The 72,089-nt window shown below is 37.1% G+C and overlaps 2 protein-coding genes across 3 annotated transcripts in view; one reads left to right on the top strand and one right to left on the bottom strand.

Annotated features, from left to right (window-relative positions):
• Positions 1–35,089: 35,089 nt before the first annotated feature.
• On the top strand, positions 35,090–50,339 carry LOC110606642 (gamma-interferon-responsive lysosomal thiol protein). Its single transcript, XM_021745544.2, has 6 exons — positions 35,090–35,201; positions 35,294–35,569; positions 35,667–35,732; positions 37,264–37,404; positions 49,583–49,675; positions 49,894–50,339. Exons 2-6 carry the CDS (start codon positions 35,303–35,305, stop codon positions 50,110–50,112), a joined length of 786 nt encoding a protein of 261 aa, XP_021601236.1. The 5' UTR covers positions 35,090–35,201; positions 35,294–35,302; the 3' UTR covers positions 50,113–50,339.
• A 21,177-nt stretch (positions 50,340–71,516) lies between these two features.
• Positions 71,517–72,089, bottom strand: part of LOC110605952 (leucine aminopeptidase) — a 3,865-nt gene continuing 3,292 nt past the window's right edge. Inside the window, exon 4 of one of the 2 annotated variants that reach the window (XM_021744645.2) lies at positions 71,517–72,040. In XM_021744645.2, the coding sequence (XP_021600337.1) occupies positions 71,744–72,040 (297 nt within the window). In that variant the 3' untranslated portion in view covers positions 71,517–71,743. The remainder of the gene's footprint in view (positions 72,041–72,089) is intronic. The other variant, XM_021744646.2, reaches the window with a different exon arrangement.

Genomic DNA, 72,089 nt, shown 5'->3' with positions numbered 1-72,089 from the left:
ACGATGCTGCTGAAATTTCTGATAAACCGTCGGTAGAAAGTGGCAAGGCCATGAAAGCTGCGAACTTCAGAAATAGTTTTAGGGATGGGCCAATTCCGCATTACTTCTATCTTCGCCTCATCAACATGTATCCCTTTTGCACTAACAATAAATCCCAGGAACAGAACGCGCTCCGTCATATAGATACACTTCTTAAGATTGATAATCAGCTCACTTTCTTGTAGGGCCGTTATGACTTGACGGAGATGCTATAGATGTTCTTCCTCACTGCGACTAAATATCAAAATGTCATCAAAATAAACAACCACAAATTTGCACAAGAAAGGACGCAAAACCTGGTTCATGAGTCGCATAAAAGTGCTAGGTGCATTTGTTAAACCAAAAGGCATAACCAGCCACTCATACAAGCCTTCCTTAGTCTTGAAGGCAGTCTTTCATTCATCTCCCTCCTTGATCCGAACTTGGTAATAACCACTTTTGAGGTCGATTTTAGAAAAGATTTTAGCCCCGGATAGCTGATCTAGCATGTCATCCAATCGTGGGATAGGAAATCGATATTGAACTGTAATTTTGTTGATGGCCCTGCTATCCACGCACATTCTCCAAGTCCCATCTTTCTTTGGAACTAATAGGGCAGGTACTCCGCAGGGGCTAATGCTCTCCCGAATATGCCCCTTTTTCAGTAATTCTTCCACCTGTTCTTGGAGGATTTCACTTTCCTTTGGACTCATCTTGTAATGAGATAGATTCGGTAATTTTGATCCAAGAATGAGATCAATCTAATGTTGGATATCCCGCAGGGGTGGAAGCTTGGATGATTCCTCCACTATCTTAGGAAACTCCTTCAACAACTCTTTGACGGGTGGTGGTAAAGATGGTGCATCCTCCTTTGTATGTAATACCCGGCTAGACTCCGGTATCGGAATTCCTACCGTCTGGTGGAATCTCGGATGTCGGAGACCTCTAGAAGGGTAAAACCATATTTTCATAAAATATTTTAATGTTTTTGATGATTTTAAGTAAAGAGGAAATGAGTTTTTGGAATAAAAACAACCTTGGAGGAAAACTCAGGTTCGGCCGCCGAAACTTAAAGTTCGGCCGCCGAAACTTAAAGTTCGGCCGCCGAACATGCATGCTTTTCGGGTGAGCCTTAGGCCCCCGAAGGCATAGGTGAGGGAAGCCCAGGTTCGGCCGCCGAACCTCAAGTTCGGCCGCCGAACATGGCATGCATGCGGGGGCACGTTCGGCTCCCGAATGTGGCCTGGCCAGCCACTATAAAAGAGCCCCTTAGCCGAAATGGGCGAGCTTTCTCCCCATTTTCGGCCAAGGTGAGCCCTCCCGCCGTTCCTCACCACCCTTGAGTTCTTTCCTTCAAATTTTTCAAGATTTTCACAAGCTTTTACATTGTTTTGAAGATTTTCGAGTTTAAAGCAAGTTTTGGAGCTTTGAGGTTCAAGAACTCAAAATCTCCCACCTCCGAGTTTAGGACGTCTCTCTCTCGATCTTCAAGAGGTAAGAGCCGATCTTAAGCTCATTTTATGTTTAAAGTAAGTTTTATGCAAGATCTATGGGGTAGAATGCATGTTTAGCTCATAGTTAGGTTTTTGAGTTAATGTTATGTTTTGAACAATGTATGTTGGATTGTGTTGTTGTTGTGTGTTGTAGTTGGGGTTTAAGTTAGTTTGAGGCCCCTAGGAACCAATGTATGTATATTTGCATGATTTGAATGAGTTATATGCATGTTGGAAGAGTTGGGAGGCAAATGTGCCTAGAGGAGCCAAGTTTCTGCCCTTTGGCAGAAACCAGGTTCGGCAGCCGAAGGCACTTTCGGCCGCCGAACATGGCTGGGGAGGCAGGCCTTTCGGCTGCCGAAGTTGCCCCCGAAAAGAGACTTTCGTCTCTGTCTGGGACTTTCGGCTGCCGAAGGTGCCGCCGAACCTGCCTGGGTTTCGGCTCTGGAGGGACTTTCGGCTGCCGAAGGTGCCGCCGAACCTGCCCTGTTCTGTCTTCCTTTGCATGTTTTTGCATGATTGTTTTGAGGTGTTTTAGGGGATTTTTGGGGGATATTTTTAGAGTTATGTTCTAGTTGTTTGGTCCCTCATTTGAGTCCACCTGTGTAGGTTCGGACCCGAGGAACCGAGGACCCCAGCAGTGAGTCCAGCTGCTTCTGAGTCAGTAGAGCTTCGACCAGAGGTGAGTAGAATAAACCTTTATGTTTTTAAAGCAAATGAATTACATAGTTGAGCATGTTCATGCATCATGAATGCCATGTGATGAATTAGGTTGTTTGCATTAGAATTCACGAATATGTTGCATTGCATTTATGATGTTGATGTGGATCGGTTATTGAATGATCCTTTAGTCCTCATATGATATGATGATGCTATGGCATGAGATGGTATGGAAGTCCAGGTTGTACCCATTCTACATCCCTGGCACATTGGTATGTTATGATATGTTATGTTAAGAGAAAGACCGGTTGTACCCATTCTACGTCCCGGCACTTTGGAATGTAGAGGACTATTGGTGACAATACCATCCGAGATGTGATTTGTTGTGATGTGTTGCATTACATGATGGCATGAGATTTAAATGTTTTCCATTATTCTGCTCACTGGGCTCTTGTAGCTCACCCCTTTTCCCTAATCCCCCAGGATTGCAGGTACGGGCTAGACAGAGAAGTCAAGAAGAGTAAAGTCCTATGTTTGTAATAGTTAGAAAGTGGACATGATAAATTGTAAGATGATGTAAAGTTAAATAGTTATGTTATGTATAATGATATTGAGGTTTAGAAGTGGGCCTGACCATAGTTTATTGTAATCCCTTGTTGATACATGATCTTAATGTCTATTGATGTTTATGTTTAACCAACTCAACTTATGATGTATCGCCCATTGGGGCATTGATGAGATCCCACAGAGGGGTCAAGTTTATGATTATGAGTACGTTTAGTGCATGCACAGGTTGAGTTTGGTGTATGAGGAATGAATGAAAGAAAAGTTTTAAATTTTTATGTATGTTGTTGATCATGTATGGGATTAATCAGGTTTTCAGGATGTATGTTAGGCTTGCTACGGGTCCCGGCGGCCTTAAGTCGACCCGGATCCTAGCGCCAGTAGCGGTCCGATTTTCGGGTCGTTACAGAATGGTATCAGAGCCCTAGGTTCATATGGTCGAACCTAGAGTGTCGGGCTCATAGATGTTATAGAAGGTCAAGCACAATAGGAAGATCATGTCCACTAGGATAGGATGTGGAGTCCCGTCTTGTTTGATGATGTGAAATGCCATGATAATATGCATGTGCATTAATGATATGCTATGATATGTGATGTATGTGATGAGGGTTCATGTGTGCCCACATGAACCATATGATGCTAATGTTTGCTTGTTATGTGCTGCCTTTCAGAAAACAGAATGAGGGGAACTCGTCGATCAGCAAGATTGACTGGAGTGCCACCTGAGGATGAGGGCATGAGCGCCCGTCCTCCAGCATTGCCTAGGGCAATGTCTAGTAGGTCTAACCGAGAAAGCGCAGTAAGAGACCCTAGAAGGTCTTTGGATCTGGGTAGAAGCAGATCAGTCAGAGGAACAGTTCAGGGAGGAGCGTCTGAGGACATGGGGGATGATATGGATGTAGAGCAGAGGAGGGATGGCAGTTTGGGAGTTAGCATATCAGAAGAGGGAATGGGAGAGTCCCAAGGAGGCACTCAGGCCTCGGGATTTGTTCAGCCACCCCACTACCCACACTTCTCACAACATCCCGGGTATTCGATGGGAGGTACATCGGATTACCCTAGTTTCACCCCTTATCCCACACAGATGCCATACCCACCATACTACCCACCATATTCACAATACCCAATGTATCCACCCCCACCTTACTATCCAAATCCTACCTCAGAAAATGTTGCACCACCTCCACCACCTACAGAACCAGCAGCCCCAGTTGCTCAACCTCCTAGACCTAGCTCAGCCAGTGGGAGCAAGGTCAAGATGACCGACTACATGAAATTGGGTGCTCCTCAGTATGAAAAAGGGGATGACCCATTTGTGCATCTTGAAAGGGTTAAGGTGATCACAGATGAGATTGGGGCTGATGACAGTAGAGCCATTCAGATGGCTGGGTTCACTCTTAAGTGTAAGAAGGCACGAGAGTGGTTCAAGAATTATGTGAACCCCAGAGTAGACAGCATGTCTTGGGAGGAGTTTGCAAACGAGTTTGCAGGATGGGCTTTCCCAGATAGTTCAAGGGAGATGAAGATGATAGAGTTTGAGCAGTTGAGGCAGACCGATGAGATGGGTGTAGAGGAGTTCACAGACAGATTCTTGGAGCTGTTGCCATTTGCAGGGCAAAATCTTGACTCAGACCAGAAAAGGTCAAGGAGGTATATCATGAAACCTCACTCTAGATATTCCTCCTTGATCCAGTCAGCAGATAGGGAGAGCTTCCACGCCATAGTAGATATGGCCCGGAAAATGGAGGCCAGTGCCATCGTTCAGGGAACAGTTAAGCAGTCAGTGGCACAGCCTTCTGGTTCTAAGACCCCAGGCTCTTCTTCTTTCAGTGCAGCAGCTTCAGGTAGTAAAAAGTGGAGTAACACCACTAGGAAGCCCAAGAAGAACAAGTTTTGGAACAAGGTCAAGTCCAGTCTGGGACTAGGGAGTGGCTCAAGCTCTGGCGCGGATAATGCAGTTTGTGCAAAGTGTGGTAGGCTACACAGGGGAGTTTGTCGGGCTGGGACAGCAGCCTGCTTTAGATGCGGGCAAGAGGGACACATGGCTCGGGAGTGTCCTAGGGCAGCTTTTAGAGCACAGTCTCAGCAGACAGCTTCAGGTAGTGTGGCTCAGCCAGCAGCTCCAGCCATGACTCAGGACAGTGGCAGAGGCAGAGGGAGAGGGGCAGCCTCTTCTTCAGCGGGTTTCAGAGGTGAAGGTCCATCAGCTCCAGCACGGATCTTCACGATGACTCAGCAGGAGGCAGATGCATCTAACACCGTGGTGGCAGGTAATTTAGTCATTGGTTGTTCAGATGTGTATGCCTTGATGGACCCTGGTGCATCTCATTCTTTTATTTCCCCGAGAGCCGTTCAGAGGTTGGGGTTGATGATCTCTGAGCTAGAGTGTCCTCTCTGGGTCAGTGGACCCAAGTGTGATCCATCAGTGGCAGAGTCAGTCTGCCAGTGTAGTCCTGTGTTTGTTGAGGGAAGATGCTTGTCCGCCGACCTAGTGGTTCTAGATTTGACAGATTTTGACGTCATTCTAGGGATGGACTGGTTATCTACCCACGGTGCTACCTTGGACTGCAGAGACAAGGTAGTTAGGTTCAGAGGTCAGGATGGGTCTGAGGTTGTCTTCAGAGGAGACAGGAGGGGTACACCTAGAGGTCTGATATCAGCTCTTCATGCTCGTAGGTCGCTTAGGAAGGGATGTCAGGGGTATTTGGCTCATGTGAGAGAGCTTAGCAGTCAGGTTAGAGAGCCCGCCTCGGTGCCAGTGGTTAGAGAGTTTCTAGACGTCTTCCCAGACGAGCTACCAGGTTTACCACCTGCTAGGGAGATAGAGTTCGAGATAGAATTGATGCCTGGAACCCGACCGATCTCTATCCCTCCCTACAGGATGGCTCCAGCTGAGTTGAAGGAATTGAAGGAACAGTTGCAAGAGTTGGTAGAAAAGGGCTTCATCCGACCGAGCACTTCACCTTAGGGTGCACCAGTTTTATTCGTGAGAAAGAAGGATGGATCCCTTAGACTTTGTATCGACTACAGGCAGTTGAACAAAGTCACTACCAAGAATAAGTACCCGTTGCCTAGGATCGACGATCTATTTGACCAGCTAGCTGGAGCAGGTTGTTTTTCCAAAATAGATCTGAGATCGGGGTACCATCAGCTAAGGATAAGGGAAAAGGATGTGCCAAAGACAGCCTTCAGGACCAGATATGGGCATTTTGAGTTCCTTGTAATGCCGTTCGGGTTAACTAACGCCCCTGCAGCATTCATGGATCTCATGAATAGAGTGTTTAGTCAATACCTGGATCACTTTGTTAGTCTTCTTAGATGATATCTTAGTGTATTCCAGGAATGCAGAGGAGCATGCCCATCATCTGCGGTTGGTTTTGCAGACCTTGAGGGAACATGGCTTGTATGCCAAGTTCTCTAAATGTGAGTTCTGGCTGAGGAGCATTTCGTTCTTGGGGCATGTAGTGTCAGAGAATGGGATTGAGGTGGACCCCAAGAAGACAGAAACTGTGGCTAACTGGCCTAGACCCACTTCAGTGACGGAGATCAGGAGTTTCTTGGGTTTGGCAGGTTACTACAGGAGGTTCGTTCAGGACTTCTCGAAAATAGCAGCTCCTCTGACCAGACTAACCAGGAAGAATCAGAAGTTTCTATGGATCGACCAGTGCGAAGAGAGTTTTGAAGAGCTTAAGAAGAGGTTGACTTCAGCACCAGTGTTAGCTCTGCCATCTAGTGATGAGGACTTTGCAGTCTTTTGTGATGCGTCCCGTGTGGGACTAAGTTGTGTACTGATGCAGAAGGAGAGGGTGATTGCGTATGCTTCTAGGCAGCTGAAGAAGCATGAGTTGAATTACCCCACACATGACCTTGAGATGGCAGCAGTAATCTTTGCACTCAAGATGTGGAGGCACTACCTCTATGGGGTAAAATGTGAGATCTTTACAGATCATAAGAGCCTGCAGTACATCCTGAGTCAAACAGATTTGAACTTGAGACAGAGGAGATGGGTAGAGCTGCTGAGTGACTATGATTGCAAGATTCAGTATCATCCGGGAAAGGCGAATGTCGTGGCAGACGCCCTAAGTCGGAAGTCACTAGGCAGTCTATCCCACATCACGGCAGAGAGGAGACCAGTGGTGAAGGAGTTTTGCAAGCTCATTGATGAAGGTCTACAGTTGGAGTTGTCTGGTACCGGTGCTTTAGTGGCCCAGATGAGAGTGACACCTGTGTTTCTGGAGCAAGTGGCTCAGAAACAGCATGAGGACCCAGAGTTAGTGAAGATTGCCAGGACTGTTCAGTCAGGCAAGGCCAGTGAGTTCAGATTTGACAACAAGGGGATCCTCCGCTATAGGAGTCGATTGTGTGTACCAGATGACATAGGGCTAAAAGGAGACATTATGAGAGAGGCTCATAATGCAAGATACAGCATTCACCCCGGGGCCACCAAGATGTATCAGGATCTGAAAAAGGTTTATTGGTGGCCAGCTATGAAGAGAGAAGTGGCACAGTTTGTGTCAGCCTGCGAAGTATGTCAGAGGGTAAAGCTGGAACATCAGAAGCCGGCTGGAATGCTTAACCCGCTACCTATTCCAGAGTGGAAATGGGAGAATATAGCTATGGACTTCGTAGTGGGGTTACCGGCGACGTCCAACAGATTGGACTCCATATGGGTGATTGTGGACAGACTCACCAAATCTGCTCACTTCATCCCTGTCAGGAGTGGCTATTCTGTGGACAAGTTGGCGCAGGTGTATATTGATGAGATAGTCAGACTGCATGGGGTTCCTGTTTCGATAGTGTCAGATAGAGGGCCCCAGTTCACCTCCAGGTTTTGGCGGAGTCTGCAGAATGCCATGGGTACCAGGTTGGATTTCAGTACTGCCTTCCACCCCCAGACGGACGGACAGTCCGAAAGGACCATCCAGACTATCGAGGATATGCTTAGAATGTGTGTACTGGACTTTGGCGGTTCTTGGAGGCAGCATCTACCTTTGGTGGAGTTTGCCTACAATAACAGCCATCATGCTAGCATTGGGATGGCTCCATATGAAGCTTTATATGGAAGGAAGTGCAGGTCACCTGTTTGCTGGGAGGAAGTTGGAGAGAAGGCCTTAGCAGGGCCTGAGCTAGTAGAGATCACCAGCAGGGTGGTACCCATAATCAGAGAAAGAATCAAGACTGCTGCAAGCAGACAAAAGAGTTATGCAGACATCCGCAGAAGACAGGTAGAGTTTCAGGAGGGGGATCTGGTATTGCTCAAGGTGTCTCCAATGAAAGGAGTGGTTCGCTTTAGGAAGAAAGGTAAACTAGCCCCACGATGCATCAGACCCTTTGAAATCTTGCAGAAGATTGGGAATGTGTCGTACAAGCTAGATTTGCCTGCTTCAATGGCAAGAATCCATCCGGTTTTCCATGTTTCAATGGTGAGGAAATTTGTGTCAGATCCGGGCAAGGTTCTTAGTGAGCCTGATATGGAGATCCAAGAGGATCTCACCTATGTTGAACAGCCAGTACGGATCCTAGACACCCAGATCAAGAAATTGAGGAACAAGGAAATCCCGATGGTGAAAGTCCTTTGGAACCACCACAATTTGGAGGAATGCACTTGGGAGACACGGGAGTCCATGCTCCAGCAATACCCTTATCTTTTCTGAGGTTAGTCCCTTGTGAGTTTTATGTGTGTATGTTATGTGTATGCCATGCTATGTGCTAGTTGAGGAACATTCTGGGACGAATGTTCTTAAGGGGGGGAGAATGTAATACCCGGCTAGACTCCGGTATCGGAATTCCTACCGTCCGGTGGAATCTCGGATGTCGGAGACCTCTAGAAGGGTAAAACCATGTTTTCATAAAATATTTTAATGTTTTTGATGATTTTAAGTAAAGAGGAAATGAGTTTTTGGAATAAAAACAACCTTGGAAGAAAACTCAGGTTCGGCCGCCGAAACTCAAAGTTCGGCCGCCGAACATGCATGCTTTTCGGGTGAGCCTTAGGCCCCCGAAGGCATAGGTGAGGGAAGCCCAGGTTCGGCCGCCGAACATGGCATGCATGTGGGGGCACGTTCGGCTCCCGAATGTGGCCTGGCCAGCCACTATAAAAGAGCCCCTTAGCCGAAATGGGCGAGCTTTCTCCCCATTTGCGGCCAAGGTGAGCCCTCCCGCCGTTCCTCACCACCCTTGAGTTCTTTCCTTCAAATTTTTCAAGATTTTCACAAGCTTTTACATTGTTTTGAAGATTTTCGAGTTTAAAGCAAGTTTTGGAGCTTTGAGGTTCAAGAACTCAAAATCTCCCACCTCCGAGTTTAGGACGTCTCTCTCTCGATCTTCAAGAGGTAAGAGCCGATCTTAAGCTCATTTTATGTTTAAAGTAAGTTTTATGCAAGATCTATGGGGTAGAATGCATGTTTAGCTCATAGTTAGGTTTTTGAGTTAATGTTATGTTTTGAACAATGTATGTTGGATTGTGTTGTTGTTGTGTGTTGTAGTTGGGGTTTAAGTTAGTTTGAGGCCCCTAGGAACCAATGTATATATATTTGCATGATTTGAATGAGTTATATGCATGTTGGAAGAGTTGGGAGGCAAATGTGCCTAGAGGAGCCAAGTTTCTGCCCTTTGGCAGAAACCAGGTTCGGCAGCCGAAGGCACTTTCGGCCGTCGAACATGGCTGGGGAGGCAGGCCTTTCGGCTGCCGAAGTTGCCCCCAAAAAGAGACTTTCGTCTCTGTCTGGGACTTTCGGCCGCCGAAGGTGCCGCCGAACCTGCCCTGTTTTGTCTTCCTTTGCATGTTTTTGCATGATTGTTTTGAGGTGTTTTAGGGGATTTTTGGGGGATATTTTTAGAGTTATGTTCTAGTTGTTTGGTCCCTCATTTGAGTCCACCTGTGTAGGTTCGGACCTGAGGAACCGAGGACCCCAGCAGTGAGTCCAGCTGCTTCTGAGTCAGTAGAGCTTCGGCCAGAGGTGAGTAGAATAAACCTTTATGTTTTTAAAGCAAATGAATTACACAGTTGAGCATGTTCATGCATCATGAATGCCATGTGATGAATTAGGTTGTTTGCATTAGAATTCACGAATATGTTGCATTGCATTTATGATGTTGATGTGGATCGGTTATTGAATGATCCTTTAGTCCTCATATGATATGATGATGCTATGGCATGAGATGGTATGGATGTCCAGGTTGTACCCATTCTACGTCCCTGGCACATTGGTATGTTATGATATGTTATGTTAAGAGAAAGACCGGTTGTACCCATTCTACGTCCCGGCACTTTGGAATGTAGAGGACTATTGGTGACAATACCATCCGAGATGTGATTTGTTGTGATGTGTTGCATTACATGATGGCATGAGATTTAAATGTTTTCTATTATTCTGCTCACTGGGCTCTTGTAGCTCACCCCTTTTCTCTAATCCCCCAGGATTGCAGGTACGGGCTAGACAGAGAAGTCAAGAAGAGTAAAGTCCTATGTTTGTAATAGTTAGAAAGTGGACATGATAAATTGTAAGATGATGTAAAGTTAAATAGTTATGTTATGTATAATGATATTGAGGTTTAGAAGTGGGCTTGACCATAGTTTATTGTAATCCCTTGTTGATACATGATCTTAATGTCTATTGATGTTTATGTTTAACCAACTCAACTTATGATGTATCGCCCATTGGGGCATTGATGAGATCCCACAGAGGGGTCAAGTTTATGATTATGAGTACGTTTAGTGCATGCACAGGTTGAGTTTGGTGTATGAGGAATGAATGAAAGAAAAGTTTTAAATTTTTATGTATGTTGTTGATCATGTATGGGATTAATCAGGTTTTCAGGATGTATGTTAGGCTTGCTACGGGTCCCGGCGGCCTTAAGTCGACCCGGATCCTAGCGCCGGTAGCGGTCCGATTTTCGGGTCGTTACATTGTACCTTTTGCTCTCACTAATAAAGCTAGTGTGCCTCCAGATTTCTCAACTGCGCCTGATAGCTTCTGCACTCCCGTAGAGACATCAACAATATGCTTCCCTTCCACCTTAGAATATTTTGCAGAACCGGAAGGCAAGATAGTAATCTTCTTTTGATTCCACTTGAACATGTATGAATTCTCATTCCCTTTATGCAAAGCATCAACGTCGAATTGCCACGGGCGACCTAGTAAAATGCCACAACAATCCATATCCACAACATCACAATTAACAGGTTCAGTATAAGATTTACCGATCGAGATAGGCACGCTGCAGATTCTGTTGACCTCAATTGTCGGTCCTTCCTTAATCCATCCGACTTTGTATGGTGAGGGGTGAGGCTGTGTAGGCAACTGTAATTTTTCCACCAACTGCTTAGCTATCAGATTCTCACAACTGCAGGTATCTATAATTAGCCTGCAAATTGCCTCTCCTACTCGACACTTTGTGTAATACCCGGCTTGAGTCCGGCATCGGAATTCCTGTAGACCGGTGGAATCTCGAGTGTCGGAACCCTCGAGAAGGGTAAGACTTTAAGTGTTAAAGGAAATGAGTTTTGAAAGAAAAGCAACAAGGGAGAAATGCAAAGGTTCGGCCGCCGAAGGTCACTTTCGGCCGCCGAACATTGCATGGTTTCGGATTCACGTTCAGCTGCCGAAGGTGGTCTGGCCAGCCACCTATAAAAGGGCCAAGGGTCGGTGGAAGGAGGATATTTCGCCTCCACTTGCAGCCATAGGTGAGTTCAAGCCTCTCCCACATTGACTTTCATGTTTTTCATGTTTTTCACCAAATCTTTCAAAGTTTTTAAGAGTTTTGGTGTGTTTTGAAGATTTTGAGCAAAAATAGCTAGTTTGGAAGTTTGGAGCTTTGGAAGAGGTTTTCTCCATATCTCCACGTTAGGATCACTCATCCTCAAGTTCGTTAGGAGGTAAGGGTTGATCCTGCACTTCTTTGTTGATTTTTGAAGGTTTTATGGGAGTTGGATGGGTAGTATGCATGATTAGGTTTAGGTGAGGTTTTTGGGAGAGGTTTCGGTGCAAGCTTGTTCAGTGTTGTTTGATGTGTTTGTTTGAGGTTTTAGGAGAGTTTTGGACCTCTTTATGTATGTTATATGGTATGTGCTAGTTGGGTGTAGTTGATCTGCATGTTTAGGTACGGTTTGGGTGAGTTATGCATGAAACAGAGCAGGGTTCTGTCCACTGGACAAAGCCAGGTTCGGCCGCCGAACCCCTTGTGGAGGCAGTTTCGGCTGCCAAAGCTTGCCCCCGAACATTTGGACTTTCGTCTCTGGAGGCAAGGTTCGGCCGCCGAAAGTGCCGCCGAAGGTTGAGGTTCGTCTCTGGACGCGACTTTCGGCTGCTGAAGGTGCCGCTGAACATGCATGAGGTTCGTCTCTGGAGAGGGGTTTCGGCCGCCGAACCTGCCGCCGAAAGTGCCCTGTCCAGCTTTCTTTTGCATGTTTTATGTGATTGTTTTAGGATCTTTTAGAGGGCTTTTGGGGAGTTTCTTAGAACAGTTCTTGAGTTAGTTTGGTTCCTCATTTGAGTCCACCTGTGTAGGAACGGACCAGAGGAATCAAGGAAGTCAGCAGTGAGCACTGTTTCAGAACCTGCAGAGTAGTTCAGAGTCGACCAGCGGTGAGTGGAACTTCTCTTTTTAGAACTAAACTGCGTTTAGCATGTTGCATGCATCATGATGACTATAGTAGGTTGATTGCACTAGTTTCACGAATATGGCGCATTGCATTGCATAATACGATGTATATGATGAGATGGATGGACCAAGGCGACCCCAATAGCCCTAACTCTGTGTAAGACCTGGCAGGGCCGGGCAGCCTTCTGTAGGTAAGACCTGGCTAGGCCAGGCAGCAGATTATCGTAAGACCTGGCTGGGCCAGGCGAGCAGAGTTTGTAAGACCTGGCCGGGCCAGGCAAATTGTGGTTGTAAGACCTGGCTAGGCCAGGCATCCTCCCAGTGGGAATTTTGGTGGTCATGTCTATCCTTGAGATGAAATGTCTGTGATGTGATGCATTCCATGAGATCATGTTTTATAGTTCTACTCATTGGGCTTGTATAGCTCATCCCTCTCCCCTAACCCCAGTTGTGCAGGTTCAGAGTCCAGAGGGAGTCCAGCAGAGTATGGAAGAAGAAGAGTATTGTACTAGGTAGTGTGGACATGTATTGTAAAGAGCTAGTGTACAGTGTATAGACTTGTGCTTGACTTATAAGAGTTGTAATCCCTTTGTGTATAGACATGATCAGTATATGTATGTTTTCTTTTCTTGTTATGTAAATGAGAAAACCAGGCTTAACATTATGAGTTATATCCGCCTAGAGTGGGGATACATTAGCAAAGATATCGTGCATGCACAGGTTAAGCCTTGGAGTAAAGAAAAGTTTTTTATGTTTTTACAGAAAAGGTATGATCATGTATGGGATATCACAGGTACACAGACAGTATAGCAGGCTTACTACGGGTCCCGGCGACCTTAAGTCGATCTGGATCCTAGTGCCGGTAGCAGTTCGGTTTTCGGGCTGTTACACTTTGCCTGGAAAATCTTCCTCCTTTGTGTCTCGTCCTCTTGTTTAGTTGAGCATAAGATCTTTTTCACCACATAGGTGACCTCTCCATCTTCAGAACCAGCAATAGATCCGTCATTGTCATCCTCTTCCTCGTCAGTTTCAGCCACCTGCTCAACTATATTAACCTGCCGATGGTCAGTATTAATTCCTCTACGTTCTGGACAATTATTCAATCGATGACCAGATTGCTTGCACCGGTAACATACGTCTCCCGTTGGCTTCTGATAAGGATTGGTCCTGCCTCCTTTGTCTGTTGTAGTAGTGACTGCCTTGCCCTTATTGTCTCTCCTTTCTTCCATGGTATTCGGAGGGTTGCCATCGTTTACAACCTTAGAAGGTTACCTGCTGTAGTTGCCTCTATATTGCTGCGTCCCTGTTGAACCAGAATTTCTGTAATTGAAATTCCGGTTGTACTGCTGCTGTCGTGGCTGCCAATCAACACGCTCTTCAGCCCTTTTTGCCATCTCAATAGCATATGCCAAGGTGAAAATCGCTGCTACTCCCATCATACAACGAATTTTATGATTCAGCCCCCTCTGATAATGAGCAACCTGTTGGCCCTTATTTTCACAGTTTTCACATCTCGCCTGCAGCCTTAAAAACTCCTCGGTATACTCATCCACCCTTCGGTTCCCTTGTACACAGTCATAATATCGGTTATATAAGACCTGAGCGTGATCGCTAGGTAAGAACCGTTGTTCAAATATCTGCTTCATTAGCACCCAGTTTCGTATGGGCTCCAGCCTCCTCCGATAGCGTTCGTTTTGAATCGAATTCCACCAGGCTGCTGCACCCCCTTTCAACTTATAGGCCACAATTGGAACCTTGCGCTCCTCTTCCACGTTCATAATTTCAAAGAACTCGTCACACTTTTGAAATTCGTGCGTCTCGCAATTTTCTTTTCGAAAAGCTATCGTGGGTCTCTATCGGATGTCGGCAGCAAAAGTTAGGCCCGGTCCAAGTCTGTCATAAAGTCCAAGGCTAACAGCTCCATATAAAAAAGGATCGATGCTCTTTGCAATAAATCATTGCTCTCCATGCTACAATAAATTTTTGCTCCCTACTCTTTGCTACTCTGCCTAATTTTCTTTCTTTGATGTGTCAGTGGCTTCACTTTACTTCCATTATTGGATGACTTAACTTGTTGCATGTATTGTTTATGATATACTACATTTTATTTGAGGTTTGTCAATAAGATTTGTTGAGATTTATTTATTTTAATTGGAAACATCATCTATATTTTTGTGAGATTCTTTGTATTTATTTAGATTTTTTAGATTTAACGTTTAATTGGGTGTCAACTTTATCCATTCATTGTTGAGATTTCATTTTATTGTTTGTTTACTATTGAGATTTCTCTCCTTTTTGCTCTGCATATTAATCGTTTTCAAGCAAAATTCATGTTGGATGTTTATCAATATGATTAGGATGATTTCCTTATTTCCCTATGTTCATCTTCTATTAGTTTCCAAATTACTTTATTCACTTTTTGTAATTTATTTAACTTTCGATTAATCAAAAAAGCAAACTGAAAAAATTTGGTGGTTTAGTTCAGTTATCTCAACTCTTTCAGTTCAGTTCGATTGGAATAAATAGTGATTTTGATTTTTTAATTTCCTACTACTAAATGCTAATGGAAAAGAACTTTAAATTTAATTAAACACATTAATATTGAATATAAAAGAATAATTTTATTGTCTTAAGGAACATCAAAATTACAAAATATGATATAGTATATGGCTTTAGGAAATATACATCTAATAATAAAAAATAAAATGCTATAAGTCGACCTTTCTTTTTCGATTGTGGGTTGTGATTGAATCTAAAGGTGATTAGTAGAGGAGCGACACTTTTGGGTTTTGATTTCTATCTTGTTTTAGCTCTTCTAAGGTGGCTTGGTGTGTTTTGGTCCATCTAGAATGGCTATGGGATATTGTATTGCTGAGCCTTTGGTGTCTCGACTCTTATTATGGACATGCAAAGTGATTCTGTGCTTCCTAGTCTCCTATGTTGGTTACCACGGTGAAGGTAGCGTATGCAATTCTCCAACATGTTGGTCGAGTTGCTCCATAATGTTTGAATCGACCGAATGTTCACCTCTATTTTAAAGAGTATTAAACGCAAAAATTTAATACTTTATATAACATCCCACTTTAGGTGAGAATTATAATCCCATATCAATAGCATAAACGAATTTATGGAAATATATAATAGCCGGTTAGAAACTATTAAATAACTTGAGTTAATCTTTTCAGGTACAATAAAAAATGGATCCAAATAACTATATAATTTAGACTAGACTATTGCAATTGATATCAGAACAATAGCTCATGAACTTATGAGAAAGGGCTATTGTAGAACGAGATAGAACCACCTGAGACATTAGTAAACTACAATACCTAAGGGTTTGGTCCTACCTTAATAATTGTAGCATACTTAAGTAGCATGGTTGCAACAAGGACGTCACGAAATTGAGTGGGGGAGAATTGTGACATTCCACTTCAAGTGGAAATTACAATCCCGCATAGACATCATAAGTGAATTTGTAAAAATAAATAATAGCTGGTTAGAAACTATTAAATAATTTGAGTTAACCATTTTAGACTAAGTAGAATTTAGGTCAATTTAGACTATACTATTACACTTTAGTTTTATAATGATCGTAGTTTAACATTTCGATTTTGCATAACAAAACTTATTTTTTAAAAATTTATTACAATTATGGTCAGCCCTAAAATAATGACCAATTAAAGATAATTTTTTTTTGCTTTATTACGATTATAACTAAGTCTTGAAATTGGATAATTTTAAAATATAGATTAAATAATTAATTTTAAAAAAAATAGAAAAAATCTCTTTTCTTTTTTTTTTTATTATGAAAATTGTATGCTGTATTAACAAGGCCAAATAGTTAGATAAGCATACAAATCCAAACTGAGAGCCTCACAAAATAAATCAAACAACCAAATAATCAGCCCAACACCCACAATACTATCCAACCGCCTCCCACATCGAAGAGCATATCATAAGCACAACTCGCAAATAGTGGCATCTCACCTACACTATGACTACAACAGGAAAACACCAGACAAGCATAGTAAACAAAGGTGTGCATGCAATAAAAAAACAAAGATGAAAGTGCTCACAACAAGACTAAATAACTCTGAGAAATAAATAAGTAGTGGAGCAAGCAGCACATTAGAGCTCGAAGTCGATCATCGGCCAATGGGAGCATAACTCATCGAATGCAGTGATGTAGTTCCTGATATGCAAATGCCACTTAAACAAAAGCTTTCTTGATACCAGAAGAAATCGAGCCAGCCACCCTCAAACTCATGTCCAAAACAACAGCCCTCTCGCTATACTACCGAAGACGTACAAAGAAAAATAGAGGAAAAAAAAAGAGAAAACATAACCAAAAGAAGAGCTCTCATCCCAAGTGAGGGCGACAAAAGGGACGTAAGAAAACAAACTCCACATACAAACACAAATTGTCCCCTACCAAAATCAAACTAAGAAACACAAAATCAGCAACCATCATAGTATTGACAAACAAAAACGAAGCAAAGTCTAAAAACATGCAAATAAAATCCTAACCCTTTCCACTATTAGTTCCCCTTTACACCCTCTCTCTATATGTTCCACTTGGATTCATCTTTCTAGTTAAAAAAAAATGAGTAATTTATAGGGATGCCCCTGAATTTTGACAAAATCCACAAAGTAGTCCCTTATTAAACTTTGTGTAATAATTTAGTCCTTATTGTTTATTTTTTTCTAACAAAATAGTCACTCCTTGAATAAAAAGGACATCTTACCGTAAGTTAACCATTGACTATAGGTTATATGTAATTTTTAATAGCTGAAATACCTTCTGATAAATCTTTTTCTTCTCTGGCTCCATGATAGATCTGGTTTTCTTTTTGGTCCATCATATGGGTCCATCAAATGGGTCTCTCAATATTCTATTTGATGAAAGGACCTGCAAAATAAGGAAAAAATGGTCAGGAGTCTACCGGGGATATCCCGGTGAGATCTCCCGGAGCAAAAACGGCCGGCAAAGATCTCAAAGATCTCCCGGAGCAAAAACGGCCGGCGAAGATCTCAAAGATCTCTTGGAGCGACAAAGGCCGGGATCCCCAAAGAATCTTCCGGCGTCACATGCTCACAGCAAACAACGGCATGCAGAGACAACACGCAAAAACAACTCATAAAAACACAGCTCCGATCTCACACGAAAGATGGGCCCTAAATCACCAATGAAAGACCATACCCTGACCTCCCAAAGGAGCTCGAATCCTAGGAGGAAGGGACTCTGATCTCACACGACAGCCAAAGGAGGCAAAGCACCATGCCGACCTCAAGAAAATAAGCTCGGTACTGGTAAATCCAATAGGCAGACCGAATTAAGGCGAGGCGAATCCTAAGCAAAATGCATACTAAAATACAGAACCGAACAAAGAATCAGGGGCAATCATAAGAGGCCCCGACCTCGAGAATTGACCACTGGCTCTAAACCAAGCTCAACTAGCCTAGAGAGAGGTCTAAGCAGCAAAGAGCCCACAAAATGCTCGAGGATAGACAACCCCAAAAACACTAGGGGGCAAAAAACCCAACTAACCGATACATACACGAGAGCCAAATGCTCAGATAATGCATCAAGGAGACAGGAGCAACGTAAAAAGCCAAATAAACCATTCTGAACGACCGAATGGGACACTAGAAAGCCCTGACTCATTAGAACACGAAAGAATCGAACCGCAGTATAGTCAAATCCAAAACAGATAGTCCGACCTCTTCATTCTAGGGTCGATCTACCCAGAAGCTTGGAAGAATCTTATGTCTGTACCGGCAAGACTATAAGCCTATAAAAGAAAAGTTAAAACCGAACAAACAGTCAGACTCAAACATAGCCTTTATAAGGCTTGGCGAGAAAGTAAGAAATTAAGTCCGATTTCACAGAAGAGCTCGGGGCACCAAAGTAAAGAAAACAAAATCCAGAACTCTCGAGCTCATAACACAAGCAGCATCACGGGTTCTAGGCATAAAAACCTAAGCAAAGAACAAAAATTCGAGCTCCCGGACTCGCAGCAAGTAAACAATCAAGCTGAATAAAGCTAAGTACAGAAGAAACAACAGAAAGCCGAGCTCCCTATATGAAAAGGCCTACCAATGCGAAACGCACAGAGGGATAAACGAAAGCGAAGGGTCGTGTTCACAACTCGGATCCGCCCATAGTAAACAAAAGGCCAAGCTCCATATCCTAGTGGAGCACACAGCTCAGACCGCACTAATCGCCAAAAGGTTACATCCAGAGAGATAAGACGAACGAGCTCGTGGCACTGACGAGGTCATGAGCCAAAAAGCAGAAATGCCCTCATGAGGATAAGAAAAACTCGCAAGTCAGATGCTTAACCAGACTCCGAGCTTTTAGCCCGGATCAGTTCGACTAGCAAAGTCTCAATAGAGCCGGCTTGGTCCATCAAATAAGTAAAATTGATAAAGTCAGAAGACAGTCTGGGTAGAAAATAATGATGAGGCACAGGCCGAGGTGAAATATCATTCATCATCAAATACACATCTCCAAATTGCCATACATTCAAACATCAAAATAGAAAGACAAAGAAATAAAAAGGCAAGGAAAAAATGCTTTTGACAGGAGCAGTTCTCGGGCCATGCAGTCATATATAGAATTCAAGGATTTACCCCCTCGCCATTCATGTAATAACTGCTGAGGAGGTAAAGGGGCAATTGATGACCGTCGGGCTTCCTTTGCCCTGAGCGAGGCTGGGCCCAAGAGGAGAACAATAGCCCAAAGCCCATCAAGTCCTCCTTAAGCAAGATCGACCCAGCGTTTCAAGTCTCGACCCAGACACGCAGGGTAGGCCAGATCCACCATGAGCCCGGATCCAATAAGAAGAAGTCCAACCCAGTGAAGTGATGCGGGAGAGAATAGTAAGCCCAAACACCTCGCCGCCCTACCCGCATGCGCACTGGAGAGAATTAAATGGCCGCCTGGCGTGGAGAGGGGGTCTGACATGTATGTACGTACGAGCCTGAGTGAGATAGACATGTAGCATAATGGCAGGAGCAGGGGCAGGTAAAAAAGAGGGGGGTCTTCTCTTTAAAGGTCCCCTTCCTTTCTCCTTTCGGGACCCGTTTTTATTTTCTCTCTGCAACTCTTGCCCAAATATACTATTCTAATTCATAAGATCTGACTTGAACGTCGGAGGGTCTCCACCGGAACATCCCCGGTAGACCCCTGACTATTTTTTCCTTATTTTGCAGGTCCTTTCATCAAATAGAACATTGAGAGACCCATTTGATGGACCCATATGATGGACCAAGAAGAAAACCAGATCTATCATGGAGCCGGAGGAGAAAAAGATTTATCACCTTCCAATTGGTGGAAAGGAGCATATGATTCCCTCGAAGATCTATGGTATATATAAGAAATGATTTTACTGAAAAAATGAGGAACACTAGAAATTTTATTCTCTAATTTCTCTGTTGAAGACAACTTGCTTTATCGATGAGGTAAATATTATTTTTCCCCAAAATGTTTTTTGATTTAATTTGATTTTAGTTGATTCCCATGTCTTCTTCATCTTCTTCTCATTTCCTTCATCTTTTAACTGAAAATGTCGATAACATGCAGGTCTTCATCACCATCTGATTAGGAAGGAAGACACTTAAATATGAACTGCAAATGTGAAAAAAGACAATTGTGAAAATATCTAAAAGTGAAAATAATGAGAATTATTTGTATTATACTTGTCGAGATAACCAATGTGACACTTTTCTTAAATGGTGTATTGCTGCTAGCAAGATTTTAACAAGTAGAGAAACGGTGGAATAAAGTGGTAGACAAAGGAATTACCATACAAAAATTGCTTATTTGAAAGATGAAGTTTTAAGTTTTAAGGAAGAAAATATGATGATATTATTGCAGTAGAATATTTTTGAAGCATGTGCGAATGACTTTAAGGTGCTAGTTACATTAATTATAGGTGTTGGGTCTTTTCCTCCTTCTTATGTTCCTATTAATTGTTGTAAAAATGAGTTAATAATATTGCAAGTTAATAACATTTTAAGGGGCTTTTGTTATAGATTATATACTATTAGCAGTGCCTTTTGTTAGGAGTTAGTAATATAAAAGTCTCTTGTATTCTGGTATAAATAGCTTTTAAGTAATTAAATGAATATTTGGTCATATGCTCATTGTTATATGATTACATATTATGTTTTTTTTTTGTCTTTTATGTTAAAAGTAGTTTAATTTATCCTTTTTGTTATATCATTTTGAAAGAATAAAATGTTTAGAAGGAAGGGCTAAATTGTTATGAGATGGACAAACTTAGTGGCACATTTATTGCTCAACCTAAAAATTAAGGGATCAACTTCTTTAATTAAATTAAAATGTAAAGACCACTATGTTGGTATCTTAATAATTCAGGGACTAAATTTCTAATTATAAGCTAGCATAAAAATGGACATTTATGAAATTCAATGATACATCTTATTTTAATCAAATAAATTGTATAAGATACAATTTTCAATGTATATTTAAAAGAAGTCGATGTAATTTACTAGCAAAAACTTGTAATTTCATTCTGTACTTAAATATTACATGAACATAATTGAATCATTCCCGGGCCATACAATGTCTAAGTGCATAAATTATGATATCTGTATATATACTATCCATAATGCTACAAAGAGAGTGTTTACATATCAATATGTGCATATTGCAGAAAACATCTTTAATAATATTCACCATATCTACAATCAACAAAAAAATATTCAAAAAGTATAAAAAAGTGAGCTGTACAACCATAATGCAAATTAGCTCCATATCAATTTCTTTGCCATCAATAATGTTGCACATCACACCCATAGAAATATTATATTTACAAGTTTCTCTCCAAAAGATCCATATTCACAATCAACAAAAAGTTTCAAAAATTATCAAAAAGTATATACAAATCCATAATTCATGTAAGTTAGCTACTTATCTAATTATTTTCTATATAATGCTGCACAATTAATATGAATATAAAAAATACATCATATCAACAACTTGCATAAAAAAGTAACAGTGTCTACAAGATTTTGTCACTTTGTGTTCCCTAACGGTTGTTTGTTTCTGTATTAATTGCATCTATTGTTGAACTCTCACAACCTTTTGCAATATCACCAGATTATCCTTATACTTATCAAACAAGGCCAAAATGTCATTATCATACTTCACATGAAATAATATTCTTAAAGTCTAATTGAATCTTAAAGGCATCATGACAATTAGAAAGCAACGTAAAGTATGAGTACTTGTCTGCTTGCACACAAAAATTCACCTCCTCATTATTGAACTTCAAAATTACGGTAGAAATTGAGGGATTCATAGATATTCCCTGCAAGATATTGTAATACCCGGCTAGACCCCGGCAACGGAATTCCTACTTTCCGGCGGACTCTCCGTTGGAATCCGGGATTCGCGGATGTCGGAGCCTTCCATAAGGGTAAAACAAAGGTTTTTCAAAATGTTTTATCATGTTTTTATATTTTTGAGTAAGCAAATTGAGTTTTACAAAGGAAAATATCAAGGGGACAATTGCCAGGTTCGGCCGCCGAAGGTGAAGTTCGACCGCCGAACATTGCATGGTTTCGCATGCAGTTTAGGCCGCCGAAAGGAGAGTCGGTTGGCCACCTATAAAAGCCTCGTTGACCGAAAATGGAGGATGTTTGAGCTCTCTTTGTGGTCATAGGTAGGTTTTGTCCTTCCTTGGCTGTTTTCCTTGGCTGTTTTCACCATGATTTTCAAATCATGCAATCGTTAATGAGTGTTTCACTTGTGTTTTTGAAGTTTTGAGCAAAAGAAGGCAAAGTTGAGAGTTTTGGAGATTTTGGTTTATTTTCCTCCACATCTCCGAGTTAGGACCAGCGATCCTCTCGTTCTTCAAGAGGTAATGTAACGACCCCAAAATGGACCGTCACCGGCGCTAGGATTCAGGTCGGCTTAAGGCCGCCAGAACCCGTAGCAAGCCTGCTATACTCTCTGTGTACCTGTAAACCTCTACATGATCATACATTTTCTGTGAAAATAAAACTCTTTTCTGCACCAAGGCTTAACCTGTGCATGCACTATCTGTACTCTGTACTCATGTACTCTGTACTCTGTACTCTGTATCCCTGACTAGAGCTTGCTCTAGATGGGTTATCTCATACCTGTTAAGCCTGGTTTTCACATACAGGAAAACATATATACATATACAGATCATGTACAAAACATACATTACTAGGTCAAGCAACAACTATTACATCTCTTTAATATTACATGTCCACTCTAAGCTATTACAGATCTCTTTACTTTTCCTGTACTCTGCTGGACTGTCCCTGTACACTGAACACTGAACCTGCAAAACTGGGGTTAAGGGAGTGGGATGAGCTCTATAGCCCAGTGAGTAGAACAGTAAAACATCTCAGTAAAATATGATCTCATGGAATGCACCATAGCACAGACAAGCCACATCAAGAGTAAACCTGTCACCACATAGTCCCAGTAACTCTGTGCCAGGGCGTAGAATCGAGCACCTGGTCTTCCTGTCATATATGTATATGTGTATATAACACCTCTGTACTTACCATTGCCAGGGCGTAGTCAAAGGCTCCTGGACTTTGCTATACCTGCCAGGGCGTAGTCAAAGGCTCTTGGACTTCACTATACCTGCCAGGGCGTAGTCAAAGGCTCCTGGACTTCCTGTCTGAGACTATTGGATCATTCAGCATTCACTCACATCACCAAATAACAATGCAATGCAACATATTCGTGAATACTAATGCAATCAACCTATGGCATAAATATGATGCATGAGATATGCTAAAAGCAGTTTGTGGTTCAATTAAAAGTCATAAGTTTAGTTCCACTCACCTCTGGCTATCTTGTAACGACCCCAAAATGGACCGTCACCGGCGCTAGGATTCAGGTCGGCTTAAGGCCGCCAGAACCCGTAGCAAGCCTGCTATACTCTCTGTGTACCTGTAAACCTTAATGCAATCAACCTAGGGCATAAACATGATGCATGAGATATGCTAAAAGCAGTTTGTGATTCAATGAAAAGTCATAAGTTTAGTTCCACTCACCTCTGGCTATCTGGACTGACTGACTCTGCAGGCTCTGAATCGCTGGAGCAGTACTCACTGCTGCTCTCTGTGGTTCCTCTGGTCTGTACCTATTGGTCCGTTTTCCTTAGTTCAGAGTGTTCAGCTTCTTGTCACAGGAGGTAAGTAATGCTCTTGACCCTGTTTATGTGTTTGCCGGGTATTACATATCTGGACTGACTGACTCTGCAGGCTCTGAACCTCTGGAGCAGTACTCACTGCTGCTCTCTCTGGTTCCTCTGGTCTGTACCTATCCAGATGGACTCAAATGAGGGACCAAACAAGCGTAGAAATAACTCTCTTAAACTTCCCCAAGAATCCCCTTAAACTCACTCAACTATCCATGCAAAGCATGCAAAAGAAAGCTGGACAGGACACTTTCGGCGGCAGGTTCGGCGGCCGAATGTCCTCTCCAGAGACGAAACTCAAGCACCTTCGGCGGCACCTTCGGCGGCCGAATCCCCCAAACAGAGCCGAACATGCAAAACAGGCTGTGGTAGCCAAGCCACCATGCAAGAGGTTCGGCGGCCGAATGAACCTTCGGCTGCCGAACCTGAGTTCATCCAGAACTCAGCTTCAACGGCAAACCATCTCCTCCTTCCCTTCACTCTCTCCAAACATGCATACCTCATCTACTCAACTCACATATACACAAGTATATGGTCACAGGGGTCCCAAACTTATCTAATAACCCCAAGCAACAAATCAAACATAACACAGAAACATGTATACATGCATATCTCAGCAAAACTCCCCTTTAAAACCTAAACATGCATCACTCCCATACAACCTTCAGAAAACATAGAAACATGGTCAAGAGCATCACTTACCTCCTGAAGCAAGAGCTAAACACTCTGACCAAGGAAAAACGGACCAACTCTTCTCCACCTCTCAAACTCTCTCAAACACTTAGCTTTTGTTTCAAACTTCCAAAACCTTTGAAAAAAAACAAAGTTCACTCTTCTGTATGAGCAGCTCAATAGCCTTTGCAGATGAGTCATGAGAGACGTGGCCTATTCCATGGCAAGAATCTGAGGCCAACATCTGTCAAAATCCATGACTCAGCTGGCTGGCCAACTCATCTTCGGCTGCCCAATCACATGCAAGATCATGCAACGTGCGGGGGCCGAATTAAAGCCTCGGAAGCCGAACCTTGAGCACTTTTGGCGGCCGAACTTATCTTCGGCGGCCGAACTTGGCTCCTCTGCCTTGGTTCATTTCAACTCAAAACTCACTTTCATTAACCTTAACACATCAACACCAATCACACTACGGAGTAAAACATAAATATAGAATTTCGACACCCCGGATTCCACCAGACAACAGGAATTCCGGTGCCGGACTCTAGCCGGGTATTACATTCTCCCCCCCTTAAGAACATTCGTCCTCGAAGGTTCCTAAAAACACACAATTACCATATGAAACGGAGAAAACTAACCTCAAAACAAATATGGATACTGCTGGAGCATAGACTCCCGCGTCTCCCAGGTGCACTCTTCTAGATTATGGTGGTTCCATAGAACTTTCACCATCGGAATCTCCTTGTTCCTTAGCTGTCTGATCTGCGTGTCCAGAATCCGCACTGGCTGCTCGATATAGGTGAGATCCGTATGAATCTCCACCTCAGGCTCACTCAGAACCTGATTCGGATCTGACACAAACTGTCGGAGCATAGAAACGTGAAATACCGGGTGAATTCTCTCCATAGAAGCAGGTAAATCCAGCTTATACGACACATTTCCGATCCTCTGCAACACCTCAAAGGGTCCAATGTACCGTGGAGCCAATTTACCTTTCTTCCCAAAACGAACCACTCCTTTCATTGGAGACACTTTCAGCAATACCCAATTACCCTCTTGAAACTCTAACTGCTTTTTGCGAACGTCTGCATAACTTTTCTGTCTACTTTGAGCTGTTCTGATTCTTTCTCTGATCATGGGCACCATTCTACTGGTAATGTCTACTAACTCTGGCCCTGCAAGAGCCGTCTCTCCGACCTCTTCCCAGCAAACAGGGGATCTGCACTTCCTCCCATACAAAGCTTCATAAGGAGCCATCCCGATGCTCGCATGATGGCTGTTATTGTAGGCAAACTCCACCAAAGGTAGATGCTGCCTCCAAGAACCGCCAAAGTCTAACACACATAGTCGGAGCATATCCTCTATGGTCTGGATGGTCCTTTCTGACTGTCCATCAGTCTGTGGGTGGAAAGCAGTACTAAAATCCAATCTCGTGCCCATCGCACTTTGCAGACTTCGCCAAAAGCGGGAAGTAAACTGAGGTCCTCTATCTGACACTATAGACACTGGAACTCCATGTAATCTCACTATCTCATCCAGATAGACCTGTGCCAACTTATCCACAGAATAGTTACTCCGTACTGGAAGAAAATGAGCAGATTTCGTGAGTCTGTCCACAATCACCCATATCGAGTCTATCCTGTTGGACGCTACTGGTAAACCCACTACAAAATCCATGGCTATGTTCTCCCATTTCCACTCTGGAATCGGTAATGGGTTAAGCATTCCGGCTGGTTTCTGATGCTCTAATTTCACCCTCTGACAAACCTCACAGGCTGTCACGAACTGCGCCACTTCTTTCTTCATGGCTGGCCACCAATAGACCCTTTTCAGATCCTGATACATCTTGGTGGCTCCTGGGTGAACACTATACCTCGCATTATGAGCTTCCCTCATAATGTTTTCTTTCACACTGCCCCTATCTGGTACACAAAGTCGACTCCCATAGCGAAGGATCCCTTTGCTGTCAAATCTGAACTCTGCATTATTGCCTGACTGAACAGTCCTGGCAATTTTCATCAACTCAGGGTCCTCATGCTGTCTCTGAGCTATCTGCTCCAGAAACACAGGTGTCACTCGCATCTGTGCTATCAACGCACCTGTACCAGACAACTCTAGCTGTAATCCCTTGTCAAAGAGCTGATAAAGCTCCATCACAACTGGTCTCCGCTCTGCTGCTATCTGGGATAAACTGCCTAGTGACTTCCGGCTTAGGGCGTCTGCGACAACATTCGCCTTACCCGGATGATACTGGATTTTACAATCATAATCACTGAGCAATTCGACCCATCTCCTCTGCCTCAAATTCAGCTCTCTCTGACTCAAGATGTACTGTAAACTCTTATGATCGGTGAAGATCTCGCATTTAACCCCGTAGAGGTAATGCCGCCACATCTTAAGTGCAAAGATAACTGCTGCCATCTCTAGGTCATGGGTAGGGTAATTCAACTCGTGCTTCTTCAATTGTCTAGAAGCATAAGCAATCACCCTATCACTCTGCATCAAAACACAACCCAATCCCACTCGAGATGCATCACAGAACACTGTGAACTCTTCATTACTGACAGGCAGAGCTAACACTGGTGCTGTTGTCAATCGCCTCTTGAGCTCCTCAAAGCTCTCTTCGCACTGGTCTGACCAGACAAACTTCTGGTTCTTCTGAGTCAATTTGGTCATAGGAGCTGCTATCTTTGAGAAGTTCTGAACGAACCTCCTGTAGTAACCTGCCAGTCCCAGAAAACTTTTAATCTCAGTCACCGTCGTGGGTCTGGGCCAGTTAGCTACAGCCTCTATCTTCTTGGGGTCTACCTCAATACCCTCTGCTGATACCACATGTCCCAAGAAGGCAATGCTCCGTAACCAAAACTCACACTTCGAGAACTTGGCATATAAACCATGCTCTCTCAGTGTCTGCAGTACTATCCTCAGATGCTGGGCATGCTCCTCTGCATCTCTGGAATACACTAAGATATCATCGATAAACACAATGACAAAGTGATCCAGAAACTCACTGAATACCCTGTTCATGAGATCCATAAATGCTGCAGGGGCGTTAGTCAACCCGAACGGCATCACTAAGAACTCATAATGCCCATATCTGGTCCTAAAAGCTGTCGTAGGCACATCTGCCTCTCTGACTCTCAACTGATGATACCCAGATCTCAGATCTATTTTCGAGAAACAACCTGCTCCAGCTAGCTGGTCAAATAGATCATCAATCCGAGGTAAGGGATACCTATTCTTGATAGTGACTTTGTTCAACTGTCTGTAGTCGATACAAAGTCTGAGGGATCCATCCTTCTTTCTGACAAAGAGCACTGGAGCACCCCAAGGTGAGGTACTAGGGCGGATGAAACCCTTATCTACCAAGTCCTGCAACTGTTCTTTCAACTCTATTAACTCAGCTGGCGCCATCCTATAGGGAGGAATAGAGATAGGTCTGGTACCTGGCAGTAATTCAATTTCAAACCCTATCTCCCTATCAGGTGGTAGTCCTGGCAAATCGTCTGGGAACACATCGAGAAACTCTCGGACTACTGGTATTGTGGCTGGTTCCCTAACCTGACTGTCTAGCTCTCTCACATGAGCTAGAAACCCCTGACAACCCCTCCTAAGCAAACGACGAGCCTGAAGGGCTGAAATCATACCTCTGGGTGTACCTCTCCTGTCTCCTCTGAAGACACACTCTGACCCATCCTGGTCTCTGAGACTCACTAACTTCTCTCTACAGTCCAACGTAGCACTATATGTAGATAACTTATCCATCCCTAGAATGACATCAAAATCCGTCAAATCTAGAACCACAAGGTCAGCTGGAAGGTATCTACCCTCGATAAACACTGGACTGAAACGACAGACTGACACTGCCACTGACGGGTCACATTTAGGTCCACTGACCCAGAGAGGATACTCTAACTCAGAACTGATCAAACCCAATCTCTCTATGGCTCTCGAAGCAATAAAGGAATGAGAAGCACCGGGGTCCATCAAAGCATACACATCTGAACACCCAATGATGAGATTACCTGACACCACTGTGTTAGACGTGTTAGCCTCCTCCTGTGTCACTGTGAAAATCCGTGCTGGGGCTACCGGATTTCCACCTCGGGAACCTGCTGCTGAAGTAGAGGCTACCCCTCTCCCTCTACCTCTGCCACTAGTCTGAGGCATGACTGGAGCTGCTGGCCGTACAACTGGCTGTACCACACTGCCTGAACTCATCTGCTGGGATGGTGCAAAAGTCATTTGTGGACAATCCCGAGCAATATGCCCTTCCTGTCCACATCGAAAACAAGCTGTAGATCCCAACCGACAAACTCCTCCATGTGGTTTTCCGCATCTTCTGCAGACTGGAGCTGTGCCAGAGCTTGAGCCACTACCTATTCCCAGACCTGACTTGACTTTACTCCAGAACTTACTCTTTGTTCCTTTTGCTCTATCCCATCTTTTACTGCTTGGTGTGGGGGCTTTAGAACCCGAAGCCTGTGCCTTTGACTGGTTCTGAATATTGGCACTAGCTTCCATTTTCCTAGCTGCGTCTACTATGGTATGGAAACTCTCCTTTTCTGCTGGAAGAATCAAGGAAGCATACCTGGGATGCAGTCTCATAGTATATCTCCTTGCTTTCTTCTGATCAGTATCATAGGCTTGACCCACGTACTGAAGCAGATCCAGGAACTTATCTGTGAATTCATCAACACTCATCTCATCTGTCTGTCGCAACTGTTCAAATTCAATTACTTTCATCTCCCTCGAACTGTCAGGAAAAGCCCACCCTGCAAACTCATTGGCGAACTCTCCCCATGACATGCTGTCCATTCTAGGCTCCACATAATTCTTAAACCATTCTCTGGCTTTCTTGCATTTTAATGTGAAACCTGCCATCTCAATGGCTCTCCTATCATCTGCTCCCAATTCACTGGTTATCATCCTAACTGCTCTGAGATAATCAAATGGATCATCTCCCGTGTTGTATTTAGGAGCATCCAATTTCAAGTACTCCGTCATTTGGACTTTACCTCCAGATGAGCTAGGGTCATGTCTGTCACCAACAGGGGCTACTGGTTCTGGTGGTAGAGGTGCTGGTTCATTTGGCTCTAGGTGTACTGCACTTGGATGGGTAGGGGAAGAGGGATACATAGGATATGGTGGATAGTAAGGATAAGGCATATAAGGCATATAAGGAGGATATGGCACAAAACTCGAGTACTCCGACATACCTTCCATCGGATACTCTGGATAGCCAAAACCTGAGGTCTGAGCACCTCCCTGCGACTCTCCCATACCTTCCTCAAAACTGCCTATACCTATGTTGTCATCTCTAGACTGATCAATCTCCATAGCTTCCCTCCTTTCCTCTGATCTTCCTCCCCTAGCTGTTCCTCTTCTGCTCTCGTCGACAGACCTTCTAGGGTCTATTGACGTACCTTCCCTGCTAGATCTCTGAGACCTTGCCCTTGGCAATGCAGGAGGACGAGCAGCTGGTCTCTCACTCTCTGGTGGGACTCCAGTCAATCGAGCTGATCGACGAGTTCCTCGCATCTTTACTCTGGAAACACAACATATAACATACCACTTTAGCACATAAACATCACATAGCAAGCATACACATACTTCACTCATGGCATATCATAGCAGATAGGACTCAAGACCCTATCCTAGTGGACATGATTGCCTATTGTGCTTGACCACTTCTACCCTGTCTGAGCCCAACACTGTCTCTATAGGTCCGATCATGTGAACCTAGGGCTCTGATACCAATCTGTAACGACCCCAAAATGGACCGTCACCGGCGCTAGGATTCAGGTCGGCTTAAGGCCGCCAGAACCCGTAGCAAGCCTGCTATACTCTCTGTGTACCTGTAAACCTCTACATGATCATACATTTTCTGTGAAAATAAAACTCTTTTCTGCACCAAGGCTTAACCTGTGCATGCACTATCTGTACTCTGTACTCATGTACTCTGTACTCTGTACTCTGTATCCCTGACTAGAGCTTGCTCTAGATGGGTTATCTCATACCTGTTAAGCCTGGTTTTCACATACAGGAAAACATATATACATATACAGATCATGTACAAAACATACATTACTAGGTCAAGCAACAACTATTACATCTCTTTAATATTACATGTCCACTCTAAGCTATTACAGATCTCTTTACTTTTCCTGTACTCTGCTGGACTGTCCCTGTACACTGAACACTGAACCTGCAAAACTGGGGTTAAGGGAGTGGGATGAGCTCTATAGCCCAGTGAGTAGAACAGTAAAACATCTCAGTAAAATATGATCTCATGGAATGCACCATAGCACAGACAAGCCACATCAAGAGTAAACCTGTCACCACATAGTCCCAGTAACTCTGTGCCAGGGCGTAGAATCGAGCACCTGGTCTTCCTGTCATATATGTATATGTGTATATAACACCTCTGTACTTACCATTGCCAGGGCGTAGTCAAAGGCTCCTGGACTTTGCTATACCTGCCAGGGCGTAGTCAAAGGCTCCTGGACTTCACTATACCTGCCAGGGCGTAGTCAAAGGCTCCTGGACTTCCTGTCTGAGACTATTGGATCATTCAGCATTCACTCACATCACCAAATAACAATGCAATGCAACATATTCGTGAATACTAATGCAATCAACCTATGGCATAAATATGATGCATGAGATATGCTAAAAGCAGTTTGTGGTTCAATTAAAAGTCATAAGTTTAGTTCCACTCACCTCTGGCTATCTGGACTGACTGACTCTGCAGGCTCTGAACCTCTGGAGCAGTACTCACTGCTGCTCTCTCTGGTTCCTCTGGTCTGTACCTATCCAGATGGACTCAAATGAGGGACCAAACAAGCGTAGAAATAACTCTCTTAAACTTCCCCAAGAATCCCCTTAAACTCACTCAACTATCTATGCAAAGCATGCAAAAGAAAGCTGGACAGGACACTTTCGGCGGCAGGTTCGGCGGCCGAATGTCCTCTCCAGAGACGAAACTCAAGCACCTTCGGCGGCACCTTCGGCGGCCGAATCCCCCAAACAGAGCCGAACATGCAAAACAGGCTGTGGTAGCCAAGCCACCATGCAAGAGGTTCGGCGGCCGAATGAACCTTCGGCTGCCGAACCTGAGTTCATCCAGAACTCAGCTTCAACGGCAAACCATCTCCTCCTTCCCTTCACTCTCTCCAAACATGCATACCTCATCTACTCAACTCACATATACACAAGTATATGGTCACAGGGGTCCCAAACTTATCTAATAACCCCAAGCAACAAATCAAACATAACACAGAAACATGTATACATGCATATCTCAGCAAAACTCCCCTTTAAAACCTAAACATGCATCACTCCCATACAACCTTCAGAAAACATAGAAACATGGTCAAGAGCATCACTTACCTCCTGAAGCAAGAGCTAAACACTCTGACCAAGGAAAAACGGACCAACTCTTCTCCACCTCTCAAACTCTCTCAAACACTTAGCTTTTGTTTCAAACTTCCAAAACCTTTGAAAAAAAACAAAGTTCACTCTTCTGTATGAGCAGCTCAATAGCCTTTGCAGATGAGTCATGAGAGACGTGGCCTATTCCATGGCAAGAATCTGAGGCCAACATCTGTCAAAATCCATGACTCAGCTGGCTGGCCAACTCATCTTCGGCTGCCCAATCACATGCAAGATCATGCAACGTGCGGGGGCCGAATTAAAGCCTCGGAAGCCGAACCTTGAGCACTTTCGGCGGCCGAACTTATCTTCGGCGGCCGAACTTGGCTCCTCTGCCTTGGTTCATTTCAACTCAAAACTCACTTTCATTAACCTTAACACATCAACACCAATCACACTACGGAGTAAAACATAAATATAGAATTTTGACACCCCGGATTCCACCAGACAACAGGAATTCCGGTGCCGGACTCTAGCCGGGTATTACAGGTAAGCATGGATCCTCACCTCTCCTTATGTTTTAAGCATGGTTTAAAGAGTTTAAGAGGGTGTAATGGCATGTTATAGGGTAGATCTTGAAGTTGAGTATATGTTGCTCATATGCCATATTTGATGCTTTGATGATGTTTGTGGAGTTTGAACTAGTTTTTAAGCTCCTATATGCATGGAAAAGAGGATCGGCATGTTATAGAAAGTTGGTATGCATGTTGAGTGTGTTTGGTTTAGTTTTGGGAGGCTGAAAATGCATGTTGACCCGAGTTCTACCTTCTGGGCAAAACTCAGGTTCTGCCGCCGAACCCCTTGAGGAGGCTGTTTTGGCTGCCTAACCTTGCCCCCGAAAGTTGAGACTTTCGTCTCTGGAGGGAAGGTTCGGCCGCCGAACATGCCGCCGAAGGTGGGTGACTTTCGGCTCTGGAAGGTTTTTTAGCCCCCGAACCTTGCCCCCGAAAGTTTGGACTTTCGGATCTGAAAAAGACTTTCGGCCGCCGAAGGTGCCGTCGAAAGTGCCTGAGTTTCGACTCTGGAGGGAGTTTTGACTCTGGAGGGGCTTTCGGCCGCCGAACCTGCCGCCGAAAGTGCCCTGTCCAGCCTTCCTTTGGCCATTTTTTCATGCATGTTTATGATGTTTTAGGGGGCTTTTGGGGAGATGTTTATAGCTATGTTAGCGTATATTTGGTCCTCATTTGAGTCCACCTGTGTAGGTGCGGACCCGAGGAACCAAGGAGGCCCACAGAGTTAGAGTTACAGAGACTGTTCAGCAGTTGACAGAGGTGAGTGGAACTGAACTATGTTTTCCATTAATGAAAGCTTTTAGCATGATTCATGCATCATAAATGCCATGTGATATTAGGGTGTATTGCATTGCATTAGTGTTCACAAAGATGACGCATTGCATTATTACTTGTTGATGGGGATGGACACATAGTAGGACCCTTTAGCCCTCTGATGTTTATGGTTATGTAACAGAAGTCCTGAGGAGCCCCTTGAGGGCCGGGCACAGAGATTATATGCATGTAACAGAAGTCCTGAGGAGCTCCTTTGAGGGCCAGGCACAAAGCAGAGGGATTTTTGGGTCAGTCCGTCCGTGATGTGATTTGCTTGTGATGTGGCGCATTTCATAATAGCATGTTTTAAATGATTTTATTGTTCTGCTCACTGGGCTATAGTAGCTCACCCCTCTCCTTAACCCCATGTTTTCAGGGCCATAGAGAAGGCAGAGGAACGGCAAGGGTAAAGTCTAAGTGTAATAGTATAGAGTAGAGGACATGTAATGTACAAAGAGATCATGTAAAAGTCATGTAATGTATATTGAGTTAATATTGTGCTTGGCCCTAGAATATGTTTAAATCCCTTTGTATATGATCCTTATGTCATGCTTTATGATGTATTATGATGAGATCCAAGCTTGATGTATGATGATGACCCATCTAGAGCATATGATGAGAGCTCAGTATGGGGTTTGATGTTTAGAGGATAGTGCATGCATAGGTCAAACTTGGTGAATGATAAAATTCAAAATTTTTATGGAAATGTATGATCATATATAGGATTTATCAGGTACACAGAGTTCACAGTAGGCTTGCTACGGGTTCCGGCGACCTTAAATCGATCTAAATCCTAGCGCCGGTAGCGGTCCGGTATCCGGGCTGTTACAGATATAATGAAATATCTGGTCAATATTGAATCACAAATATAACATATAATGTCCATTAATTAAATATCTATCAGTATTAAACTCACAAAGTATAAAAGTTATTAAAAATATTTAAAATCAAATAGTTAATGTTCAATATTTTTCACCTTAGTGCCACTGCTAGAATAGGTTGGACTTATGCCTTAGACCCATTGGATACAACTAAGACAAAATTACTAACTTAAGAAAGAAATTAATAAAATTGAAAGCACTAGATTTTGTTGCTACAATTAATAAATTGTACAGACTAAACTGAAAAAGTAATAGTTGTCTTCAGAGTAAAAACAGTGGAAATCACTAATAGTAAGTTACCAACAATGCAAGCTGCTATGAGAATGGGCATTTGAGAGGTTCAAATAGCTAATATTATATACTTAACTAACTATAATGAAACTTGTAATTTCACCAATCATCATCAGTAAAAATATATCAGTAGGTATTTCAAGCTAACAAAACATATAAAGAAATGATACTAAAGTGGAAATTCTCAATTCAAATTAATAACCAACAATTTCACTTCCATTGAAATATTTATATTTAAGAGAAGCCATTGAAAAAGAATTGTCCAAAACAAAATTAAATTATAAAACAAGGACAATGGTTATGCAATTTTCAATCTGTTATTTTATTTTTCCAATGCAAAAGTAGTGTGCGGCAAAATCTATACATTTATATTTAATCGATGAATTAAATCGGTATATTAATGATTTACTCAAATTGAAAGAAAGATCAACCTTGCGTCTGCTTCGTTTGCTCAGTCAATGGAAGACTCAACGGACTATCTGCTTCGAGTATGCTCCACCAAGATTCTATTTTGAATCCGCTCAACCTCACGATAAACAACGACATTTCAATAGAGGTTCAAACTCGACTAGGTCTTTTTCATCTCTGTAAACACAATAAAAATAAGAGGTTTTCTATGTTTGAGTGAAATTTTTAATTATGTTTTATCTTTTAATAGTTTATTAGATGGTTATGGAATTTTTTTTATTAAAAGCAATTTTACCATTTTATTTTAAATTTTAAATTAATGATAGTTTTTTTATTAAAGTTACCAAAGAGAATATAAATTGAGAAAATAGAATATAAAATATTTATATTTATTTAAATACATTTAATATCATAATAAACTTCTGAATATAATTAATTACAATTTAATCTTTCAAATAATTCATTGTATTATTTTTAAATAATAAATTAAATTATTACACAAAATTTAATTGGAAGCTACTTATAATCGTCCCTGTAAATTGGAAAAAAAAAAAAAAACTCCCGTCGATATTTCGAATACAGATATATTTTCTAAAAGCTAAAGCTTCGTGTGGTGGCGGGTTCTTCCAACAAACACCTGTAAAGTCATGCATGGTGTTTTTTTCTATTTTTTTTATCTATTATTTTTAAAAATGGTGTAATTAATCTGCTTGGTCTTCCCTTTTATCCAGACCTCCCAAATGGCTTCGGTTGGTGGTTCAGCAAAAGCCCTCTCTGTGTTGGTTTTCCTTCTATTATTAATTAGCTTCTCCTTGTCGGCTTCTTCAGATTCAGGGAGAGTCTCCTTGGCATTATACTATGAATCGCTTTGTCCCTACAGTGCCAATTTTATCGTCAATGATCTTGTTGAGCTCTTTGAAGACGAGGAGCTTTTCTCCATTGTAGATCTCCACCTCTCCCCTTGGGGTAATGCCAAACTCAAAAGCAATGACTCCTTCGTTTGCCAGGTATGTAAAATTTTGATGTTTCATCTCTGATTATGATATGTTGTTTCTGTGGTGGTGGTTCATGGGGAATTTCATTTTTTTTTTTAAATTATTGCAGCATGGTCCTTCCGAATGCCTCTTGAATACCGTGGAAGCTTGTGCAATTCATGTTTGGCCTCAGCTGGTGAGCCTTTCTTATGGTTATTTTCAATTATCTGAGGAGAATTTTGTTACCATGTTTCGTTTTGTTGCTAGTTTGCAGAAACTATGCAACTATAATTTTAGCGATCTTTAGACCGGATAATTTCATCCTATTCAATGCTAAAGTCCAGTCTAATTGTTTGATTATTGAAAAGATGTATTACGTTTCTGGAGTATTTTCCTTAGAAAGATAGAAACTCTTTAAGGGTTCATTTGTTTGCTTTGGAGATTGAATGGGAATTGAAATCGATGTCTACTGTACCGACATGTCCTTTCCATTTTCATTTTCATTTTTTCTGAAAATAAACTGTCATTTTATTGGTACATGGTGTATGCTTTATTTTCACGAAATTCAAGTTATTTAAAATATGAAAAATATGATTATAAAAAAAAAAAACGTTCGCATTCCTTGTGTGCTAAACAAGAAAATGAAATTTTACACCTGGAAAGAAGAATTGTGACCTAAAGTTTGTAACATTGCTTGTTTTAGAAATTGAAATGTTTACATTTGTTTTTGGTTAAAATACATATTATACTCTTGTACTATTGAAACTTACCCATTGAATATTCAACAAAAAAAATCAAAACATATTGAATATCTAAACTTATAAAAATTATAGCAATTAAATGTAAATTCACAATTTGATGCCAAAAAAGTTTGAAATGGCTCATTTATTGTTGACTCTACTTAATTTGGTTAATGGATTATAAATTTTGCTTACTGTGAACAAAATTGTTATAGAATGATAAAGTTATTCTTATCTTATTAAAGGAAACTCTGTCATCTTATAAAAATTTTGGCCACATTTGGCAAAAAATAAAACATAATCAGTATAAAGTGGATCCTCTGTGACTTTTTTTTTTTTGATGAGATATGGTTATTTTGTATTAAGTTGTTATTTATTTTATATAAGTTTAGGTTTTTGATATAGAGACAATTGCCAAAAGACCCGGTACCATAATGTTGCTTGTCTCTTTAAAAATTAATGGAATTGACACGTCACTTGACACATCAACACCATATCATCATGTCACGTCAGCAATTTTAATTTTTAGAGTACAATTGGTAATAATTTAAATGTTCAGGGTAGGATTATTAATTTTTTTTTAAAAGAACAGAGTTTAATTGGCAAAAAAATAGTATAGGGTGAAATTGCAAAAAAAAAACTAAAAAGACAAGGTTTTTTTTGGGAGTTATCTATTATATTAATCAAATTCGAAATTAATCCATATATTATCAATTTTTTTTTGAAACCTATTCTGATTATTATTATAATAATTTAGAGTGCATTTGGAGTATCTTTAAAAGTTAGGATTTAATTAGCAAAAAAAAAGTATAGAGTGTAATTGCAACAAAGTTAAAAGTGCAAGGTTTTTTTGGTGATTCTCTTTTTATGATTTTAGTAGGTTCATTCTAAATGCACAGGGTGTAAACTGTAAAGTCTGTTATTGTATTTAGCCCTTTTTTTTCTTTACGTCAAGTTATTAACCTCAGTGGCATATATTTGATGCAGGAGGATCATTTTCCTTTCATCTATTGCATTGAGGCTCTGGTGTATGATCGCAAATTCACCCAATGGGAATCATGCTTTGAGACATTGGGTTTGGACCCAAAACCTATAGCTGATTGCTACAGTAGTGGATATGGCAAAGAGGTTGGTTTCCATACTGATTGTCTTGCAATTTTGGCAATCAACTAATTGTCAAGTTTATTTTTTGGAATACTGCAATTTATTATTTATCTGAACAAGGGAGAGTCTCCTTAATTTGAGGTAATTGCTTGAATTTTCAGTAATCAGTTTTACATATTAAGTTGACTTTATGAATATATGGATATTATACACAGTTTAGAGGAATTGAGTTTTTATAAGCCGGAACATTTTCCTTGATTTATGTGCAAAAAGATTGCAGTTAAGTTTTCAATTTTGTGATTAATTGTTTTTATGCTTCAATGAAATGTTATAATTGCTTCTCATGTATATGACAATTCAGGCTCACTAACTTGAAGGAGATCTAACTTCTTTTGTGGCACAAGCAGGGAAACAACTTCAATCAAAATGATTGCTGTTAGAATGTAGATCTAAATGTTGTGACATTTTCTGCTGCTATATATTGACCTGAATAGGCATATGAAGAAGCTTTAATTAATGCAAGTTGCTATCAATCGGGCTGAAAGCTTAGTCATTCAGGAAGTTCTCCACTAGAGATTTTATGTCTATGTACTTTAGGAAGAAATTAGGAAATAATCTATCGAATATATTTTCATTATTTAGGGTATTTTATGGTGTTTGACTTCATAGATGAGGTTAGGGTTAGGGTTATTTCTTTATATAAATTTTGTTCGCGGGTTTCTAATGTTGGATTCTGTTATTTGACAATTGACAATTAATTAAGTTAGAGCGCATTGTTTTTTCTTCTTTGGGTTAGTCTATTGGTTTTACATCACTTAGACAAGAAATTAAGAAAGCCAAAGCTAAGGGGACTTGCAGTCAGGCCAATGGATAACTATGTTGACAGGGTGTATTTATGAATAATTTATTCGTGGATGAGTGAGTTAGCCAAGGGGAAAGAATTTTTGTAGTTATTTCTATTCAACTATTAAATTCCATCTAAAATTTTTTTCATTTGACTGCAAATCGTCAAGGAGAGGGATGCCAAAGGTGAGTCTAGTGACTAGCAACTGATTTCTTTATTTTGTTTTCGAGTTACTTCTTTTCTATTAAAAAGTATTACAGGAAAAACAGAGGTGAACTTTTCATTTAATATCTACAAAAGGAAATGAACTTGATATTTCTGAATGCTATGTCCCTACTTTTCTTCTTTCTCCATTTAATTAGAATATATTTCATTAATTTAGATTTTATTTTGGTGGACCTTTGCAATTAAGTTAGTATACATTATGGTTCTCTTACCCAGTGACGGACCTAAGGAGGGGGTTGGCAGGGTCATTGCCCTGAAATTTTAATTTTTAAATTGCTAGGTTAATATGAGTTTATTTGTAATAGAATGCTACTTTTAGTCCCCTGAATTCTTAAAAAAAGTTAGTAGATTGATTTTTTTCATTGGTCTAACTATCTAAAAATTTAGTAAGTTTACATTTAATTAATTGGAATTATATTGTTACAAAAAAATATAAATCTAATTCTAGTTAAAGTAGTATAATTATATTGAACTAATGCATACTTTGGTCCTTAAATATAAATACTACGTTAGTAAATATTTTATCCATAAGTGTAAATTTTACGTTGGCCCCCCTGAGTATAAATATTGCTTCCGTCACTGCTCTTCCATCCCCCCTCTTCTTCTTATTTTTCTTCTTCTCCTCCTTTATTGTATGTTTCTCAATCATGTGATAGGATAATTGGACTAGATCACAAGCTTGCCACTGGGTTAGGCAAAGTCAAGTTAATGGCAAGCCCAAGCTAATGCATGACGAATTGGTTGATCGCAAGTTGGAGCTTGGCCTAATTAAATCTTAAAATCTAACAACTGCTACTATAAAAGTACACAATGAGTTCAGGCTATACTTTTCTTTTTCCCATCTTTTTTTTTTCTGAATTCCTTTTAACTTCGTTGAACTTTGTGTTGGGCCAAACTTTTACTTTCAACTAAAATGCTCTATTCAAAGAACAAGAGTTAAAAAAGAAGTACATCATGAGTTTATCCTATTCTTATTTCTGATCTCAAATCAATTAACCTATAATCCCGAATTAGAATGCAATTGGCTAAAAGTATTACATAAACGAATTAGTTTGCAATATATATTTCTACAAAAACATATAAAATGTTAACTACATAGAAACAACAAATCATATTAAAGATGTGCACTGATAAATATTAGGAAATTATAGAATATATTTATTTGGGTGGGGTTTGAGCTTATCACTTGGATCACTAATCAGGCTTCATTTTCTCAACTAAGTTTAGTTCAAATTGAGTCAACATAAAGCTTAACCTAAATGTTTTTGGCCAAGCAAATTGGGTTTTGATGTAGCTCAGTCCAATTTATGGTTATGTAACTGGCTGGTAAGAAGAAAATGAAATGGCAAAAGAAGGGCTAAAATCTCCTTGGTAGTTTTGTTAGTTTGTATTGATACCTTTTATGTTAAAATTGTCATAGATTTCCTTCATAAACAAGGTAAATTGATTGGATATTAGTGCTTGAAGAGGCTTTCTTTGTGGAAAGAATCTTTTTTTTTTGGGGGAAGATTAGTTCTTTGTGTCTTGTCTTTCAATCTCCTATGGCCCTTCTCATTCTAGCTATCATGTTTGAATAGTTATTAGATTCCTATTTGGTTTAAATCTTGTTTTCACTAGGGATTCTATTATTATAGAAACACTAAGAACCAGTTATAGAATAACGTAGAGATTAGGTTGGTAAATGAACCAAGTTGCTTGTGAGATATTTGAGACTCGATTGGATAAAAGCTCGAATTTGGCTGGACTCTTTTTGTAAATGAGCCAAGCTGGAGTCTAATTTTTACAAACTTGAGCTTGTAGATGTTTGACTTGTTAAGACTTGAGGGCTCTTTTAGTAATTAGTTTGTGAGCTAAATATGAAATGCTTGTTTAACTAAAACTTATTTAGTTTTAAATTTATTAATTTTAAACTAAAATTCATTAGAGTTGTAAATAAATTGAGTTGCTTGTGAGCTATTTGAGATTTTGCTTGATAAAAGCTCAATTCATTTTGACTTGATAAGAACTCAGCTCGATTTAGCTTGTTTGCTAAACAAACCAAGTTTGAGCTTATTATATTTTGCTTGTTCGAAATGTGTTAACCTTGAGTTTTGCTCGAGCTTGAAAAAAATCCTGACGAACCAAACTTGAGCTCTTCAATACTCAACTCGGCTCAATTTGTTTACACCCATAACAAAGATAGAGTAGAGAGAGAAGAGGAGAAAGAAGAGAGAGAAAAAGAAGATTAGAGAGAAGAGAGATATATTGTGTTATGGATAATTCTTGATTATTGAATGAGGAAATACCGGGCTGAACAGTTATTTCTCTTTTCCCTCCAGGAGTTAGCTTCTAACTAAATAACTAACTCGTGATTATTTTGCTCCAAAACCCATTTAACTTTTGTTGACTTCTCCACACTATTTACATTTCATTTCTGCTATCCTCTGCTCTACTCTTATTCCTATATTTCCTTTTACAATATGTAACAATTCTCGATCCTTGAGAGCCTTCTCCTCCTTAAGAATGTTGGAACTTTGGAAATTGAGGTTGAATCATTCCAGACACTAACATGTGAGAAACCAGGTTTTCTTTCTCAACTTTCTGAGGGTATCTATAGGGTTGACATTTATTTTTCTGGTGTTACGTAACAATTGTGGTTATGGGGTCTGAAAGGGCCAATGGAGGTGATATGTTTGGTTTGTCAAACACTATTAAGAGTACTTGTATAAATGTTATATCTCAGGAGCAATATTGCCTTTAGCAAGGCTGAGTGATAGTGCCTTGTTGAAGTAAGCTATGTTATTCCTCAGTAGGAATAAAATGAATACAATAGAGCAGCTGTAAATGGAAATTAGCTCCTTGCTTCTGTAGTAATTGAGGAAGAGTCTCACATTGGAGCTGCTTACATTCAGTATTTCCTTCTTTGATTCCTTACAAAGTCAGTGGCCTTTCTTCTTTCTGTAATATGACTTGCAAGTTCTGAGAATCATACAGGATAGACTTAACTCTTCTTCCACTCAACTCCCAAAATTACATCAAGTACTCCTAGATCCGAAATTCTCAATGGAAATAAGAACTTATGCCCATTCATCTTCCATTTGAAATCCAGCCAGAGAGTAGAACATGGTAACTTTCTCCTATCAGCCATTGGAAACTGTACTAAACTTCGGTGTTTTTGTGACCTTTCATCAATGGAATTGTCAGTACTCCCACTATCAACTAAAATCATCAATTGGTTGCCCTTGCTGCTGCCAATTATTGTTTTGTATCTTCTCCTTGCCCACCATCTATTGCATGAACAGACAAATATCCTGTTCAATGTCAAGACCTGCACCACCCACGTCATCCTCAACACTGTCTTCTATTTGCCTTTCAGTTTCTTGATTATCAGTCTGTATGATAGAGTTAGAAACTTAAATATTTACTGCAAGAGAATGAAATAAGGAAGATATTTGCATTAAGCTTTCTCACTAAAAGAAGAACCCAATTGCAGGAGTTATCTCCCGTCTAACAGTGTTAGCCAGGCTAAGCAAAGAGAATTACAAAGAAAAGCGTACCCTCCTTCCTCTAATTATTCTTATTTATATAGATTCAATTACCAGCTTTCTACTTATCCTGTGATTGCGAGATTCTTGGTAACAATATAACCAACTTCTATTCCTCTGCCAGTGTCCTTCCTTAGAAGATTCCTTTGTCTCAGCCCCCATTTTGTTGTTTCTGAATCGTTTCCTATAATAGACCCTCAATGGAATGGGCTTTGGGCTTGGGTTCATAATTTGATCTGCAACAATACCATCCCATTAGCAACAGACCTGTCCCCAAGGCTGAAATCAGGAATTTTGATGAACAGAATCGAAATAGTTCATCCAAGAGGCATTCTCAGAAGTTCTGATCTTCCATTTAACTAAGAGTTGCTGTACTGATTGACCTTGAATAGACTGAAGGCGACTCTCAAGAATAGCTTCAGGCTCACAATTGCTTTCATTATTTCTAACCCGTTAGGTATCTCAGTTAGAATAGGATGTTGGCAAATTGTTCTTTTCAGCTATGAAACATGGAAACCTGGGTGTATTTTGGATTCTAGTGGCAATTGCAGACAATAGGCAACAGGTCCTACTTTTGAGATAATATGGAAAGGACCAAAGTACCTAGCAGCTAATTTTTTACAGATAGAACGAGTCAAGGAACTTTGTCTGTGTGGCCATAGTTTGAGAAAGATGGAGTCGTAGACATTGTACTGAACTTCCTGAATGCTTCCATCATTCTTTGCTGTGCTCGGCGAAGATTGTATGCGAGCTGCTTTAATAGCTCGTCTCTAGTTAATAGTCCTTGGGCCACACTCTTCCGTTTTAATCTCCACGGAAGGAATTATCGTAAGGTAGGGGAGGCCGGCTGTAGACTAATTCAAAAGTTGTGGCATGAGCAGCTGAATGGGGACTTGTGTTATACCAATATTTGGTCCAATGTAACCGTGAACACCATTGTCTTGGTTGTTTAGAAGCAAAACAGCGGAGATGCATCTTTAGTCCTCTATTCAATACTTCGGTTTGGCCATCGGTTTCTAGATAATAGGTTGTGCACATGTTCAACTGAGTTCCTTTAAGTTTGAATAATTCTATCCAGAAATTACTGAGGAATATAGGGACCCGATCATTGACTATGGATTTGGGAATTCCATAAAGTATGACCACCTCCTTTAAAAATGCGACAACTACTGTTTTTGCTAACAACTGTTCACCTTGAGAGTCGACAATACCACCTCGTGTGGGCATCACCGACAACAAGAACACTGCGGTGAAGGGACGTGTGAGCCTCAAAATTGGTGGCATCGCAAAGGCATATGCGATCTACCGGAATCGCACAGCGGCCCTCTCTCGCTACCTTGAAGAAACTAGATTTTGCGTGCAATCACCACGCATGGCCTTTGCCTTCGCCGAAGATAGGCATGCTTTGGTCGCTGGGCCTGTCACGTTGCCCATAGCTGGTCAATATTGAGTCTTCTCGTAGTGGCTGCAATGCTGAAACAACTCTGCAATATACAATAAATTTAACATTTAGTAGTTTAGTCTCTCTGATTTCAAGTTGATATTTCACCACTCAAAAACCCAACTCAGAAAAAAGGGAGTTCCAACCCCTGTTGTCTATCCCCTGCTGAGGGATTTGTGGTTTGAAATATAAATATAACTCTACTGTTTCTCTTCTTCACTCCTTTACTCTATCAGACTAAAATGCAAATTCCCTTTCTATAATATGTAGCAGATTTCTTGTATAATATGCAATAGATTCCTACTTGGTTTTGACTTATTGAAAAGCAACATATTCCTTCATAAATAGGGTTATATAAAAGAATTTGTTGCTTTTCTTGTTCTCTTTCCTGTGGAAGTGTCAATGCTGGAGTCATTTGGTCTTTTTCGGTTACATAAACACGCCTAGTATTTGACTCTCTTGCCATAATATCTATATAGTTTGTTAATGTTTTGGTTTGTGATTTTAGTCCTGTCTATCTTTGAGAATAATTTATTGTAATACTGTGTGTCAATTATATTTTACTGAAGTATTTACAATCCTTAGATCGCTAGGATTAGAAGAAAGGTGAACTATATATATATTATTTTCATTGTGGTGTTTGTATTTTAATATCTTCGTACCTATTATATTTCACTCTTCTATTGTTGGTTGGTAAAAGACAAGTTATCAATGGGTTATATCGTTTATCTTGGTCCTGGCAATGCACTTAAAAAAGGTGAATCTTGGTAACACTATTGGCACAATTAATATGCTCATTTAACAATTTTGACTGCTTTGCAACTCTAGAAAAGTCTCTTATTTGTCGCACATTTTACGTTGGTGTGAAAAAATTGAGAACCATGTGTGACAAAACCACTCACAACATATCAAATAACTTCACCCTTATTATCTAATTACTAAAACCTGTTAAGGAAAGAGTTCTTTGCAGCATGCGGCTTGGAGAAGTTCATCCAACTATTAGAAATCTATGCATCTAACTTATTGTAAAATTTTTGGCCTTGGCCTTGGTCAGTATGGAAGGTGGCCCTGTTACACTGGCTGCAGTGGTTGCGGCAGAGAAATCCGCTACTCACATGGGAACAACTTAGGGAGGAATGGATGCAGAGGCATAGTGATGATCTTTCAGAAAACCCCTACGAGCATTTGGTAGCTCTCAAGCAGAATATGTGGATGACTTTGTGGCTCGGGCATCCCTGGTTTTGGATGTGACGGATAAGCAAAGCCTGGGATTCTTCTTGAATGAATTAAGGGAGGACATACGGCTGCGGCTACGTTTGCATGAGACCACCGACTTGTATAAAACAATGAAGTTGGCCAGAGAGAAGCAAAAGGGTTTTAGCCATAGGTTGGGCCCGGGCACTACGGGTCCACAGTTCTTAAAAGGCTCGGGTGGGACACAGAACCAACAAAAGTGGGATGGGCTACCTTCTAAGCCCCTAGATAATGCAGCCCGTCCAGGGAATAAAACCCTAACCCAACTTATCGGTGGAACAAAGGCACCAATCATTCCCATCAAGTCTAGAGGTTCTCGGCAGTAATCTCATCAACAGTACCAGGAGATGAGAGCGAAAAGATTGTGTTTCAAATGCCGACAGCCATGCTCTCCTTTGCATGAGTGTCTAGGCAAGACTAATAGGGCTATCATTGCCACTGAAGAATCATTCACAGAGGAGAGTGAGATAACTGAAGTGGATAAACAAGAAGAAAGAATGATTATGGCAGAAATTGATGAAGCCCATTTCTTTAATATGGAGTTACCGATGTATTCGGTGGGTGGAATCCAGAGGCTGAAAACAATGAAGTTCAAGGGCTCGATAGGGGTACGATAGGTGGTGATACTCGTGTATAGTGGGGCGACACAATTTCGTTTCAACGGAATTAGTGAAGCAAATGGACTTTTCCATTATAGAGACCCCAGTTTTCAATGTGAAACTAGGCGATGGGTGTCGAGTAACTTTGTCGGGACTCTGTAAGCAGGTAGAGTTAAAGCTCTCAGATTATAAAATTGTAGCTGATTGTTATCAATTTCCCCTGGGAGGAGTGGATGTAATTCTCGGAGTTGCATGGTTGGAGACTTTAGGGGATATCCAGGTCAATTGGAAGAAATTGACGATGAAATTTCAGTCAGGAAGTCGAGAAGTTGTTTGTTTACTGAGAGATAATTCTCTGATACGTTCACCGGCCTCACTTAGATCAATCAAGAAGACTGGCAATGTGGACTTTGCAGCAATTCTGTGGCCTACAGACATTCAATTAACCATGGGAAATGTATGAAGTCAACTTATGGAATCCCAGAAGGAATTACAGAAAGTCCCTGGCAGTTTTGGCAAGGTTTTCGAAGAAATACAGGAGTTACCACCAGAACGTCGATCGGATCATTGTATTCCTTTGCATCCGGGTCTGGGTCCAGTATCAGTAAAACCTTATAGGTATGGCCATACACAGAAAGATGAGATAGAGAGATTGGTGAAAGAGATGTTGACGGCTGGAATCATACGGCCAAGCTCAAGCCCTATTCTATTGGTAAAGAAGAAAGATGGAAGTTGGCGATTTTGTGTGGACTATCGGCAGTTAAACAAGGCGATAATACCAAACAAGTACTCAATCCCAGTTATACAAGAGTTGCTTGATGAATTATTTGGTGCTAAGTATTTTTCTAAATTGGATTTAAAGTCCGGATATCGCCAGATTAGAGTTGCTGCTCCAAACGTCCATAAGACAGCATTCAGAACCCATTTGGGTCATTACGAGTTCTTGGAGATGCCGTTTGGATTGATGAACGCACCGGCGACATTCCAAGCTATCTTCAGACCATTACTGAGGAAGTCAGTGTTGGTGTTTTTCGACGACATACTTGTTTATAGCAGAAGTTGGCAAGCTCATATGTCACATTTAGAGCAGGTGCTAAGAATCCTTAAGGAACAACAACTACATGTGAATGGAAAAAAGTGTTTAATAAGAAGGACCTGTTGAATATCTAGGACACGTGATATCTGAGAAAGGAGTGGAGATGGATCTTGGAAAGGTTTCAGCTATAGTTTGATGGCCCATACCGAAATCCATCAAAGCAGTAAGGGGTTCCCCGAGCTTACGGGTTATTATCGAAGATTTATAAAAGGCTATGGTCAAATGGCACAACCTCTCACTTGGTTACTTAAAAAAGAGCATAGTGGTGGTTTTCACTAGAATAAGGAGGCGCAAAGAGCTTTTGAAATGCTTCAAAAAGCCATCATCTCAGCGCCTATACTTGCAATGCCAAACTTTCAAGAGCCTTTTGTGTTGGGATGTGACGCGTCCAGAATGGGAGTGGGGTAGTACTCGTGCAGCATCACCGACCCATTGCCTATTTCAGCAAAGCTGTCTCGGTAAAAACCATGGCTCATTCGGCGTATGAAAGGGAACTCATGGCAGTGGTTATGGTCGTTCAACATTGGAGGCCTTATTTGGTAGGCCAATGATTCACAGTACGCACTGATCAGAGAAGTCTAAAACATTTTATTTGTTGCTGCAACAAGCAAATGCTCCCACTTAACAATACTGGGTTTCAAGCCGCAATTGGTAAAACGACTTTTGAGGTAGTATATGGAAGACCTCCACTGAGCTTACAACATTACCTTTCAGGGGAGACGAGTTGAAGCAGTCTCACAGTATTTTGTGGATCGAGATGAAACATTAAGACAATTGAAATATAACTTGCATAGAGCTCAACAAGTGATGCAAAAGAATGCCAATAAGCATCGGCGTGACGTAGAATTTGTTGTGGGGGATCATGTTTTCCTTAAGTTAAGGCCTCACTATCAGCAAACCGTAGTTTCAAGAATCTGTTCCAAGCTATCTGCTCGGTATTTCGGTCCTTTTGAGATCTTGGCAAGAGTAGGCACAGTGGCTTACAAGCTTAAACTCCCCACTAATTCAAGGATTCACCCCGTTTTTCATGTGTCTAATCTAAAAAGGGTGGTAGGAAGTCATTCTATGACACAAGAAATTCCACCGCAATTGGAAGTTACTGAAGATGAAATGGTGGAGTCAAAACAAATCTGCCAATATAGAAAGATAGGAAGGGATATGATGGAGAAACGAGAACGTTAACCAACAATAAACAGGGAATAAGGAGAAGAGAATATGGAGAAGAGAATATGGAGAGGGATATTTGTGATTGTATTAATCAAAAATGGAATTACAGCAGGTAGGGAAAACAGAGAATGAACAAAAGATAAAAAATGATGACTGGTGTAAGCCAGCCCCCAGGACAAGCCCGAGCAGAGGAAATCCTCTGCTGATACAATGGATTCCAAAAAGATGGTTCCTCTCTCCTCATACATACTATTTATACTGACATTTCCTAATTAACTTGGTGGTGACGTGTCTCCTCCTTTTTCTTGATTCCCAAGGGTGATTCTCTTGGCAGCTTTACCTCTTCTAGTGTATACCCAATATGCCCCTGGAGTTGTAGCTGGATTCCTATCAGGATACTCAGCAAATTCCTCAAGTTTTAGTGAAGTGGAGAGGAAAAGATGTGGAAGAGGCAACTTGGATGGACTTGGCAGACTTCAAGGGTCAATTCCCATACTTTAGCCTTGAGGACAATGCTGTTTCTCAAGGAGGGAGTATTGATATAAATAGAAGCCTAAAGACTGATTCTATTGGGGCCTTAAAACAAGAAACTATAAGGTTTATTCTAGAAGGAATAAGAAACTGATGGAGCTCTTGACAGATAATCCCGTTGAAGAAGGAGAGCAAGACACTTGGCGAAAGTTTGTTACAGCAGGAGATTCCATTCCCACTTTTAAGGAGGAGAGGGAGGAGAATGAGAGCATCTTTGGAATATATGATTTTTGTTTTCAGAGCATTTTCCTTGCTGACAGAGAGGGGCAGGGCTCGGTTGAGTTGCTGCACGGGATACTGATCCTGGGGGCTGGTTGCAGTCTTGTTATTTTTTTATTCCTTATTGTTAGTCTTGCTTCTTGTGAACATATTTGTTTTTCTGAGTTGGGTTTTTGAGTGGTGAAATATCAACTAGAGAAAAGGGAGTTCCAACCCCTGTTGTCTATTCCCTGTTGAGGGATTTGTGGTTTGAAATATAAATATAACTCTACTGTTTCTCTTCTTCACTCCTTTACTCTATCAGACTAAAATGCAGTTTCCCCTTCTATAATATGTAGCAGATTCCTTGTACAATATGCAATAGATTCCTACTTGGTTTTGACTTATTGAAAAGCAACATATTCCATCATAAATAGGGTTATATAAAAGAATTTGTTGCTTTTCTTGTTCTCTTTCCTGTGGAAGTGTCAATGCTGGAGTCATTTGGTCTTTTTCAGTTACATAAACACGCCAAGTATTTGACTCTCTTGCCATAATATCTATATAGTTTGTTAATGTTTTGGTTTGTGATTTCAGTCCCATCTATCTTTGAGAATAATTTATTGTAATATTGTGTGTCAATTATATTTTACTGAAGTATTTGCAATCCTTAGCTCGCTGGATGTAGCATTAGAAGAAAGGTGAACCATATATATATATATATTATTTTCATTGTGTTGTTTGTATTTTAATATCTTCATACCTATTATATTTCACTCTTCTATTGTTGGTTGGTAAAAGGTAAGTTATCAATGGGTTATATCAGTTTGTCTTGGTCCTGGCAATGCACACTTAAAAAAGGTGAACCTTGGTAACACTATTGGCACAATTAATATGCTCTTTTAACAATTTTGACTGCTTTGCAACTCTAGAAAAGTCTCTTATTTGTCACACATTTTACGTTGGTGTGAAAAAATTGAGAACCATGTGTGACACAACCACTTACAACATATCAAATAACTTCACGCTTATTATCTAATTACTAAAACCTGTTAAGGAAAGAGTTCCTTGCAGCATGTGGCCTGGAGAAGTTCATCCAACTATTAGAAATCTATGCATCTAACTTGTAAAATTTTTGTTTAATGTTGATCTTGTCATCTTTGTTGCTTCTATCGCTCCTGGCTAGTCTCCTTGTATTCCTTGTTCAACAAATATAACTCGATATTTTGTTCATGAAAAAACTATTTCTTTAATTTTCTTTACAGTTCAGTAAGGTTTATTAATGTGTGATCCGCTAGATTTATAATTTGTGCCATCATGCAGCTTGAATTAAAATATGCCGCTGAAACAAATGCCCTGCGGCCTCCGCATCAATATGTGCCTTGGGTAGTGGTGGATGGACAACCGCTTTATGAGGTTTCTTACTTTAATCATGTTAATTATGTCAACATAAAGCGTTTGTTTATCAAATTCTGTTTCAAAACAAGGCTATGCGTGATCCAAGTATAACAGTACAACAGATGATATTTTATCTTCAATTTCAGAGAATTCTTGGTTTTTTGCAAGAAGTTTATTGGAGTCTATTAAAAAGCGTGATCTATAGAAACTATTATTGTTAATACTCGTGCTTGCAGGACTACGAAAATTTTATAAGTTACATCTGCAAGGCCTACAACAGCACTGCTCACGCAACAGCTTGCAGCGAAGCATCGCATTACACGACCCAAAAGGGTAAAGGAAGACCAGATGCTCCAGTTTCGTACAAGGAGAGAAAGATGTCAACACTGTCGGAACAAATTATATCCGCCATATCATTGTGGATGAAGAAGACATTGGGGCATGATTCAATATAGATATGCTTCTAACCTCCAATCAGCTGGTACTGTGTGTTGGTTTCCTTTTGAGTCTTGAGTTAATAAATTTCTATCTGGAGTTCAACAGCATTACTGTGTGTGAATTGTAGAATGCAATGCTTTTGGAGATGATTTTTAAGATAATATTGTAGTGCATATAATTTATGAGCACAAATTTAATATACATTACATATTTAATTATATGTTTTATATATTTGATTACCTAATACATTTCAAACTATAAAAAGTACACAATAAAATAAATTCATATTTGATCTGATTTCTTTTAGTCCTTGTTAAGAATTTTTTTTTTTTTTTTTAAATTTCATTGTACATTTTGTTAAAATTGTTAGAATTTTATAAAAAATGATTTTGTTTAAGATTATTTAAATTTTTAATTTTAAATTTATATTTTATTTTTAATTAATAATTATTTTTTATAAAAATTATTTTAATTTAATAGTAACTATTAATATTTAATGTATCTATAATTAATATTAAAAAATTTATTATATTATTTTATTAATTTTAAAAAAATAATTCTTGTATTTTTAATATTAAAAAATTATGTAAAATTTAAACTTTAAATATTATAAAACATTAATAATAATTTTTTAAGATGATAAAAATAATTGTTATTTTTGTTTAAAAATAATAAAAATGGTGAATAAATTAAATAATTTGAATTTTATTATTACTTTGTTTAATATTAAAAAAGTTAATTTTATTATATTTAAATTGATTTTAATTATATCTATTAAAATTAAAATTTGTATTTTTTTTCTACTTCTAAATATTAATATTTACTTTTTTAATCTCAAAATCTTGAAGTTAAATGGCCACCTCTTAACTATTAATTCTAATCCATTAGTTTCAGTAAGAGAAATATTTAATTCAAAATTTGAGAGGTTGATAAAATTATTTAAGTTTACAAATTTTATTATAATTATATTTAAATTTAAAATTTAAGTTGAAAAAAGTGTTTTGTGAATTATTTTATTATATTTATATATTATGTAAATAAATGTTATTAATAAAAAATTTAAAAATTTTAATTATTTTGCAATTTAATTTAAAATTTTAAAAATTAATATAATTCAATTCAAAATTTTTAAATTTATTTGTTTCCATCTCTGTCTAACATGATCTAAAAAATCATAACTTACCTCTTTCTATTTGCCACTAATTTCCATAAAAATTACAATAAATATCCTATTTATTAATTTTTTATTGTTTAAATACTTTATTAGATATCTATTATTATAAAAAATTATGCCAATATAATAAAAAATAAAAATTATAGTTTTACAATTGTACTATTAATATTCCGTTACAACTTAAGCCAGCACTTAGAGGTATAAGTATAGACATTTATTAAGATTAGACATAATTAAAATAAAAAAATAAAGAGAATTAAAATAAAAAAATAGAAATAAATTCTACTATAATTTCTTATACCAAACATATATTCTTATACCAATCAGATATAAATAAAGTATAATAGTAGAATTTTAGAAATTTAACATCATAAATTTAAGAATTTTGAGTTAAATTATATCAATTTTTAAAATTTTAAATTAAATTGTAAAATAATTTAAAATTTAAATTTTTTTTTTTTTATCAATAGAATTTATCCACGAAGCATATAAAACAATCCACGCTATATTTTGCTACATAAGTAAAACACACTGCCCTATCAAAATTTTAAATTTGGATATAGCCGTAACTTGGATATAGCCGTAACAAAGTTTGTAATTTTAAACAATTTTATTGCCTTTTATAATTTTGAATTAATTTACAAAATAATGAATTTTTTTTCATTCAAATAGCTCTTTCAATAATCTATTAATTTTAATTTTGGCACAATTAACTAAATTTTTAAATTTTAAAGAATTATTATGGACGCTAAGAATCCTAAAGAAGTTTTATCTAAACTAAAAATTTAATTTGGTAGAAGTGTGCTTCATCCTAGGTAGTATGTCATGTGCTTTTTTTATTCTTTATTATTATAATGAAAGCTGGATTTTACCTTCCACCGATCTTTTAAATACTAAGATGAGCATTTTTGCATTTGATTTTCTATTTTGTTCGTTTTTTTTATAAAAAAAATTAAAAATACCGAATATAATCAATATTCAAAGTGATTGTCATTTTTTCTTGTATTATATATTTTAAAATAGGCTAACTGGCGAAAAAAATTAATTTTTTTTATTATTTTATAATTTAATTTAAATCTTTAAAAATTAATAAAATTATGTCCAATTTTAAAGTTTAAATTTGGGAATGCATGGCTTGCTGATGTGGCAATTTCATACAGATTTTTTTTTTTTTTTTTATATTCCATAACATAGATTGATAAGGAAGAGCCTACCCTTTATTGATAAGAAATAACTCAATCTTTTATAGATAGTTGTAGTCTCTTGGAGATAATTTAAGGATAATACTTAGCAATATTGCTACTTATTTTATCATTAAGCTTGTATATAAATCCTTGTCCAATAATGCAATTTATTCAACTTTATTTGAGGCGCATATCTCGGTTCAAATTAAAAAATTGAATTTAAACTTATTGATTTCAATTCATCTGTTCGATTAATTAGAATGTTTATTTTAGTTCAGTTAGTATTTTTGGTTCGATTCAATTAAAATTTAAATAACCGACTCTATATACTATTATACTAACCATTATCCAACTCAGCCAACAGCCTAAGGTTAATCTCTTTTCCCTCTTTCCCCTACTCAATCCAGTTAGTAGCCCAAGTCTAAACGTATTAAATTTGTAAACTTTAATTTTGATATAACCGAACCGAATTGATTTTTATCGGTTTGATTCAGTTCGGTTATATCTTAATCATAGATTTGGTTCGGTTTTTAATATTTTTAAAATTTAATTTTTTATTTTTTCAATTCGGTTCAGTTTGAAACCGAACCAACCGATTGTACCGTCCTAAACTTTATCACCCTTTCATAGTATCAGAGCTATACACCATGTCACAATAAATTGTTGTCAGTCTCCTCTTCTTCAAACCCATCTGTAGCTATAACCAACGTCTCTGAAGCTTTGATTGTAAAAGTCTCCTCTTCTAATTATCTTATATGGCAAGCATAACTTTTGTCTACACACATATGGTCTTGCTAATAACATTTCTAGGACTTTTGTTCCACCAGCCCTTAAGCTTGAAAATGGTGACATCAACCCAACCCAAAGTATGACTCTTGGTTTCGACGGGACTAGCTTATTCTCAGTTATTTTTTCATCTCCATCTCTAAATCTTTACTCCCTTTAAATAATTGGGATCAAAACAACAAAAGAATCTGGGTTTAAACTTGCTGCAATTTTCTCTTCTAAGTCACGAACTCAAGTCCAACAACTTGGAAAGCATATGAAACACCTGTGACTGGCGTTCTCATAGTCGGGTTGGAAGAGGACGTAGGCGTTCCTCTTTCTCTTCTTATAATGACTCTTCTCAGATTACATGTTACAATTGTAACTGTTTTGGTCACTTGTCACGACGATGTCCAATCTCCTCATAAGTCTTCCTCTTCTACCAAAACTTTCTCCTATTTAGCTACTACATTTGTAAATGTACCTTCAGTACAAAAATGGGAAGTGGATTTTAGAGTAACTTTCACCTGACATTCGACAATGGAAACCTTCACAAATTATTTCCTTATATTGGTCTCAATGATATTCTTATTGGGGATGATAAATCTCTTCCAATCTCTTCTATTTTTAGTTCATTTGGTACTTTTGTTTTATTTTGACAACATTCTTTGTTCTCCTTTAATTGCTTATAATCTACTTTATGTTTATTCTCCCATTAACTAGAATAATATTTCAATTGAATTTTTTTTGACATGTTCTTGATAAAGAATATCTACAATTGATACTGCCATTTATACAATATACTGTATGCCTTTGCTTTGTATCTATCTCTCCACACCTTTTGAAAAATTATTTCAAACCATGCCAAATTATCTTGAATTAAAAGTATTTAGGTCATTGATATGCTATCTATGGCTTCAACCTTATTGCAATAATAAATTAGCACGTCACTTTTCATTATGCATTTTTTGGGATATAGCAAAATTCATAAAGGTTACAAATGCTTCTTGAATTCTTGTACTGGAAATATTTATATCTCATATCATTTGATGTTTTTTGAATAGGTTTCTTCCATTCAAAAGGTGTTCATGTGACATTTGCTCCACGTCCATTTCACAATAGTCTAACAACATGTCTCCTTTCTTACTAGGCCAAAATATTTCAACAAACCACTCTCCTGCTCCAATTATTCTCGATCCTCTACCTGAGTCCACATTTGTCCAAGAGTCCTTATCTATTTCATGAATTGCTATACCATCCATACCAACTTTAGTTTCAAATTGTCCATCTCCTTCCTATCAACCTGTCTAGTCTTCTACTACTTGATGTGAATTGATTCCTGCTACAACAACTCCTCTTGAAGTTGATCTCCCTCATCTCAATTACCTTCTACCCTTCCTTCAGCTTTGGCTAATAGTTCTCACATGTCTTCTCATCCTATGCAAACCAGATTAAAGACAGGCAGTCTCAAACTGTTGATTAAACATTGGTACCCACCTGTTACTCCAAGGCTGCAACACACAAGCATTAGCATGATTCCATGAATGAGGAATTTTCTACTCTTCTTAAACAATAATGTGGGAGTTAGTTCCTAAAAGTCAAGCATAGAATATCATAGATTGTAAATGGATTTTTTCAGGTTAAACAAAACCTATATGATAGTGTGGATCGTTATAAGGCTTGATTAGTAGTCTAAGGGATCTCATCAATGACTGGGTGTTGATTTTACTGAAACTTATTCTCCTATGCTTAAGCCATTGACTTTACAGGTTGTTCTCCCTATTGCAGTTTCCTATAGATGGGTTACAAAGCAACTTGATGTATCTAATGATTTTTTGCATGGAGATTTACATGATTTTATTTTTATAGAGCAACCTCCAAGGTTTGTTGATATTGAAAAATAAGATTTTGTTTATCGTTTGAAATTGTCTCTTTACGGCTTGAAGTAGGCTCCTTGCCCATAGTATCAAAAGTTTATGGAGAGACCTTTTATTCTTTACACTTTAAATCCTTATATGTTGACTCGTCCCTGTCTATTTATTAAAATGGAGCTTAAATTGCTTATTGTTTAATTTATATGGATGATATTTTGCTCATAGGAAATGATCCAAATTTATTGCAATCCTTCATTTTCATTTTACAAAAATATTTCGTGTTCAAAGAATTAGGATCTCTTGATTATTTTTTAGGCATTGAAGCATCCCACACTTATTCTAGCCTTGTTTTCACACAAAAGAATTATATTTCAGATTTATTGTCTAAAGCTAAGAAGGAGGATTGCAAACCAATTTCTGCATACTAAACTCCAGTCTCACAGGACTGAACATGCAATGGATGTCACACTATACAGGAGCATTATCGATGGGCTCCAATACCTCTCTTTCACAAGGACAGATATTTCTTATTCCATATACAAAGTTTCACAATTTTTATATGATCCCAAGTTGAACAATAGAGCACAATGCATAGAATACTGTGATATTTAAAAAGTACTCTGGATTATAGGCTCTTCACTTCAAAATCTAATGGCAAAAATATCACTATTTACACAAATGCAGATTGGGCCAGCAGTCTTGATGATAGAAAATCAACTTCAAACTTCACTATCTAGATGAGTCCAAACTTGATATTTTGGAGTATCAAAATGCAAAATATTGTAGTGAAGTCTTCCACTGAAGCTGAGTACAGACCGATTGGTCTTGCAATAACTGAAGTTACATAGTTAAACTTCCTTCTCTGTGAACTCTTTTACCTATCAAAATAGACTCTTTTTTTATGGTGGGAAAACATTAGCGCCTATTCTGTAACGCATTCATCCAACTTTATCATCCTTTTATAGATAAATTCTATTGATACAAAAACTCAAAACTTTTTGTTGTTTTGTAATTTAAGTTAAATATTTAAAATTAGTACAATTTAACTCAAATCCCTAAATTTATCCTCTTTTACCATTAAATCCTTAAAAATCCATTATTATTCTTCATTCCCATTTAGTCTGGTGTGACCCTACAACAAGATCTCGTCCTTTTTTGTTGGTTTTGATCTCTTAATTTCTTTGGATTTTATTCATGTCTACACTCAAATATAGTATTTGTGCTTGTGTCTCTAAACATTGGCTCATACTATTGAGTAGTACTAAGAGGGTTTAATTTTGTAAAATCAATAACACAATTATCAATAGTGAGACTATAATTTCTATTGTTGATAATATTGAAATGGTTTCTTATAATAAATATAATGAAATTTATCACAATTAATACCTGACAAAGTGTTTGGAAAGAAAAAAACAAATAAATATGAGACTTATTGCAATTTTTACGGAACTAGTGATAAATAAAAAGATGAAGTTGTGGTTTTTTACACCAGAGTAGACAGGGATAAAGAAAAATAAATTTAAAAGAGCTTTTGAGCTGTGGTCATTGACACCAGAAGCTAAACTTTGTGGTCCTTTACACTAGAATAGACCTTTTGAGTTGCATTGTACTAAATTTAAAAGATTTGTATTAAATTGTAAAATAATATAAAGTTTTGGATTTTTTATATTGGTAGCCTTTATCTACGTGGCATGTGAGTGTAATAAAATAAGCCATGTGCCATTACTACGTCAGCAATATACACTTTTCCTAATTCAAAATTTAAAAGGTAAATAACAATTTAGTTCATTTAGTTTAGTGACACGTAATATTTCGTCCCTCAATTTTTAAAAATTGTCAATTTAGTCATTATAATTTATAAAAATTATGCCATTGGTCCCTCCCATTAAATTTTCAATTGACTCTTAGTTAGTCTTAAATTTTTAAGCTGGTCAATGTAAATTAGAAAAAATTCCTAAATTGCCCTTTACTGATAAGGAGAAGGATGTTTTTTCTCTCCAATTATAAAAGGGGATATTTAAGAGTGTATGAAGGAAAAATTTTACAGGGACAAATCTATAAAGATGTTGGTCACCAATTGCTTACCCAATACTGACAGATGGAAGGGAAGATATCTGAATAAGAATTGCAAGTGCGACATCAAGGCTACTATGAGGATTTCTAAATTTGAAAAAAATAAAAATTGCTTGTACTATGCTCATCGTGACAACATTGTGGCTCTTTCCTAGGATGGTGCATATTGATATTGAGGTTTCCAGTAAGTGTAAACATAGTTGAAGTCGAGTCGAGACAAAGAAATTTTGGATAAGAGTTGGCTGACATTTAAGAAGACATGCTTATTATCTAGGATGAGAATAAAAAACTAATAATAAAAATAGAAGATGTGGAGAATATGATGGGTTATACAAAGACTATCTTGATTGATGTGTTGGTGTTAATAGTCTTCATTTTTCTTCTGATTCTTATTCTAGTTAGGGGAAGAATGAGCTCGGTGTGATGGGTTTTGTAGTATATGCTTTTGGGGGTTATTTTGGATGTAAGTAAATGAATGAAAAAGGTTAAGTTGTTGAAGTAGTTCGCTATGAGTTAATGAATTATGATGTTTTGTGGTAGATGGGTTAATGAGATCTTCAATTAATATATTGTTGCAATGCAACCATGAGTTTTAAACATTCTCAGTTTTCATGTTGTTGTAACATGGTTGAATATAAATATTTAGATTTAAAATTTTTGAAAAAAGTTAAATGTGGAAAGTTACAGAGACTAAAATGCGGTCTAATTTATTAATACAAGGACTCATATATATTGAGTAAAAAAATTGGGGGTATAAGTTGCTACCAAAAGTGTTAATAGAGGGACTAAATTTCTACCAAAATTGTGAATAGAAGGACTAAATTTCTTGCCAAATTATTAATAAGAGGACTAAATTCTGGTCAAAATTATTAAACATACAATGAGCTGTCAAAAATATGAATCAATTGCTGTTAAAATTGTGAATATATTGCTGTTCAAATTCTTGAATATATAGTGACTTGTCAGAAGTGTGAATAAATTGCTGTCAAAATTAGAATAAAAATTTTAATCTTTTCATCGTGACTGATGGAGTATTAATCGAAAATCTAACGAAAGGGATCAACGACATAATTTTTACAAATTATAATGACTAAATTGATTATTTTTTAAATCAGAAAAATGAGATGTTACATAAAAGAAACTAAATGGTAGTTTATTTAATTTTAAAATTGAATATAGTTATAATGAAATTTACAATTTTGAACGATTTACTAACTTTAAAGTTTTAGATTAATTAACAAAATAATATAAAGTTTTAGATCTATTATTTAAATAGGCCTTAAACATACCCTAACCCTAACTTGCACTAAAAATCCTAGGTAAAGTAAGGCACTGTGCAATTAGAATTATGCTCATGAAAGCTTCCAATGCAATTCCAATTGAATTGCATTTAGCCATACAAATACTAACATATAGCTTTAAAGTAAGAATATACTGATTCTTTTAGTCTATTACTGCCAATGTTTCTCCATAATAACAATAAATCACAGTATCTTCAACAAAAATCCTAGGTATTTTCCACATATTGCAGACTTTTAGCACAAATCATATAATAAACTCAAGATAGAAGGTTTCTGTTTAATCATTAGCCAATAAATCCTTTATGATCATTCTTTTGACTTTTTGGTCATTGAAGAGGAGAGATGAGTTGAAGAACCTATGCATAATAAATTTATAATCTAATTTACTCTACACCATTCTTTTTATGCTAATTATTGAATCCCCTCCATACTTAATGATTACATTTTCTGTTTGGTGTCTTGGAAAATTTGCAGATAAACGCCTGCAATGGATTCTACTATGACCATTTACCCCAAATTCCAATGATAAACCCAAAATGTGGACTGAAAATTGGAGTGGGTGGTCAGTATCAAACTTATACTTAACATCTATGATATTTCATATGGGGTTAGATGGGCCTTACATAACTGTTTCTTTTTCTTGTTTCACCTTAATTATCTTTTTGCTTCAATGTCTTCTTCCTGTTAATTTCTAATGCAAGGTTTTTATCCCTGTTATGAGATAGAAGATAGCTAAGATGTATGATTATTGCTGACAAAGCTGAATTCTAAAATAGACTATAAGAGATTGACAAGTGGTATGTTTAGATTAATATAATTATGCCAAATGACACTCTTAAACTTATATATTTATGTCAAGTAGTATATTTTATTTTTATTTTTAAATTATATTTTTAAATTTAATAATATTACCGATTAATATGTTTATAATACATGAAAATTATTATTTTTATTATTACAATTTATATATGACTTTTTAATTTTCTATCATTACTATTAGTATTTGACTTTTTAATTTTCTATCATTACTATTAGTATTTGACTTTTTAATTTCCTACAACATTTTTAATATAATATATTAATCACAATAAAATAAAAATTTTAATATATATATATTTTATTTTTATTTTAATGATAAATAAATTATAAAAAATTATAATCAATATTATTAATTAATTGATATTTTTCCATCTTTTATGTGAATAATAATATATATATGAGATATTATCAAGTGCACAATTAACCTTATATAATTATGTCATATGTCATAAATGTATACTTTTTTATATATTTTTATATAAAATAATAATTAATATATATGTTAAATACAATTTATTACTTTTATAATCATTATTAATCATTATTAATGTATGATTTTTTTATTTTCTACTTTTTGATATAATAGGTATAATTTATTATATTGATTGTTACTGATTTTTTGATTTCCTACTATATAATGTATTATTGACATTATAATAAAAAATTTATTGTATTTTATTATTATATTTTTTATTTTAATAATAAATATAATATTAAAAATATATTTATAAAAATTGAATAACTCTGATATAAAAATATATTAAACAAATACTGTAGATAAATATATATATGAAGAGGTTAATAAGTGGCATATTTATAGTCATGCTAAGTGATATTTTTAAATTTATATATTTATGTCAAATGATATATTTAATATATTTTATTTTTATTTTTAAACTATATTTTCATATTTAATAATATTACTAATTTATATCTACATAATAAGTAATATTTATTATCTTATTATTACAATTTATATATGACTTTTTAATTTTTTATCATTACTATTAGTATGTGCCTCTTTAATTTCCTATAACTCTTTTAATATAATATATTAATCACAACAAAATAAAATTTTAATATATATTTTTATTTTTATTTTTATTTTTATTTTTAATAATAAATAAACAGTAAAAAAATTATAATTAATATTACTAATTAATCGATACTATATGTATTTCAGCGTGAATAATAATAAATATATAAGAGATTGTCAATCCTTCAATTAACCCTATATAATTATATCATAAAACATTTTTTGATATATTTATAATTTTTTATTTATATAAAATAATAATTAATATATATGTTAAATGTAATTTATTATTTTTAATCACTATTAATATATAACTTTTTAATTTTCTAGTTTTTTATATAATAACTACAATTTATTATATTGATTATTACTAATATTTTGCTTTCCTATTACTTTTAATATAATATATTATTGATATTGTAATAAAAATTGTATTGTATTTTTATTTTAATAATAAATATTATATTAAAAATATATTTATAAAAATAAAATAATTACCGTATAAAAAGATGTTTAAATAATAAAAATAAATTACTATATAAATATAAAAGTCCATAACAAAATATTATGTAAATAAAGCATAAACAGTTGAAGAATTAATAGAATTAATTATATAAAATATTATCAAATTAAAATTTTATTTAATTTAAATAACTTATAAAAAATAAATAAAAATAATTAATTAAAATATAATAAAAAATAAAATAGTATTTGTAATGCTCTAAATTAAAAGTCTTATAAACTTTGAACAACCAAGTTGTTAAATCTAAATTATTATAATTTACTATATTAATAATTATTATAATTTTAGTCTTTTCATTTTATATAAAATATAAAACTCACTAGTATAATTTTCTTCACATAACTCTATCTCCTTTATTTTCAATTGGCTCCTATTTTAAAATCTTTTTTTATTGTTCCCTTTGCATTACATCTTTTGTAAATCAACTCAACAAGAATTATTCAAATATTGAGATTCTTTGATTCTGATTTGATCAATTAATATTCTCAATTTGAAATCAATTCAAAATAATTTTTTTTTTATTTCATTTTTAAAGTGATTATACTCCTCAACTACTGCCGCTGCTATCCCCCAATGTTGAATTTTAATAAACTTTATTTTTCTAAATATATAGTTCCTTAAATAAATTCTGTTATTGGATATTATATTAAATTTTTTTTTGATATAATTAAATTTGTGTTGATTAATATTTGAGATCTTTAAATATTTTACTCTAACCTTAAAAATCATGCATATTGATTGAATTTTTTATTATTTTTTATAATTATTTTTTTTATTTTATGGCAATAGATTGTATATAAAATATTTTAATACTCGCATCAATGTAATGTATGGATAATCAATTAGTTTAATTATAAATTTCAATTTCTGCTTGGATTAATTGTACGTATGCGAGTCAATTTCAAAATTATATATTGAAACTAACTTTTGCTTTGTTTCCAAAACGAGTGCCAAGCAACCACTAATGGCAAATCATAGTGCTCAAGATAACTCCAAATAGTGTGTTTTAGGACTGGAGAGACACAAACAAACCCTAGAAGTTACCACAAACAGATGGATAAATCCGCTTAAGAATAGAGCAATATCCTTCTCCCATATTTGTATTAGGCCTCGTTTAGTTCAAAACAACCTATTTCTTGAGATCTTCATTTTTTAGAAAGCATGTTTTAATCTGTTTAGTTGAATATTTTAAATTTTTAAAAAATAAAATTATTTTAATAAAAATTATAAATGACATAAATATTCTTATTCCAATACCCAAATCACATAGAAATTAACATGTAATTTTTTTTATGATACAGTAATCAACAATTATACTTATAAATCAAGGAAAGATGAAATAATTGAAAAGAAAAAAAATAAAGTGGTTGAGCATCTTGTTTCAGAAGTGTGCTCATAGTTGCAAATTGATAACAACACGTTGTTAAGTGCAATGTACAAGTGGGAAAATTAATTCTGCCTAACTACTAAATTTGCAAACTCATAACAATTTCAAATTGATTATAACGTTTAATTTAATAATAAAATAATGATTTTTTTATTTTCATTTATTTATCTCACAAATATTTAAAATAGAAAATGCCAAGTTTAAGTTTCATAATATAGAATAATAATCAAGAAACATTAGTACAGTTGGTGAGGAAAAAAAATTCTTATTTGAATAGCAAAAATAAAATAGATCGTGGGAGTCACAATGAGAATACAAAAAGAAAATAAAAAAGCAAAGAGTTAGGGTAAAGTTGGAAGATGAATAAATTTATGCTCACTGCTGATAATCGGGCACTGGACACTCCAGCTCGAGCTAGACCCGTATTGGAAAGACTAAGTCTCAACTCCATTAAGGCCCAACAGTTAGGTCTGTCTCACGTACAAGCTCAAAACTTGTTTCGATGTGCCGGACCGGGTTCGAGCCTACGCACGAGAGGCCTGACCCTATTTATCCCTCTGGCCCTGTGAGACAACAAATTCTGTGACACCCGGGATCATATCCACATGGCACCGGATGGAATTAAATGACCGCCTGATAATGAAAAAGGACATAATATCTCCGTACGTATGGCCAGCGTGACTGTGGCAGGAGGGTACAAATGCAGGACGGTGGTTACGCGTCACTAGAAGATAAAAGGGAAAAGGAATGAAGGAAGCAAGAAGGAGGCACACCAGACTAAGCTTACTAAAATACACCTTGAGTCTGTCCTTTACTGGATCTTAGGACATCAATTGGCGGTATTTGTGGGAATGAAGGAGATGTTATCATCAACGGAGTTCTCATCCTCATTTTACCCCCTAAAATCCACATGGCCAACCATGGCGAAAACTATACCAGAAATACTCCAAACGACCTGAGTTCACCTTTGGAAGGACCATAGTTTTCATTCTCTAGCCCAACTGCCCTATTAAACCAACCCCCTATATTGCTCAGCCCTTCATTGAGCTCGGCCGGAACCGTGCCTCGAACTACCTTATTTGACCAAGAGCTACAAAGTATGGCTCTCCAATTACAAAACACTGCCTAATGACTAGGCCAAATGTTGCAATAGATAGGGCTCAACACCCCGTTGAGTGTACTAGCCACCGTTGAGGGGTTCAATGTCTATGAACCTCAACCCACATTAAACTATCAAGCTTTTCAGCAGAATAGTAGGAAAATAGATGACAAGGATGGAGAGGCCAGTCAGAAAAATGAGTTGATAGTCAGAATAAGAGGCAAGATAGTAAGAGAGCTCATCGAGAATGATAGGGCTGAGAGTTATTCATCCAAGCTAGCGGAGAGGTCGGAGAGTGAAGAGCTAGAAAGAAACTATCGCATGGAGAAGAGGCCCAGGAGGGAGGACATAGTTGTAGATCAGAAGTTAAAAAGGCTGAAAGAACAACTACTAATGGAGTTGGGAGCACGAGACAACAGTAGTCCCCGTTACCAACCTCATCACCATTTGTGAGATGGGTTCAGCAAGAGACTATCCCCAAGAAGTTTATAATGCCAAGATGGTAGCTTACAATGGGACGAGAAACCCCAGGGAGAATGTCTTGAACTATAAGACATTCATGGAACTGCAGACCCACTCAGATGCCTTGATGTACAAGTTTTATACTACCTTAACAGAACCAGCCCGAGCGTGCTTTAACAACTTGGAGGCATGAAGTATTAAGAGCTTCATCGACTTGGCCAATGTATTCATCAGCATATTCATCGCTAGGGTCCCTGCAGAGAGAAAGACAAGCTATTTAGAGACCATTCGGCAGAGGAGTAATGAATCTTTAAGAGAGTATATGGCCAGGTTCAACTCTGAGGTTTTGCAGATACCCGAGCTTGATGAAGGAAGAGATGTAGAAGCTATGCAGAAGGGCACTATCTCCCCGGAGTTCTTCGGGTCATTATGTAGAAAGCCCCCTACCACCCTAGCAGAGCTGATGAAAAGAGTAGAGAAGTGTAAAAGGCAGGACATTGCCTTAACTACAAACAGCTTTGCTAAGGATGATAGAGACCGAGGAAGGGCTGGGGAGGACAAAAGACAAGATAGGCTAGAGAGGAGGCATGATCGAGGACCGGAGGCATTGAATAAACACTGGTGGGAGAGAAAGGAGCAAAGACCCTATCAACCCTGGCTCCCCATTGAGATCACTCCCCTGAACGTGTCTAGAGCTAAAGTGCTCATGGTGGTTCAGGACAAAGACTTCATACAATGGCCCAAGCCTATGAAAGTAGAAGCGAACATGAGAGACCTCGACAAATATTGCCAATACCACAAGACTTATACCCATGACATAAACAACTATTACCAATTGATAAAAGAGATAGAGACTCATAAAAAAAGGCCACCTCTGAAATTTTGTGAAAAAGCCAGACGGCCAGAGGCAGCAACAGAATATGGCTGAGGAAAGGCCTAGGAGACAGATTGGAGCACTAGTGAATGATAGCTCCAGTGAGACCATCAACATAATTGTAGGAGGAATTAGGGGTCGCATGAGTAGGAGGGGGAAGAAGAGAAGTAGAAACGAAGACAAAAGTAGTGTTGAAGTGATGCAGGTCACCGAGCACTCTCCAATAACCATCTCTTTTTCCTCGGAGGATGCGCAAGGAGTGCAGATGCCTCATGATGATGCCTTGGTCATCGAGGCTGTCATCCATAACATCAGGGTCTGAAAGGTGTTAGTAGACAACAGCAGGAAAGTGAATCTACTACTTTATAGGGTTTTCCAGCAGATGAAGATACCTGAAGAATAGCTGGTCAGGGATCAAGCCTTAGTCAAGGGGATAGGGGGAACCCCGATAGTAGTAAAAGGAAAAGTGAAGGTAGCCTTCACCCTGGGGGAGCCACCCCTGTCAAGAACTCACTACACAATATTTCTGGTGGTGAAATTAGCCTAAGCTACAATGCCATTATGGGAAGACTGATGCTCTATGACTTTGAAGTAGTGGCCAGCATTCGGTATCTAACCATGAAGTTTTCAATAGAGGCAGGAGTCGGAATCGTCCGGGGAAGATAGGAGGAGGCCAAAGCTGTATACCTGGCCATGGTAGAGGAACAATGTGCCCAATCAAAAGAAATAAACCCTAAAGTTATGGAAGTTTGAGATGAAAATAAGGAGGCCAGGACTAAGCCTATAGATAAACTGGAGACCTTCCCACTGTTCAGAGAAGAAAGCGATAAGGTCTACAGCATCAATTCGAGCCTTGAAGAAAGTCAGAAGGAAGCTGCAATGGCCTTAATCCGGGAGCATGCCTCAAGCTTTGCTTGGAAGCCCTCAGATATGCCAGGGATTAATCCTGAGGTGATGACCCATAAGTGAAACATTCTCCCCAGAGCCAAGCCAGTGAAGCAGAAAAAAAGAGTCTTCGGGAAGGAGAAGCAACAAGCTACTAGGGAAGAGGTTGAGAAATTAGAGGAGGCCGAGTTTATTAGGAAAGTAATTATTAGTGTATTTGCCCTAAGCCATTATCTTGGACCTTTTTGTATGTCATTTTAGTTATTAATAAAAGAGATTTTATTATCATTATTATTTGTTTGCATATTATATAATAATGATTAACATCCCTGGTTACTTCTTATTATGGTGATAATAATAAAATATGACTAGTATGATTATTGATTGATAATCATGAGATGATTATGTATATGTTGCAATAATCATAGATACTTGTTAGAGAATAAAGTATTGGATGGACCCGCATTGAGATTACTACATGGGTTATTATCATAAGTGAATCTCAAAGTAGTTATATTTTAATCCTTTGACTTGAGATTGTCATAGTTTCCAACATAAGGACTGTTATATTTTGACATAACCAAACATCGTCTTTAATCGGATAATCATAAACGTATCTTCTGGGCCCCTCGATAAGTGAAACTGAGAAATGCATGGCTGTGCTCAAATGAATTGATAGTGTGATCAATATCATTTGGTTTTATCAGTCTACTTAGAGATCGAGAAATCATAAGTTTGAACATTATAAGTTTGACATTGACCATGACTTATATTTAAACTAGATATCGTGTGACAAAGGGATTAATACATGTTCTATTTATTAGGTTTTATCGGACTATCGAACCTCATATTAATTGGGTAGTCATAATGTCTTACTAGAGGCCGCTTATGATTTATGGGCCTTATGGGATTAGGCCTATTGCCAATTAATGTGAGCCTATTGAGTCACACACAAAAACACAAAAGAACGTCGTTAATGTGCTATGTCATATTAATGAGCTAAAAGCCTATTAGTATAATTAATAATAATAAAGATGTTATTATTATTAATGTTAATTATTTATTATTATAAGATAATAATATTTAAAAGATCTGCAGTCTATCTGTAACTGTTTGACTGTGCGGTTGTCGAGCCCGCTCAAAAATAACCTTTTTGGTTATCCACAATTTTACAACTGTAAATAGTGGTAAAAGGATCGAATCCACAGGGAATTGATACTCACCTATTTTTCTATCAAGAACCAAGTAAATAAACTGAAAATAAAGTAAAAAGGGGGAGTTTTGGAGTTTGATGAATTAAACTAGATTTAAAAGCAATAAAGTAAAGCAAATAATAAAGTATCGAAATTCAATAATGAGAAAAGTCTAATTGAAGCATCGGATCCATTTCAATTGTCGGGATTAATCATTGACACTTAGATTCTTTTATTTGACTCAATAAATTAGTTATGGGGGTGGAGGACGCTTCTCACCACCATATCCCTCCTTAATCATAGATTAATTAGGAAACGTTCTCTGATTAATCATTAATCAACAAGTTGCTAAGGAATGTCCTTGGGGCTTTAGAATCATACAACTGTTAATTGCGCTAAGAAATAGAGAGACCTAATTCTAGCTATCCAAACGTATGGTTATTTTGCTAGATTATGCAATCTCCTTGATTTTTACACCAAGAGTTACTTGTATTTGAGTAATTCAAGTAATTACGGACTTAAGACTACTCAAACTAACAAATTATTACTTTGCAATCAAGAATCAGTGGGTCCTATTGATTTAAACAATAAAGCAACAATAGAATTAAGCATGAAATTGCATAAATACTGATAAATAAAAGATAAACATCATAGGTTCAGATATCTCACTTGGGAGTTGTAGCTGCTATTGCATAGAATTCTCACTTGGGAGTTGGAGCCTATTTAACCTTTTTTCACCAGTATGAAAGAAAAAGAAAATGGGAGTTGTAGCTGCTATTGCATAGAATTCTCACTTGCGCTGGAGCCATAAGAGGGATTTAGAAATTATTGACTCCTCAAATTTTGGAAAGTTTGGGCTTTTCAAGAAGTTGCTCCCCTTACCAAATTCAGGTGCTTCAACAGGAGGGGTATTCAAGAACATTCATCCAAAAGCAAATGGATGCTCATCCACATTAGCTATTTAAGATTTCATTGCTGATGCCCAGTAGTTGCAACATTAAAAATATTTAGGACCTTAACTTCCAATTTCTAAGAACTGCAGTTGTTGCCCATATGTTGTAAGAAAAAGTTTTAGCAAATGATATTTTCCTTTGTAATCCATTGGATCAAAACTTTGTAACAGCCCCTCGATGCCTGTCAAATATGGGTGTTCAATATATTAAATTCAACCATTTCAATCTAATCTGAATCAATAAAATAAGTTAAATTATAATTAATTAGATTTTTTTGGTATTTTTATTATTTGAAATATAATATCTAAATTCAATTATTTTATTATCATTTAACTTTTTATTCAATTTTTATGATAATTTTTAATTTATATTTTTCAATCATTTTAGCAAAATATAAACATTAAGTAATTTGCAGTATGAATGGCTCATCATTTGTATTTTATAGTTAGTAAAACTTTAATTAGATGAAAATTTATTTTAATAGTGGATGAATTTTGGAAAAATTAAATGGTTTGTAGCTAAAAATCAATGATTAACCAATGAATGAGATAAATTAGATTGGATTAGTTTGCGATTACAAATTCAAATAACTAGTTTAATGATGAATGGAGTTGGTTTGGATTTAAATTTAATCTAAACCAACCTCTCAACGCATCTGCTTTTGATCATTGTTATTTATTTTTTATTTTTTACTTTTTATTTTTTATTTTTAAATTCTTGCCTAAGAGGTACAAAATAAAATTTTAGAAAAAAAAAGTCACACTACCTTTTTATTGTGCTATTACAATATAGTAATTATGAGCATAAATGAATCAAATTATTCGTAAGTTATTTTATGTTTAACTTAATAAAAATAAACAAGTTAAATTTAAGTCTTATTTAGTAAATGGATCGAGTTTGAACTCGAAAATATTTAGTTCGTTAATGCTCGTAATCTCGGATTATTTATAAGCCCATAAGTAAACGAATAAGTAAACTTGTTGAACAGGCTCACGGGCAGACAGATTGAATAGACTCATTTGTCAAGTTTGTGAGTAAACTCGTGATTAAATTCATAAATAAATTTAATAATAAACTCATTTATAAATTAATTAAGTAGCGTCATAAATTAAATCAACTGTGATTCATTCAAATATTTATTATAATTATAATTTTTCTAAAGATAATACTATTTAAAAGTATAATATAACCATTAAAAATATAATTATTTATAATCTAATTTTAAATTTATAATAAAAAATTAACTTCATATTATGGCTATACGGAAAATAAATTTTGGATATTAGATAATATATATGTTATTAATATAAAATAATAAACACTAACACTATAAATACTTAATGGGTGTCGAAGTAAATAAATTTATACTTTCTTAAAAGGAAGTAAATAAATTTATATTTTTTTAAAAGAAAATAAATTGTGATAGTGGTAAGAATGGTTGATTCCACGTAAATTAAAAGGAAAGTGATTTAATTGGATGAACAAAAGTAAAATAAAAATAAAAATAAGAGATTTAAATAAAAAAAAATTAATTCAATAAAAAATAAACTAAATTAATCAAAGGAGCAGTGCAATTGAATTTAAGAAAGAAAATCAATTTGAGATAAATTTAGTCGGATTGATCTTAGTTTTAGATTTATTGGTTGATCATAGTAGAGATAATTTTAAATTATTTATTGATAAACCAATTATAGATATTGAAAACACTTAAAATACTCAATCCTTCTTTAGTTTAAGAATTTAATTCAATTACCGCATTAAAAATTAGAAAGATCTGATTCTATCTAATAAATGCGCTCAATTCATTTAAGTTAGATTATATTATTCATTAGAAAATATTTAGGCAATCTAATTCACAATTTATTTCAAATTAAACTAAATAATTACATATTTAATCAATCTGAATAGCAATATATTATTCTAAAAGTTACACAATAAACTTTATTGTAACAATCAATAGAATAATAATAAATACAAATCACATCAATAATATAAATATAAAAGAATATAATAAAAAATATTAAAATTAATTAAATTTTACAATCAATTGGACTGAATTTTAATTATCCTTAACTGAAAAGAATAATTTACCTATACATGTTCGTTGCTCAAACACAATAAGAAAAACAATGTTTTCAGTCTTCTCAAATTAAACCTAACTATCAGTAATCAAAATAAGATGGGAAGATTTTTTCCAAAAAAGTCAAATCTGCTATGTATTGATAAAATTGTCTGATCGCATATCAGATTTGAAAGTGAACTCTAATTCTTCTTGTCAAATACGTTATATCCATAACTTAGTTCATAACACAGTTACGACTTACTCCCTTATTCTCTTATGAACTTAGTTATATCCATAACTCTTTTTAATTTCAAAATATAAAATCTACACAGGATTTTTCTTTTATTATTTTTCAATCCTTACTTATCCTACCAAAATATCAAAACTCAAATAAATCAACTGATTTTAAGTAGAATTCAACTAAAAAACTAAGTGTTTTAGAATATTAAAACTACATAAACATGCATGTTATCAAATACTCTTTTATAGAAAAAATTATAAATACTTTATTTATATATTTATATTATTTCTCAACCTTATTTTTTAAACTTTAAGAAATTAAATAATACAAAACTATATAACTATTTAAAAAAAAACTATATAACTATATATATATATTTATAGTTAGTTTATATAATTCTTTCCCTTTTAGTCCTCTCCCACTAAATACCTCTTTTAAGTACACACTATTTTTTATATTTAAAAATATCTTTTTTAAATCTTTCTTTTTTTTTTTTTTTATTTCATTATCATCGTTGTCTCTACTTTCATATGTTTACACATATGCTCTTATGATTATCACATATTCATAACCTAATTAATTTTATAATTGAAGTGTTCTCATAATTGAAATGTAAATGAATATAATAAAATTAATAAATTTTGTATATGATTTATGTATATGTAATTATACAATTACGTTGGTTATACTTATATTCATAAATTTTTTTCATATATAATATTTTATATTTATATTATATATACAAATCTTTTATAACATATATAATAATTTACTATAAATAATATATTTGTATTAAAAGTAAATGATAATATATTAACAATTTTATAATTAATAATTGAGTTTTTTTAAAATTTAGTTGCTTTGTATCATTCAATGGAACTATTTATTTTAAATTTTTATAATTGATATATTTTTCAATTTTTTAATAATATAATGTAGCCTTTTTTTGTTTTTCGTGTTGTTTACATTATTAATAATTAATAGATAATCAGGATAGAAAACATATTATAAAAATAAATTAATTTAATTTTTAAATCGAATTTAAATTTTATATTATTAAACTCAAAATTTGTATTGTCGAGTTTAAATTTGAAAGTTTTAATGAATTTATTTTTAAATTTAAATAAATTTTTTAATGAATTGAATCTAAATTGAACTTGAACTTAATAAAATTAAATACTTATAAAGTTCGAGTAATATTAAAGTTTGGATTCCGAGCTTCAACCTGCATAAATTTTCGTGTAAAGCTTGAAGTTTTTAAAACTTAACTCAGTCACTTCTAATAGTAATGATTTATCCGAGTCAGAGAGCGAAGGAATAACGAAGAAAGCCATAAATTAAGCTTATGCCTCGCCGCGTGGGGGGATAGTCAGCAAAGTATTTCAGGTAATAGCGTGGCGAACATTGAACAAGCAGTAAAGCTCGGGCAGCAATGAATAAGAGCAGTTTTATTAGAAATGGATTCAACCATAAATTCACTAAAAGGGTTAGTTCTAAGGATGAGATGCAGAGGACATTCAATTCAATAAACCTTATATATATATATATATAAGATTCACTCAACATATGAAAATAATTACATTTTCTTGCATTCCGAGTATAAACAAGCAGATCCATTAGTGCTGCCACATAAGCTATAGTAGAGCAAGGGTATGCTTCATTATGCATGAATTAACGAGATCACAAGTTAATATCATTCTCCTAGATCTCTAGGAGCTCAAAACACCATTTTTATGATATATCCTACATGTGCTTGGCAAAGATAGACTCAACAACGCCTTGAGCTATGGGGTGATAACATTCACGAGCTTCTGCAAAAACCCTTTTAGCCAGAATCTTTTCTTCTTCTTTTCCAGTGCCTTGAATAAGAGCGGTGTAGAGTGGACGAAGGTACAGCATCCTCCCAACTGCCTTTAATGTTTTCTCTACCTCATTAAAGTAATCTTTGCAGCTAGATGAAATGGCCAGTTGGAGAAATGCAACTTTCACCTCATAGTCCTTTGATTCTGACAACCTGTAGCATGCATCCAAGGCTAAGATCTGCATCAAAAAGATCCAGATGCATAAAGTTTATAACTGTAAACCTACC

Source organism: Manihot esculenta, chromosome 18 (assembly GCF_001659605.2).
Source record: "Manihot esculenta cultivar AM560-2 chromosome 18, M.esculenta_v8, whole genome shotgun sequence".
NCBI classification, from domain to species: Eukaryota; Viridiplantae; Streptophyta; class Magnoliopsida; order Malpighiales; family Euphorbiaceae; genus Manihot; species Manihot esculenta.
This window is presented reverse-complemented; position numbering and strand designations above follow the sequence as displayed.

Excerpts from the sequence above, each read along its gene's own strand:
- LOC110606642 (XM_021745544.2), top strand. The coding sequence starts at position 35,303 with ATGGCTTCGGTTGGTGGTTCAGCAAAAGCCCTCTCTGTGTTGGTTTTC. Across the intron at positions 37,405-49,582 it reads GTAGTGGATATGGCAAAGAG|CTTGAATTAAAATATGCCGC; the intron begins GTTGGTTTCCAT and ends GCCATCATGCAG. Across the intron at positions 49,676-49,893 it reads ATGGACAACCGCTTTATGAG|GACTACGAAAATTTTATAAG; the intron begins GTTTCTTACTTT and ends TCGTGCTTGCAG.